The sequence below is a fragment of the Astatotilapia calliptera genome, chromosome 4 (assembly GCF_964374335.1).
Source record: "Astatotilapia calliptera chromosome 4, fAstCal68.1, whole genome shotgun sequence".
Lineage (NCBI taxonomy): Eukaryota > Metazoa > Chordata > Actinopteri > Cichliformes > Cichlidae > Astatotilapia > Astatotilapia calliptera.
Genome location: NC_137425.1, coordinates 2,406,660 through 2,458,762, shown reverse-complemented (window position 1 = coordinate 2,458,762; position 52,103 = coordinate 2,406,660). Strand labels below are relative to the sequence as shown.

The 52,103-nt window shown below is 42.8% G+C and overlaps 1 protein-coding gene across 2 annotated transcripts; it reads right to left on the bottom strand.

The window, feature by feature from the left end:
* Positions 1 to 8,819: 8,819 nt before the first annotated feature.
* On the bottom strand, positions 8,820 to 47,520 carry gsg1l (gsg1-like). Of its 2 annotated transcripts, XM_026163975.2 has the most exons (5): positions 46,925 to 47,516; positions 29,433 to 29,480; positions 16,333 to 16,485; positions 13,189 to 13,300; positions 8,820 to 10,355 (listed from the first exon to the last, which is right to left on the bottom strand). In XM_026163975.2, the coding sequence occupies exons 1-5, from the start codon at positions 47,259 to 47,261 to the stop codon at positions 9,995 to 9,997; spliced, it is 1,011 nt and encodes a 336-aa protein (XP_026019760.1). In that variant the 5' UTR covers positions 47,262 to 47,516; the 3' UTR covers positions 8,820 to 9,994. The 2 variants fall into 2 exon arrangements, with proteins under 2 accessions (XP_026019760.1, XP_026019761.1); XM_026163976.2 differs by lacking the exon at positions 29,433 to 29,480 and having other exon boundaries at positions 46,925 to 47,520.
* Between the last annotated feature and the right edge of the window lie 4,583 nt (positions 47,521 to 52,103).

The window sequence follows — 52,103 nt, the reverse complement described above, 5'->3', positions numbered from 1 at the left end:
GCTTATAATAATTATACTTATTATTTAGAAAAATATTCTCCTCTGTCCACACCTGCTCATCAAACCACAGCAGCAGCAGCAACAACAACAAAACTAAAAACAGGACTCTACAAATCAAGAGGTAACAAAAGGTAGGCGTGCAGGCTTACAAAAACCTCACAACAATAGGCAAAGTGTACTTACTTTAATTTTTATGCAGATAAAAACAACAGAAAATTAATTCCTAAAGATAAAAGTAGCAATTTTTGACCATTAGGGGGCAGAAATGCCACTTTTTACAGCCAGCAGATGGTGACATTTAAACATTTTATTACAACATCCAGTAGATACAGAAGAACACTGTAAGTCCAATATTGACCTTTCTTGGCAGTAAATATTGTTTTCCAGGCACACATGGCAGGTTATAACATCAAACCAAAGTAATCTGGTTTGATCTTATAATCGCGGATAGGTTTATACTGTTAGCAATCTGGGCATGTTGCTTGACAGCTCGTTCAAACTCGATAAACAAGTGTCTGCTGTAGTTAGATCTAGTTTCTACCAACTCCGTCTCATCTCTAAGGCTAGGCATATGTTCTGCATAAGGACCTGGAAAAGCTCATCCACGCCTTTGTGACCTCAAGGCTGGATTACTGCAACTCACTTTATTTTGGTCTTCATTCTGCCCTCCTTCATAGACTACAGACTGTCCAAAATGCTGCAGCACGCATTCTGACCAGAACTGGGAAGTTTGCCTGTATCACTCCTGTTCTAGCTGACCTGCATTGGCTACCCATAAAATACCGTATCCAATTTAAAATACTGCTGCTCACGTTTAAAATTACCAACAACACAGCACCGAGCTACCTTGAGGAACTCCTTAAATCGTATGTTCCTGCCAGAGCTCTACTCAGATCATCTACTCAGTTACTCCTGGTGCAGCCTAGATCTCGGCTGAAGTCTAGAGGTGACCGGGCGTTTGCCCTGGCTGCACCAGAGTTGTGGAATAACCTTCCGATTGTGATCCGGCCGTCTGATTCCATCCAATCTTTTAAATCACGGTTAAAAACCTATTTGTTTAATCTCGCCTTTCCTGCTTGTTAATGCTCGCACCTGATTTTAGACTTGCTCTATTTTTTCTTACACATTTTTTTTTAAATGGCTTCTGCTTTTATTATGTTTTTATTTTGATATGCATTTTATATTACCCCTGTGTATTAGTGGCATTGACCTGTGAGTATATTTGATACTTTGCTAAAGCCTTATAATACTCGTGTTACTTCTCTTATGTTAAGCACTTTGGTATACCGCTGGTTTTAAAATGTGCTCTATAAATAAAGTTTGTTGTTGTTGTATACACCTCTGAAATGACTACACCTTGCATCATTTTGCAGATGTGACGTGCTGCATACAGGAATGATTTTGAAGATATCTCATACATCTGTTAGGTCAGTATATCCAGCTGTATGTGTCAAATTATCTTTCAGGATGTTTTAAAGAACTGGGTGGCAGCCAATTGTCTGTGTTGAAAAGCACAAAACACTAAAGTTCTTCTCTGAATCTTGGACCGTTTCACCTTCGGTTCTCCCAGCTGTGAGACATCTGGTGGTAATTCTGATGAGGCACGTCAGCCATCTTGAAAAAAACTGTTTTTATCACCTGTTCAGTATCACCTGTCTTAAATATGCTGAGTCTCAATTTGAAATGGAAATTGTCATACATGCTTATTTTTGTCATGCCTTGATTATTTTCATTTTTCACTGATAAATCCTCCCTGGATCACTTTCAAACGGTCTGCAGTGCTGTTGTAAGGTCCCAGGTGACACTGACACTGTCTTAAACGCCTTAAGTTTCGGGTTCAGTTTAAGATTTTGGTGATTGCTTTCATGGTCAGGTTTTTTTCTAAATTTCTACAGTGATACAAAACAGTGGGGTCTCTGTGGTCAGCTGATCACTGCTCGTTAGCAGCACCTCGGTCCAGGTTAAGGACTAAGACAAATGAGGCTTTTGAGGAACTCACTCTGACTGGATTTAAGATCTGTGGACTTTGATACCTTTAAAAAAAGCTTAAAGGTACAACTGTCTAATTTTTTAGGTTATTTGATAGAAAAAAACACTTTTGTAGTATTCAGACCTGCAGACTCAAGATATGATATTAATTACTAAGATGCAGCAGATTAGACACATAACCGTCCTGTTTCTGTGTGAGAGTTTATTCACTAGGTGTCAGAGTCCAACAAGTTACATCCACTTCAAAGATAGTTTCACTAACACTGGCTGACAGCCACCAGTGTCAGCTAACAACAGCTAAAAGGGCTCATAGCAACTAACTTTGGCTAACAGCGGCTAACAGAGGCAAAACAGTAGCACTTACCGACATAAAAGTTTAGCATGAGCTCAACAACTCACCTCAGTGTTGCCGTCATTGGACAAAAGTAAGAGGCTTCACTGACTCATCGACACATATCAGACTCGTTTCACAGTAAACAGTGGACTGACAGCCTTCCACAGATAGTGACAAACCTCTGGGGCCGACATAGTCCGGAGTCACTTTGCTATCTGCGTACACTCACTACAGGTGAATGGCGAGAGTATCTCGTTTTAAGTTGATCTAATTCATTGCTAAATGCTAATTTTATTAAAAATATAGTCTGTACAAAACTGTTTACATGAAATCTACTGGCATCTACGAGTGAAACCTTTACACTCTGTTACATTAAGACCCACCTGTACAGGCTCACTTCAATTTAGATTTATTTATTGTTGCATCTTGCAGCACTTTGGGACTTGTGTGTTTCCTTCTTTTGTTTGCTTTCTGTGTTGCCCCAGTTGCTGCTAAAATGCTTGTGTGGACATATTTGGCCTCTTTCAGTTATTTCAGGTTTAATTTTGAAGGTTGTGTCCTCATGCTGCTTTCCATTTTTTTACTTCCTTCCCTTGTTCTTTACTGTCTGCTGTAATTATTATCTGCTTGAGTTCACCTTTCCTGGAGTATATTTAGACTGCGTCCGCGGTGCAGAAACACTTTAATATTTAGATGAATTTCCCATGCGCCATTATATCTGAGTGGACAAAGCAGAAAGGAATTCTTGCTGTGACATTAGTGAATGAATCACCTTCTTTCAGCGCTAGATTAATCTGCTGAACACACCAAAGAGACTGATTGCTGCACACAAACACAAAAACAGCACCAGCCATTCATTTTAATCACAGCTCCATTGTTGAAGTGACGGTTTGGAAATGAAGCGCTTGTCTCCTCCTTATTATTTTCTGCATGTCTCTGAGTGGTGAAGATGTCAGAAACAGGTGATTGCACTGAGCAGTATTGATTACGCCACCCTATTGATTATAGAAGTACCTGCTGGTTTCACAGACCGCCTGTTCCAGCAGGCACACCTTTTATTAACAGCTATGTTTGCTGCATTCATGCAATGTTTGGGTGAATGAGACTGGATGTTTTTCTGAGAGTAAAGCTGTGCAGAGTTTAAAAATCTTAATTAGCCAATTTAGTTAATTAGCTGAACCAAACAACCATTTTAAGAAAACAGCTCAGCAGCAGCAGATTCCCACTGAGGAAGAAGAGGAGACACTCAGCAGAACAGAAGTTTAATAACTTTCCTTTTATCCAGGAGGCAGATACTAAGCATCCGTAAGACTCCAGCAAATAAAATGCTTCCAAGGTTTTAGACATTTTTAATAAAAAAGTGAGTAAATGTTTAAATATTTGGACTGTGTGGGTAGCTCCATGATTCTATCAGTGTGTCGGTGAGATTATATATCACTGGATGTTTTCCTCTCAGTAATGGTCGCTGGGCAGCCGAGTTGTCAGCAGTTTATTAAATCTAATTTTTTTTAGATGATGCTGCTGTTTGAAATGGCCTATATCTCAAAATACACCATCCAATCATAAAGCCTGATAAGCGACTATGGGTGAAATAAACTTTTGTAAACTTTAGGTGAGGACTGAAGCAGCTACCAATGAGAGTGAAGGATACCCATGATTACAGATGAAAGAATTCAGACAGTTTTTCAACTCTCGGTAATGCTGCAGTGATTATTTGACTCAGGGACCTGCAGCAGTGTTTGGGCCCAGGCACGGCTAATGACGTCAGACTTGAAGACCGGATTGGTGCAGCACACTCTTTATAACCACCCAATGTTTTCACCCATGACAGCCAGAAACCACTCACCAGCCACATTTTTCCCCACAACTTGTGATTCACTAGCTGTGCCCACGTCTTCATTTTAGGGTTAGTCTTAGACTTAGTTCCTCCTACGCCGGGCGGCGCGTCGGGCAGCTAGTGATCTCCATCGATGTCGGTCAGCAGCGACTGCTTCAGCTTCGTCCCAGGCAATGTCGACAGTTCTCAGATCGTCCATGAATGTTCGACGCCATGTGGTCTTTGGTTGGCCTTGCTTTCGCTTGCCAGTGCGTGGACGCCATGTCATGGCAATCTTAGCTGGGCGATGAGGGGGTAGGCGTAAAATATGGCCCGCAAAGCGGAAGCGCCTTTCTGCAACTAATGGGCCTGCTCTTCGTAGGACCTCCTCATTTGTTATTCGGTCCCGGTAGGAAATTCTCAGGATTCGCCGCAGGCCACGTTGTTGAAGCACGTTCAGGTGTTGAATAATTGCACTTGTTGAGCGCCAGGTTTCACTAGCGTAAAGTGCAGTAGGGAAGACGATAGAGTTCAGTAGTCTGATCTTGACCCTTACATTCAGGGAGGTCGAGTTCCAAATAGGCTGGAGACGTCGCAGGACACCAACTGCCTTCCCTACTCTGGCGTCGACATCCCGATCAGAGACCCCGTCATTCGAGATGATGCTGCCAAGATATGTAAAATTCTCCACCTCTTCAGCACGTTGTTGGTTGATCATGACAGGAATGCGGGCATGTGCAGAGCCAACTCGGAGTACCTTGGTTTTTTTGGCGCTGATTCTTAATCCAACTTTCGCCGCCTCCCTCTGCAGGGCCGTGGTCAACCTTTGGAGATCTTCCTGAGTCGAGCCCGGCAGGGCGACGTCATCTGCGAAGTCCAAGTCAGTGAGATTCCGCGCTTCGTGCCAGGGCACACCGATGTCAGCTGGGTCAACTGATCGTCGCATGATGACGTCAATTACCAACAGGGTTTAGGGTTGACAGTGTTTTTTTAGTAGATAAAGGTGAATGGCTTGAACATAAATTGAGGAAAGCCTAGGAGGGTACTGGTGGCGGCTCCCGAGCCTATCACACCCCCCATGTACTACTGAGAAGTGAAGAAGTATCCCAGCATCCTCCTCTGCCACACCAATCTTCTCCATGTCCTCCTTGACTACATCTATGAATCTTCACTCTTTTCCTCCTGTCTGGCAGCTCCATATTCTGTGATGATTTTCTGATATTAGTTCATGTTTTATTCAGTTTGTTCTGAGACCTGGGATTCAGCCCATAAAGTCATGTGACAGAGAACCAGAGCTGCCCTCTAACCGCAGACTTCCGTAGGACCATAAATCTCTTTCTGGCCTTCAGGAATTTCCCCACAGACATCATGACATCACGGTGGCTCTGTCCATCTTCTTTATACAGTCTCTGGATTTTATTGGTATATGTGTAATGTAACAATCTGATGAAATGACTCAACCAAGATAAGAAAACTGAGAAAAAAACAAATAATCTGTTAGTCACCTGAACAGACGAGAACAGTCACTAACAGTGTAGCGCTGCCTGAAGATGCCCAGTGGATTGTTTTGGCTGAGATTTTGGGGCCAACGTAATCCAAACAGAACGTCTAAAGCTGCCTGACTGAAAACGGTCGGTTTGTGGAAGGTCGTGAGTCCTCTGTACACCGGTGTCTGTTAAAAAAAAACATTAGCATTGAATGTATTTACTTAAATATTTATATCATCTTTTAATTAAATATTAAGTACAATGTATCATTTATATTGAATTTGTTTTAAATCAATGAATTTTATCTCCATTGTTTAATTCACTGACTGACATTAAAATCTGTTTTTTAGACCTTCAGCTGTTATAAGTCTTTTAATATCTCTTTACACAGACTGTTCATGTGCACTCTAATGATTCATTCAAGGGAGAAAATTAAATAATATGAGGGCAAATTTACTAATCCGAGTGCATGAAATCCCGAGTTCCAATTTTAAAAACTAATTAGCATTATTACCTGAACTGTTTTGATTTGTTCCGCCACGCCGACCTGCATTTATGGATTTCTCTCCTGCCCACATCTTACAGACGTGTTGATTAGACTCGCTTTGATCCATAACATCTGATGTGATGAATGGACTCTGTGGAGCGTGATGGCCGGCAGACATGCAGAGAGGGAGGATTAGCTGAGCGGGTTAAATCAGGATAAATGGAGTCCCAGAGAGAGAGAGATTATTAACCTCCCAGTCAGACACACGTTGAAGGAAACAGGTAAGGTCTCCACAGCCTTTATCAGCACTTTTTATGTATGGTATGTGTATTATGGGTCAGTTACACTTATTAAAAATAGGACGCTAACTTACTTTGAACTCTGAAAAATCACGGCTGCTTGGTGATTGCACTGAGTAGTTCCACCAACTGATCTGTCGCAGTGGTGATTGGACTGGTCTCCAGCAGCTTTTTGTGGTTTGCACATTGCTGGTTTTTACTGTAAACTGATGGGAGAGCAAACTGCCTCTGGCTCAGCTGTTACTGCTCTGAGATCAGTAACCACCTGCACTTTGTATGTATGGATGATCTGATATCGTCGTGTTGGTGTTGTTCCCAGATCATCATGAAAATGTTGTTCCAGGTTCAACATTGCAAGTGACCAATCACATTGTTGTGACGTTATTATTTGGCGCGCCAAGCCATGTGTGCATTTATGAAATTCCAATGTTGCAAGGACAATATCAGTTCTGCTTACCGTTTATTAAAGGGTTACGGTTAGGGTTAGGGTGAGGGTCCATTGATCGGCGGACAGAGGAGCTTTCTCGCAGCTTAACTACAGTTTTTTGTTTTACGGCGGTTTTTCCCGAAGTCGCAAAAGTATGACATCACAACATTCTGATTGGTCACTTGCAATGTTGATCCTGGAACAACATTTACTATGTTGATCTGGGAACAACACCAACATGACGATATCAGATCGTGCTGTATGGACACACAGCTAGCATTAGCAGGTAAACGAGCTTCTTGCTAACCACCTTGGCTAACTTTTGTGATGTAGGGAAGATGGAGTTTTAAAAGTTGTTAATAACTCCTTTGATACATTCATTAGTTAGGAAAGCTGTGATGATGATGAAGGACGGTAGCGCTCACCATGTCTATAAAACAGGCAAGTTGAGCGGATGCAGTCTCGGATTAGCATCCGTGCAAATGACTGAATCTAAAATGTTTATCCAGCTGTTTTATCAACACTCTACCTTTAATTTATGGACATTATTCTGCAGAAGAAACATTGTTACCTTTGATATTTTATGCACAATTTTCCAATATTACAGTTTTATGTGTACCGAGGTGTTTTCATCGTGTTTCCTTGCTTCTTTTACCCAGTAGATCTTTATCCATAAAGTGTTTCCTAGTGAAATTTAACATGTTAACATTCAACTGAGAATTTCTTTGGAAAAATAAATGTAATTAGTAAAAATAATAGAGTGCATTCATTCACACAAGTAAAATAAAGCACCTTTTTTTTTTTAAAATCATGTGTATCGAAAAAAGGTGAATGTCGGCAACTCGTGGACTGTTTTGGGGACCAGAAGTTGCCGCATTTGGATCAGATGGTGGAGGACTAATTTATCAGCCTAAAGCCTGGGTTACATGTGCATTACTGCAGTAAAGTTGGAGATTTTAACATATGTATCTGCAAACACTGACTCAAGAAACTGCAGGTCTTCTTCAGTGGCTTCTTTTGTCAGTCCTGGAAGCTGGTGGTTGATGGAGGCAAAGAAATGAAAGAGAAGACTCGACTGAACCCTCAGCGCTCAAGATTTTAGTTTAAACACCAGCCCCACATTCAGCATCAGCAACAGGATGTGGCCTGAACACGACCTGTAAAAGTGCAACGTGTGGTATTTCATTTTAATCTGACTCAGGCCAAAAATAATCATAATCTCTGTTGCTTCCTGTCCTGAGGCCAGCTTTTCTTGATTTCCCACAGTTTCTGTGTTTCTCTCTCGCTAAACTTCGCCTCATCTTTCTGGAGACTACATCAGATAAGAGATACCGGGGCTCACAAAGAAGCATGTCTTGGAGCATGCTTGATCGGTTGGCAGTCTTGCTTGCCCGGGAGATTCTCCAGGGACTGATTTGACCTGGAAAATCGAGAGTTCACATGAGCTACAAAGCCAGTGTGTTAATCTAATAGCATGTCTACTGCAGGCTTGTTCACTACTGGGCCAAATAAATGTGGCTGGGATGATGTAGTTTAATGATTTATCATCTGTTAACGCAGGAAGGAGTGAACTCAAAATATTATGTTTTGCATATTTAGCGTGGCTGTTTCTGCTCATTGGACCCTACTACAGCAGCTTTGCATGACTCAGCCCCGCCCATCATAGATCTGAAACAAACTTTTAAACCAAAAAAAGAAGATTTGAACAACAGGTGGGCGGGGCTTCTGTATTAGGAATACCTCCTCTCTGTCTTCAAAAACCAACAGGTGGTGTCACAGTAACTACGTTCATCTTTATACTGCCTGTGGTGTAAAGTGTGTTCACAGCCCAGCACCCACAACAAAGAAAGTGATAAGAAATCAGTAATTAAGTAACATATTTTTAAAAAAATGTAACAAATAATGAGTAGTAATTATTCTAAAACTGCATCAGTTGTGTCTGTTGAAAACAATTTTAAGACAAGAAAGTTGTGTAACATATTTGCGTTTTTTAAAATATTTTAATGACTATTTGAATATTTAAAAATCACGACCATCCCAACTGCAAAGCGATCGCACTCCATCGAAGTGGACTCGGGGGACAAACATGCTCGAGCACGTCAGCAGTACAACTCGGTCTGATATGACAAGTAGCATATGTGGCTAATGTTAGCTAAATTAGATATTGATGTTCCCCTACGGTGGCCCTGAGGTGCAAAACACACACATACACACACAAAAATTAACTGTGAATAAATTATCGTTACTGCTGAACAAACCACAAATAACGTTTATACTGTGTATAGTCCAATAACAGGGTATGCAGCTGTTCATACATTTCATAGCAACAGTTTGATAATATTCATTTTTCTTGGATTTTTAAAAAAAAAAAAAGTTCCACGAACAGTCATGTTTGACCATCTCCTTCAGGAGGGATGCGGCGCAATCAGAAATCTAGTTTTAAACACAATTACATTTGATTCTTAATTAATTTGATATAAATGATTAATAAATTATTCATGATGTTTTTTTAATTATTATAATTTTAATGTAATTCTTTAATTCCTCCCAAGAATCTTTTATTTAATAAATAAATAAATAAATATATTTTATTTTATTTTATTTTATTTTATTTTACATGGATAATATTAAACAGTTGGCGGACACATAATTGTGTTTGCCAGAAAGTCCAAGAAGGATGTTCAAGGGTATTTGCTGGTAACAAAGAAAAAACCTTAATGAAAACATTCTTGTATTTTCTGAAATACTTCTGTGTTTTGGACTTCAGGGCCACAGTAATTTCCGCTTCTTGCTACAAGGGTCGCTATTCAGCAAAGGCTTTCACCATTTTTCAAAACTGTGACGATGTATTGATGTTAAAATACTACACACAGCACCTCAAAATAAGCAGGAGAACGCCTACTTTCACCCACAGTCTATTTCTCACACTTTACACTGACTTTCACTTCACACACAGCGAGAACATTTGTATTTTCTTTTTGTAATCCATGTTTAATCTGCCTTTTAGTTGTCCTCTTAAAACAGAAAATAAGTTCTGCCTCTGCTTTCAGTTACAGTGGACAAACTAGCGGCCGGGTCCACATGTGAAGGTGCAGTTCACCTCATCGTGTAGCCACGCCCCCAACCCAGTCAATCCCCTCATTCCAATGTGTGACTCAGCACTGCTCCTCCCCCAGTGAGTCCGTGTTCTCCCCCAAGTCTATTGAGGCAGACCCCGCTCTCATCTTCCCGCGTCCCGGTCCGGGACCTGGACCGGGGCCCGCACCGGGCCCCCCGACAACAAGCCCGGCTCTGGTGCCGCTGTGGCCGGGGTAGACCTCCACGGTGCTGGAGATGGACTGGAGTGAACGGTCCCGGAAGTAGTGGAAAGCTTCCTGGTCCAGGTAGTTCTGCTCCTCACGCAGGCCCTGCTCGAAGAGCTTCCGCTTGTGTCTGAACTCGATCACAGTCTTGGTGTAGGAGTTGAGGGTGGTGACGGAGGCGGCCATGCAGCAGGTGAAGGATCCCCACGCCATGCTGAGTGGAATAAGAGAGAAGAAATCAATAAGTATGAAATATATCTTTGGAACAATGTAATTAGAATTTTGAAAGCTTGAAAGAAGAAGGCAACGGGACTTATGTAGGTCACATAGATTGGGCCTGTGGTTTTACCCTTAACCTCCAGTGACGGTAACTACCCACACCCCTTTTCAAACCGTGGGTTATGTGACGACTCGCATAGTCAGGAGTGGGCCAACCATCATCTGGACCACATAGACAGAAACAACGCCCACTAGGAGTCGATAGGAACCCTTGACCTTTTGTGTCTAAAGAACCGTCTTGGATGAGAGGTGAAACATCTTCACCTTCTACCAACACAAACTACCATGAACTGAATGACTGAGAACTTGCACACTTATAGATTTTTTTGCTCCTATTTAAAATAAAATAATCTTTCGATTCAGCACAAACAAATAAGGGCATCGTTTGTTCATCAAAGCTCAGTCCCCCAGCCTCCAGGTCTGCTGGGGAACACCGATGTGTTCCCAAATCGACCGCGAAATGTAATTCTGAGTTTTTCATCTTCATTCCTTCAAATGTTAGCAGGACGATGATCGATGCTCAGCTACCTCAGAGTGTGTGGTGACTCTGGAGAGCCTAATGTTGAGCAAACAGTGTGGGAAATAAATGCTCTACAGCACAAAAAAAAACAGGCAGAGGTCTTTAAACACGCTGAGCAAGAAAACCACGAGATAAAACAAAATGACGCATAAAATCCATCACTTTTTATCTTGGGACAACAGGAATCCATAGTGTGATGTAATTTGGATAATACACTATAAACTCAATCACTTTTCCTTCTCTTTTGTAGGATTATGTTTATAACTGAACCATTACTGTTCCTCAGAGGAAGCAGAGAAACTGTTTAAAGGCAAAACCAAATAAACAATATGAAATTACAGCAATAAATCTTCACGTATAGCACCGCAGTGAAGCATATAACAAGTCACCGCAACGTAAAACATATAAATTACCCTCAGTCGATGACACCGTTTCTTTATTTCTTTTGTTTACTGATTACATTTCAGTTTTACACCCGATTACTGTTGGAGCTACAAGCTTATTATAGTCAACGTTTTAGTTCGTTAACATTTAATATTACAGTCTGACAAATCTTTGATATGTTTATTAAGTATAAAATGAAAAATGAATATTTTAATATATGTCCTCCAAACACAGTAATCATTAAAAAGACTAAAACTAACACTGAACTAATAAAAATGAATTTGAAACCTCTGTAGAAACTAACTGAAACTAAATTGAATTTTCACACCAAGCACCAGACGTTTATTTTTAAGCATTTTAAAAGGACATCGCTTTACATCCAGCTAGCACCTGTCAGTCAAAAAGGCCACGCCCCCAGCTTTAAGCCTCAACAATTTTGTTTTTGTTTTGTGTGTGTGTCTGTGTTTGTTTTTTTGTTTTAAATCAGACTGTAAACATGTTTGTTTCGCTGTAGTTGGACATTTTAACATGGGAGTCTATGGGGACTTGCTCCTAAAGCCCCTGCTGGGCACTAGAGGAACTGCAGTTTTTACTGCCTCCCTGAGTTTTGTTTCTCACCAAATCCCTCCTGAGCATGTCTGCTCCGTCAGCCACACACCGTACCTCCACAAGCTCCGCTGCCTTTTCTCAGGGGATTTTTCTTTGTCTTTAAATATGATTCAAATGAAAACCAAAGAACCAGAGGTAGATGTGGTGGGGTTATTAAAAAATATCCAAAATAATTTGGACTATAATGTCTTTAACAACATAAATGAAACAGACTCCTCTTACTGCAAAGCATAAAGAAGATCCTCACAGTAGAGGCGTAACAGGGGTTACGCTCAGTCCTGATGAGTTTGTCTGAACGTGACACAGAGGTTGTTTCCCCGTGAAAAAACACTCGGCCTTTTCTGTGTCTTCAGCACAAACTGTTCTAAAAGCACAGAGCTAGAAAACCTGCCAGCGACCTCCTGCCAGCAGATGAAGAGCTGCTTTGTTTGTGTTTTTTTCCCGTCTTCATATTAAGCGTTTTCTCTTATTTCTATAACACTGCTCGTGCTAAAATCAAATTAAGGTTATTGCTTTCAGTGGAGCTTTAAGCAGAAAGTTTGAGTGCACATCAAGCGTCCATCATCGTTTCATTCATCCTGAAGGAGCGTTTTGGCCTTCTGTTCCAGCAGAGGTTAATCCTCCTTTCCACTTTAACGATCCTGAATGGCTCCCTCGTGGTGGTAAATGGAGGCTTTCGCTTAAATGACTAACACTGAAAATCTTTCTATTAACAGGAGCAGGTGTTCTCGTTCCAGGTGTTTCCCTCCTTCTGTCCTGTTTTACTCGTGTTTGGATGAAATCCATGTTTGTGCTTCTTTATTTCTGCTCATCTGTATCACTTATGCACCTCTTTATAAAGGCACAGTCGCTTCTTCTCTCTGTTCAAAAAAGGACTTTGTTGGAACTCAGCAGCTGCAGCTCAGCTTTCAGCAGAGAGCAAAGACAATTATTAACAGCAGCTCCCTGCGTACCTGCAGACCACCTGCTGACAGGCTGCTGCACACCTCCACCAACAGTCATTACAACGAGGTATTTGGAGACGTGATGCGTCTGTCTGTGAACATCTATGTGTCATTTTGTTGAATTCTTACATAAATATGGACTCTGTGGCCTGTCAGACACATTCCATTCTTCATATCAAATATTTGGCAGCCATAACATGAAGAACTTTAACATCTTTGACAGACAGTCATTAAACGTTATTATGGACACAGGTTTAATGTTGGGGTGACGCTAGTTAGGGGTTAATGTGTGTGGGGGGCTGTGGACTGACCAGAAGGACCATCCATAGTCCCAGCTGTGAGGCCGCCAGTCTTCAGGACCCAGACTGACTGTGATCTGGAACACCTGGGTGTACATCATGTGGGCCACCATACCCAGAAGACCTGCAGCGCGCGCGCACACACACACACACACACACACACACACACACACACACACACACACACACACACACACACACACACACACACACACACACACACACACACACACACACACACACACGTGAACAAATTCATTATGGAAACCATTAAAAAGGGCTTTTAAGACACAAACCGATCAAAACATAATATTGGAGCCAAATTTACACACCGTACAGCACAGTCAGTGCCCCTGTGCAGCCATGGTAGCAGCCTGATACTGTTGCTTAAATATAATATGAAACTGATCTGCATGTGCTGTAACAACCCCCTCTGAGCAGGCTCTTGGTGACAGTGGGGAGGAAAAACTCCCTTTGAGCAGGAAGAATGCGTTCAGGCGGATCTGGTTCCGTGAAGCCGCTGAGACTGATTTCGGTGAAATGTGGAGACCTTAATTTTTAATGACTGAATCTCAGTCTGTAAACACATTTCAACATTAAATGTAATCTGATTACAATCAGTAGGTACATTTTAGTTCAGTTTTAGAGTCTCAAAGTCATTTCAGCCTCATCTTCACTCAGATACTCATCTCTGAGGTTCAGCTGTGACAGACATTTTTCCATCCCTGTGATTGATTACAACACGACCAATGATTGATCACTGATCAGTGTGTTATGTGTCTAAAGCTTTACAGGATCAGGAGCAGGAGAACGACTGTGTGTCAGCTGCATCACTGCCCACAGAGTCAGACAAATGAACACTACAGACTTTATTCTAAGCTGATAATAAACCTGTGACATAAGTGCCGTCTCCGTCCTTCCATACTGGGGACTAAATGATCATAAAAGTGCTCTTGTTAAGGACAGAAAATAACAATCTAATGTCCAGTGTTTGACTTTAATGTTCAGGAACTTTATAAATGACGAAATGAGGGTCAGACAGGCGCTTCACATTTATCCATCAGTAAATCAAGTAACAGCATGATTTATTCTAAGGCTTTTTCTGGGGGGGCTAATTGAGTTTTTAAAAACTTTTCTGGACGCATAAACACATTTAAGCATCACCATTAGACAAAATGTCTTTAACACATTAAATATTCCTGTTTTAATGAGTCCTCTTTAGTCCCAGGTCAGTTCAAACCCTGTGAGGACGGCTTGGAGACACATTAGTGTGTTTTCTTGCTCTTACATAACAACAGAAACCCTCAGCACGAGACAGTCTGCCACCATAATTACCACAAAGCAAAAACAACAGTAAATCACTGCAGCCCAACAGTAATGAATCAGAACACATGTAATGATCATAATTAGTCATTATACAGAATCAATTGAATCAATGGGCGCGCTCGTAAACATCCAATCAATTACAGAGAGCGACACAATCAGCCAGCAGAATTACAACAAAGTCAAAACGCCGCGGCGCAAACGAGTCGATGTGACATTAACAAAGGCGTTATACATCACAATCACGTGTGTGTGTGTGTGTGTGTGTGTGTGTGTGTGTGTGTGTGTGTGTGTGTGTGTGTGTGTGTGTGTGGGGGGGGGGTTTATGCTCCATATTCATCAGCTTTAAGACACCCACCATTACTTTTTATTTATTTATTAGTAAATCAAAGCTGTTTGTTGATGTCTTCACTTTTAATACTCCATATTTGTATTCCTGAACTCCACTGGAGCAGATTTGCACGAGTCACAGTTTAAATTTTCAGCTTCCTCTGATTGGCTGGCCCTTGTATACGAAGAAGGTTGAAGAAGAAGGTTGGCTGGGTGGGAGGGGAAAGGCGGAGCCTGGTAAAACAGGCGGGAGGCCTCATCAGGTGGCTGGGTTCAGGCCAACCGCTATAGGTGGCATCCAATCAGGACGCCACCTGGGTGCTCTCAGACAGCGAGTAGGCCTTTGGGTAGAGCCACAACTTGCTGGTGAGATTATGTATTGCATTTAGCACGAAGAAGTGGAAAACTTTTTAGGGAAACTTAATTTGTGGCAGTGATAAATAGTTTATGTGGCTCACAGTGGGGTGGGGGCTCTTTGCAGAAGTTTGTTTTGGGCTCCTGAGAATGCAGGGCTCAGGTGTGGAGTATACACGTTGGTCTCCTTAGATGTAGCTGCAGGTCTGAAAAGTGAAGCCGATGTAAAAGTGCTTTAAACCTGCATTCCATTTAGTGCCCACCAGGGGGCGACCTCTGTGGCTGTAAAAAGTCTGAGGCAAAGTGACCCTGGCTTCTTTTCTCTGTGACCTCTGTTGCTTATTTTAGGTCAAACTGAACAAATCATCAAGTGTCTTTTGTAAATGATCAGAGCTAATGATGTGTGATTGACAGCTCCACAGACAGATCCGGCCCTCGCTGGCTACGCCTGGTTTTTGGAGTACGTGAGCAGAGGGAAGGCCTGGATTTTTATCTCTGCTGTGTAATAGTTTTCAAAATGTCAATTACCTTTCCCTGGTGGAGAATGAGCATGAGGTTTTTACATAATTCAGAGCAGAAGTGTCACTTGTGATATGAAGTGATTAAGGGAGCGTGCTTCAGAGGTTTGCTGCATAAATGCTGTAAAATGTGCCGCTGTCCTCTGAGAGGAGCAGAGTGACGGACGCATCGCCAGCTTCTTGTGTAAGAGGTTTAACGTAAATTGGGGAAAAAATCCCTGGCACCGCCACATCCGAGGCTGCCATGGGATAACCTCTGACCCTGGACGACCTCACAAATCTGCCTCAGGCTCTGTCCGCTCTGCTGCTGATTCTCACAGCAATACTCAGAATATATGTAAATGATGCCCAGTGGTGTTTAAAGGATGTTCCTGATGCCAAATTTCACTGGACACGAATTATCTTTTGCCAGGAAAATCAACAGAGAAGAAGAAGTGAAGAATAAAAAAAGAGAAAAAATGAGGAGAGGGACTAAGAGACAAAAAACTAAAGAGTTAGATGAGGGAAAAGAGAAAAAGCAGGAAGAGGAAGCAGAAGAAGAATTAGAACGGAGGAGGAAGAAGCAGAAGAAGAAGCAGAAGAAGAAGAAGAAACGCAAGAAGAAGAATAGGAAAGGAAACTTGCATCTTACCGGACAGCACGGTGAAAACGGCGGCGAAGGCGTTGAGTTTGAGTCCGTCGATGACGTTGCTGGAGTGGAAAAGCTCGAGACACATGAGGCTGAAGCCGACCACCAGCAGCAGGATGTAGAGCACCTCGGACACCACGGACAACCACAGCACGCCTACAGACACCAACAGACCGCTCAGTCAGACAGACCTCACATAGATGCGTCCCGGACTTCTGAAGCTACGAGGGCTCAAAACGCTGGAGAGAAACTTTGTCTCCCATTTGTTCCAACTTCAGCCATTCATTCATCTGCTGTCCAATAAGCCACAAACCTGTGATGAAACTTTGATGAATTCTCGGATAATGACACATCTCTCCTCTGTAGTGAGGACAATGCACTTAGAGCTCAAAACAAGGTGAGGTTATTTGTTTCTCATCATCCCAGAGGAGGACAGGAAGGTGTTTGAGCCCTCTGGTCATAGACAGGGAAAAAAACCCTGCAGAGCTCAGAGAGACATTATAAAGGATGATGAACAGCTGTTACAACCCCGCTGTACCGTATGACATTTTTAAAGCACAGAAGAGATGTCATCCTGTAGCAGAAGCTGCCCTTGGGGTCCGCTACCACGCTTCTTTTCTCCACACGTATTATTTCTAAAAAGGCAAAAAGCTCCTCACGACACAGAATTAAACAGGATTATCTGCTCCTCTCCGCTCTGCTCTGCTGAGGATGAAGAGGAGGTAAAATTACAACCTCCAGGCTGAATTTTCAATTTGAATGTCAGTGAGTTTTGGTGCGGCGCTTCAAAACCCCCAAACTGGGAATATTGATCACTAATTTTGTCTTTGCTCTTTTCTCTAGGCAAGGTGGCAACCAACTACTGTTTCCTCTGCATCAGGATGCTAACCTTTCATCCATGTCATCGTCTCCACGTGGACATATTTCTTCCAAACGGTCTAAAAATCATTTCCGACTCCTTAATGAATCTTAACGAGCATCTTTAACTTCAAACAACTGCAAAGGAGAAGCCAGACTGTGTATTTCATGTGGTAGCACTGATTTAAAGTCAGGGAACGACACTTCCATCCACTTTAGCCAATACAGATCATTTGAATATTGGCACCATGGAGATAAAGAGGAAGAGTCTGTGTGTCTCTGCTTAGACTGCTGTCAGATAAGCAGGAGAAACCTGTTCGCATTCCAGCACAACAAATTTAGTTTGTTTGTTTTGTTGTTTAGAAGTAAACAACAGTTATCGGGTGCACTGACATCACGGTTCACACGAGCAGTGACACAGATAAGGTGGAGCTCAGTCATGTGGAATGATCTCAGACTAAATCAATCCACATCAAAAGGAAGGAGGTGGCGTGGGCATCTGACTAAAGTGCCTCCTGGATGCCTCCTAGGTCAAGTGTTCCTGGGAGGAGGTCCTGGGACAGACCCAGGACGTCTCTGCTGCAATGGGGACCTGATAATTGGTAAAGGATGGATGGATGGCTAGGGTAGACAGGTGGAAAAGGTGGAGGGATGCATGAACGCATGAATAAAAATACCTGATGGTCAAACTAAAAGAGCACCTGACTGACTCATATGACATCTGCTATTGAAGCGGAAACCAGAATCTAGCCAGCTTTATTAAGCATCTAAAGATGTTATTACCTGAAAATATAATAAAATATATAAAGAATAAATTGAACCTAAATGCACCGGTGCTTTATATGTCACGAGCTGGTGCTGCGAGACTCGTTGGGCACAGATGCCGAAGGACGCCTTGTGCTTGTGGAGATACGAGCAGGTTTGACGGCTCAGCAGAATCTGACACCCCGGAAATGCGAACAGGATGAATATCTCCCAGTACGAGCAAGGCCAGCGTGCCCTGTGTCAGTTATCAGTTCAGCGCACAAAGTGTCTTCTACTCATGTGAGTTTCTCCCAATGTGAAGTGTAAGTGCTGAGAGGAGGAAAATGAAGCACATGTGCAGCGACAGCCCAACGCTGACACAAAGAAGCAGCTCGGAAACTTTCTCTCTCATCAGCCACACGAGCAGATTTTATTCAGATGCTTCCGAGCTCGTCCTGCATCAATCCGCTTATTTAATCACATCAAACTCCCAGCGAGAGATGAAAGATGACAAGAGACGCTGCTCTGACTCGAAACCCTGTAACCGGCGTGACCCCGCAGGTCGCACGAATTTGACTCCACGCTCTCTGATTTCTTATTAGCCGCCGCTGTAATTTCCACACAGTCGATACAAACAAATTCCAGAGGTATAACCGCCTGCGGGGGAATTCAGAGTGCAACAATATTGACCAAAAACAATTTTCTCCCCTGTTTCTGTCTTATTGAATATGCACCAGTAGACTGAGCAGACTTCATTAGACTGAAGGCAGAAAATAAAATGTGCTGTGAAGGACTAAACCAACACTTCCTGATAACAGGAAGGAAGCAGCTCATCAGACCAAGTCTCATGTAAATGATATAATTACACCTTTAATTACTCTGTGCGCGCGAGTGTGTGTGTTTTCCTGAGCTTGTCAGTGGTGTGTGAAGTCAACAGTTTCTTGGGTTAATACATTTCATTTTTTGGGTTTTAGAGTTTTAAAAAACATTTTCATGTCATCAAATGCAAATTCTGATGAATTAATGCTGCTGTAACAGTTTAACCTGATACTCGATACTTGGTTTTACCTGCTGTCACCCCAGCAGGTAGGTTTGAGTGTTCCAAAGGGATTTGTGTCTTCTCCTGGGATCAAACTGGGTTTCAGTTTTATCACATTTTAGGAGTTGAAAGTGTCCAAATTTGGATGAGAGGGTGGAGTGCTAAGTGTTCGGCCAACACTAACTAGCTTAGTTATCCATAGACCGTATGGGAGCAGGACACAGACAGACAGGCCTGCTCAGTAACTTCCAAATTAATTCCTGAAATTCCTAGAAACTGGAGACTTTTGGATGGCCTGTGAGCACAGTACCAGGACCAGCTACAACTATAACCACCCGCTTCACCATCCAGCTGTCAGCCATTAAGGCCATGCCCTTTATTTCAAGCATCGAGTTTCCACGAACGGTAAAATTATCAGTAATGACCAAACATTTAATGTAAACATTTAATGACCTTTTGTACAAGGGTGTAAAAATATCTGTTTCTGCCATTGGTGGAGACTGACCAGTGACTGAGTTTCTGACCAGTTATCTAATCATATTACCTCTAATTTGGCTAATATTTAAGACAGTTGAAAAATCAGGTTCATTTATTAAATGTATCCAGGTTTTGGAAAATGACATTTTTTCCCTATTTTGCCTCTTTCAGCTTTCATTCAAGACATTTACCCAAAGTGCTCCACTACCTGTTCGGGCATTGTAGCCGTTTTTATAAACAAGTCCCCATTTTTAGAGGACCAAAAGTAATTGGACAATAGCCAAGCAGTTTCACTGCCAAGCGAGACCAAGTCCCTCATTATTCCATGACAAATTAAGCAGATTAAAGATCTGGAGCTGGCTTCAAGTGTTCACCAGAACTCTGAATCCAACGTCCAAAGAGATATCAGTGGAAGAAAACAAGGCCATTAGTAAGCTGAAAGAACAAAAATAAGTCTCTCAAAGATGCAGGAAAACCTTTAGATGTGACACACTCAACAAACTGGTTAATTCTTAAAAATAAAAATAAAATGCATTAGTCAGCTCATACTGAAAAGAAAAAACTTTTACAACAACATGCAAACCATGGATTAGACTCAAGATCAGGCAAGTCAGAAAACATCTAAAGAGTCGGCAGAGTTCTGGAAAAATGAAAGAAATCTTTGGAAAGATGAAGAAATTATGATGAAATTATAGCAGAATGATGGAACAAGAAGAGAACGGAGAACATCATCTGAAGCAGAGCACATCATATGGCGGAGGTAGTGTTATGGCACTGGACTGTGTGGCTGCCAATGGCACCGGGTCACTGGTGCCTATTGATCACCGACTGCTGATAGAAGCAGCAGAGCTCAACTTCCTGTTCAGATTCAGCCAAAGCTGATCAGGCAGAGCCTCACAGTGCAGATAATTACCCAAAGCAAAAGCAACTCAAGACTTTCCCAAGGAAACGAAATGAGATTTGATGGCCCAGTTAGCTTCCTGATCTCAACCCACCAGCTTTTCAGTTATTAGTTACAAAACTGAAAGCTGAGAGACGCAAAAAGATGCAGCAGCTAAGGCTGCAAATTTACATTTTTTTTTGGAATTTAGTGCAAACGTTCGCACAAAATAAGTCTTGGGACCAAAGACGATAACTACCCACACCTTTCTGACAAATGTAACTTGGCAAATAAGATGAGAGCAGACAACGAAGGGTCTCATGAAAAGTTAAAAGTCTGTTTGCATATGAAAATAAACAGAAGTGGCCCAACAGCTGAACCTCTTTAAACTCCAGGATGTCAGACTCATCTTACATCGTGGATCAGATGCAGCACACTTTGATGTTAAGTCAGTTTAAAGAAGTTTAGCTACACATTTGATCCTTCAGATATTTTAATATAAAACATTTCTATAGCAGATAGAAAAAAACATTTTAATCTATAATCGAATAACTTTTGTGTAGCATAAAAATACAGTTAGAGTCCAAAGCTTATTCCTTTCGATGTCCAGTGAGGCTGAACTGGAGTCTTTGCTGGGTTGATTCTGGACCCCGAGCCTCATGTTTGACACCCCTGCTGTAATCTTTTCCTATGGTACGCACGTCTGAGTCCCAGTCACAGTTTTCATAATTCCCTGTTCCAAAGAGTTTATATTAGTTTACAGCACCCATGCAGTCACCACTGATAGCCAGCTACATGTTCGCGCATCATCTGTATGTTTGATCTTAATGACACACACAGATGTAAAGAAAAATAAATGGCGTTTGTCATGTCATCTCTCAAGTGGGTCTGGTTCTGCTGGAGTGGGCGGGACTTGAATCCTGGCTTCGATTCGCTCTCGCTGACTCTTTCCGTCTAATCAAATTAAGAGTTGTTTTTTTTGTTTCACTTTTCATTAAGAGCAGACTTGGATCTGACTGAGGAGCAGCTGCGTGTTATAAAACCCAGCAGCAGGCATGTCGGGCCCAAAGGAAGGCAGATTAACATATCGTATCCTTGTGTGGGAAGCAAGGTCACCCCGCTCAATACATCATATCATCCACCTCTGCTCCATGCATCACTCCTGCTCTTCCAGATGGCATTAACAGATGAAACCATCGCAGAACTTTCATTATTAACTACCTGCTCTGCATGAAGCAGAGAATTAGAGGCAACGCCCCACATGCACCAAAATATTCCCTTTCTTCTGGATGCTCAAATATTCCTTTCATTCGCTGCAGGATATAAACAACATGAAATAATCTGCTCTTATCTGCAGTTAGGATGAATCTTGATGAGCTGCAATATTCCCTCATTATTCAGCATCCTCTTCTTAATATATTCTGCACTTCATTTGGGTTTAAAAAGAGTTTAACGTTATACAAGAGGACCTTCTCATGAGGTAAGCCTTTCATGTTCTGGTCAGGTTACAGTCGGCAAAAGCAAACTTTGGAAACGTTGCTTAAAATCTGTCTAAAATTTTGATGTGAACATACGGCCACATCCTCACCTTTGTTAGGCGACAGGCTCCAATAACTTCCATAAATCACCAGTGACACCACACAGGAAAAGACTCAGCCTGTTTCATATCAATTAATAAGTGTCACTTTGCCTCTTCCCCCTCCTTTGTCAATATAATAACGATGACGGCCTCAGGATGCTTCGAATGAATCTCAGAATCTTAAAATCCGAACACCCAGTTTAGAGATGTATTCCACTATTTTCCTCATTTTCCCATTTCTTTCTTCAACTCATAGATCAACTATGACTTTCCTTAGATATATACACTATCTACAGATGTGCTCCATTATATTTCAATTCCAGCTGTGACAGCAAACTTCTCATTGCATTTTTCGGTGGTGGGAACTGGTCTTACACTGGTCCCAGTTTCTAACTAATCAGTGCTGTAATGGTGCTGGTATTGCTGGTTTAACTAAAGTGCTTCTAGAAGCCTCTTGGTATCGCATCATGGCTGCAGTTTGACAGTTATTTAGAAGCTCTTGTCTAAATATTTGGAGAAAAGAGACATAACTTTTATTTTGATCTACCAAATACTGCAGTTCCTTTAATGTCCACTAGAGGCTCCAGCAGTAAATCTGCAAAAACTGTTTTAGTCACTTTAGTTCATTTCTTAAATTTCTTTCCTTTTTTAGGGGTGCGGCCTCTTGGCAAGACCCTGAACTGGACCTCTGGACCGTGTTTGTGCTGTTGGAGCCTTTTGGAGCATTTTTAATGACATCATCTGTCCAATAATATGGCCGCTGTGAGGTGACTAACAGGCTGTCCAAGGAGTCTGAGCTCCAGTTATAGTGAGTAAAATTTCATGAGTTTGACTGGATGTTGATTAGCACCAGGTAGCAGGTATCTGTGTCTATTTGCTGCACCCATACGTCCAAGGATCTGACACGCTACTCACGACAGCTAACATTAGCCACCCTCTGGTCCAAATACAGAACTTCGGTATTTTAAAAACAGAAAAATATTAAATTGTTCGGGGAAAACGTGAAAGATGAAGTTTAAAAGTATCCAAGGACTAAAGTCCAACCTTTATATACAGTCTATATATTTAACTGTCATCTCCTGCTACGTTTGGTAAACTGAACATATAAATAAATACACACTCTTTCCTCTGCAATGACGGCGGTAATGACTGGAATCTTCTAATCACAAGTTTTAAAGTGCTTTGAGTTGTTTTTATAATTAGACAGAGGGGTTTGTGGTAAATGCAGTTTAAAAAGCAAAACAAAAATGCAGCTATGTTACTTTTGGAAGATTGCATCAATCTTACCTGCATGGTACCATAAACTTCAGCACCAGTTGTAATTACAGAAAGGGGTCAAAGGTTAGTCCACGTGACCTTATTTAAGGTAGCATGTCCCAACTCTCCGCATACTTCCTGTAGAACGAGCTTTGGAAAGGCAGTTGCAGCTCTACAGTCTGGCCGAGCAGATGTCACAGTTTATGTGGGACATTTTTATTCAGCCTCCTTGTCTGATGTATTCAGCCGATGTCCCACATTTTGATCGGCTTCAAAGGAATTTCACTTTCCTGCAGTGAGTTTTATTTCCTGATGGATGTGAAGGAAGCAGTAAAGTAGAAGTTAACCTGGGTTTTGCAGCTTAACAGTGAAAGTTGCAGATCACCATGATTCCAGATGGATACGATGGAAGATACCACAAAGACAGTCAAGTGAGCAGGAATACTGAGACACTGAGTTTTGTCCGCTGACCTGACAGAGATAATTGGAAGCAGGAGATGGCCGTTAGAACATTTATGGAAGGCTTCCAAGCTTGAGGTCCATAGGGTACATCTCAAGGAATCAATTTTCTCACTTAACGACAGGATAAAAAAATGGCAGAAATGAATATTTTGCTAATCTAATAGCTTAAAAAAAGAAAAATCCCAGAGTATTGTTTGATACGATTAAGAACATTGTCTCTCCTGATATTCCTCATGTACCAGTCTATACTAAATCTGATTGTAATGACTTTTTAAACTATTTTGTTAATAAGGTCGCTGCCGTCAGGTCGAATATTTCTCCATCATCCTCTCAGTATCACACGTGCTTACCTCTGATACCTGCTCCTCTTTTACTCCTGTTACCTTACAAGACATCAGTGTCTGCTTGGTCAGATGAAACTGACTTCAAGCCACCTTGATGTACTTCTTCGTTAGTGTGTTTAACTCTATTGGCTCCTGCATTCTGGAAATAATTAATACTTCTCTTTATACTGGCTCAGTTTCCAGCTATTTTAAACAAGCTATTGTTGAACTAATGTTAAAGAAACCTAATTTGGACCCATCTCTTCCAAGCAGTTACAGGTATTTTCCAGTCCGGGTTCTGCAAATTACACTCCACTGAAACCGCTTTGCTTAAAGTGTCTCTGATGGCAGCAGAGTCAGGAGAGTACAGCGTTCTGGTTCTGTTGGATCTCAGCTCTGCTTTTGATACTGTTGATCACAGCATCCTGATAAATAGGCTGAAGGACTCGTTTGGGATCACTGGTGTTGTTTTAAATGGTTTATGTTGTATCTATCTGAGAGATCCTTTACTGTCTGTATGAATAATGTGTTGTCTGAAACATCAGTTCTGCCTTCTGGGGCACCTCAAGGATCCGTTTTAGGTCCGATTCTCTTTTTGCTGTATATCCTCCCTCTAGGCCAAATTATCAGACGTTACATATTTCTTATCATCTCTATGCTGATGACATTCAGTTATACTGTTCTTTCAAAGCTTCTGAGTTTTATAAATTGTCGTCTTTAAATAATTGTCTGTCTGAGATCAAACAGTGGTTAAATGACAGTTTCCTCCAGTTAAATGCAGATAAAACAGAAACCTTGATTATTGCACCTGATCACATGCTCTCAGAAAATAAGCAGCACTTCAGTTTTTTTAGACCCTTCATTTCAGTCGCGTCTCAGAAACGTATATTTGACAGTTCAATGTCTCTTGAGAAACACTAAACAACTTGTCCGGAACTGTTTTTATCATCTAAGAAACATTTCTAAACTCAGACGTGTGTCAAAGGCAGAACTTGAGATGATTCATGCTTTTATCTCTTCTCGTTTGGATTATTGTAACGGTCTTTTTACTTGTCTCAACAAATCCGCTCTGGATGGCCTTCAGTCTGTACAGAATGCAGCGGCAAGACTTTTAACTGGCACAAACAAGAGGTCACACATTGCTCCAGTTTTGGCTTCTCTTCATTGGTTGCCTGTAAATTTTAGGGTTCATTTTAAAATTTTAGTTGTAACTTTTAGAGCTCTGCATGGTGAAGCTCCCCAGTATATCTCTGACCTGCTGAAACCTCATGCTTCATCCCGAGCACTTAGGTCGTCAGGTCAGAGGCTACTGGTACTAGGTTTAAAACACGTGGGGATCGGGCTTTTCAGGCTGTGGGACTCCCTGCTGTTGTCGTTACGCGGTCTAGACTCCATCGACTCCTTTAAAAAGCAGCTGAAGACATTTTTATGCAAACATTTTTTTTCACTGTTTTATATTATTTTATTTGTATTTCTGAATTTATTCTGAAGCACTTTGTGATTTTTATCTGTGAAATATGCTATATAATTCTATTGGCAAGATGGCGGCGCGCACAGACGCAGCGGCCCGGAGCTCCTACACTTTTGTACTTTTGGTGGTACTGTGTATTATTTCACACAGTCTGGGGTTACTTCAATACAACAGAGATGATCTACTACAACTAAGCCGTGGAGATCTTCAACTAACATCCGAGTATCTCATCCCCCCGGAGATCGTTAAGCAACCCCCGGGGCTACCCGCAACAGCAAGCCGCAGGAGGAGACGTTGCGAGCGGAGGCAGAAGAGAGGCAGGCGGGGAGGCCTGTGGGCACGGCTAAAGACTGGTCCGTTTAAACCACCACTCCCGATCATATTCCTCTCCAACGCCCGTTCAATCCGTTACAAACTGGATGAAATACGACTGCAGATCGCCACTCGACGGACTTTTAATAACTGTTCGTGCATGATTTTCACTGAAACCTGGCTGGACAGCGCCATTCCCGATGCGGCTATCGATCTAGCAGGCCGCACCGCCTATCGAGCCGACAGGTCTGCGGACTCGGGTAAGAAGACTGGCGGGGGGCTGTGCATCTATATTAACAACCTTTGGTGCACGAACGTCACGGTAACGGAAAGACTGTGCAGTACAGAGGTAGAACTGTTGGTGTTAAAGTGCCGTCCATTCTATCTCCCTCGGGAATTTTCTGCCGTTTACATCTGCGCTGTTTACATTCCACCAGATGCTAATGCTAAGCTAGCGTTAGCACAATTGAGCAGCAGCATCAATAACAGCCTGGTAGCACACCCGGACAGTGTCTTTATTGCGGCTGGGGATTTTAACCACGTGGACCTGAAATCTGTACTTCACAATTTCCACCGTAATGTGAAGTGTGCTACCAGAGGAGATAGAACGTTGGACCAGGTGTACACCAACATGGCGAATGCGTACAGAGCCCAGGCTTATCCCCACCTGGGTCTGTCAGACCATCTCTCCCTTCTGCTACACCCAATATACACACAAAAGATCAAGAGCACTGGGATTACAACCAAAACCGTGAGAACATGGCCGCAGGACGCTATTCCGATGCTTCAGGACTGTTTCCACTGCACAGACTGGGATGTATTCAAGGTGCAGGACACTGACAATCGTGTCGCATTGGACAGTTACACCTCCACTGTCTTGGACTACATCTGTTTCTGTGTGGACAATGTAACAACTTGGAAACGATTCCGTGTGTTCCCTAATAATCCACCCTGGATGACACACGGAGTTCAACAACTTATTCGAACAAGGAACAACGCTTTCAAATCCGGGGACCAGGAGGCATACAGTGCTGCCAGGGCCAACCTGAGAAGAGGCATCAAGACTGCCAAGCAGCAGCACAGGAGGCGTATCGAGGCCAGGTTTGAGAACAACACAAACCCAAGGCAGGTCTGGGAGGGCATCAGGGCTATCACGGACTACAAAAGAAGAACACCATCACCCTCAGCCGACAGTTCTACTCTGGCTGAGGATCTAAATCTCTTTTATGCCCGTTTTGATAGGGAGAACACCGACCCTGTCCTGTCCCCTCTCCCCTCAACCGATCCTGCTCCAGTCCTGAGCACTCATGAGCTGAGGCGTGTGTTCCGGAGCATTAACACCAGGAAGGCGGCCGGGCCGGATGGAGTGCTGGGCCGGGTGCTAAAAGACTGTGCTGCGGACCTGGCGGACGTCTTCACCTCTATATATAACACCTCGTTGTCCTGTTCACTGGTACCATCCTGTTTCAAAGCAGCAACCATCGTTCCCATCCCAAAACAGTCAAATGTCACATGTCTGAACGATTTCAGACCTGTGGCACTCACCCCCATTCCCGCCAAATGCCTGGAGAGACTGGTCATTAAACACATCAGAGCTGCTTTTCCACCATCCCTGGACTCGCACCAGTTTGCATACAGGGAGAACCGGTCAACCGAGGATGCGATCGCCACAGTGCTGCACACATTACTGAAGCACTTGGAACACAGGAACACCTATGCACGGCTCCTCTTTGTAGACTACAGCTCGGCTTTTAATACCATCCGGCCATACAAACTCCGTCCCAAACTCCACCAACTGGGACTTAACTCCTCTCTGTGCAACTGGATTGTGGACTTCCTCACTAACCGTAGACAGAGTGGCAGAGTGGGTAAGAACACCTCTTCCACCCTTGTGGTCAACACCGGTGCCCCTCAGGGGTGTGTTCTGAGCCCTCTGCTATACACTCTCTTCACCCATGACTGTATTTCCTCCTGCGCGTCCAATCTCATTGTTAAGTTTGCAGATGACACCACAGTGCTCGGACTTATATCCAACAATGATGAGACAAACTATAGGACAGAGGTGCAACAACTAGAGTCATGGTGCCACGACAATAACTTGGTCTTAAACACCAAAAAGACCAAGGAGATCATTGTAGATTTCCGGAAGAAGGGTCATAATAACCATCTGCCTCTCTTCATTGGCAGTGAGGCGGTGGAGAGGGTGAGCAGTTTTAAATTCTTGGGGGTAACTGTGACCGAGGACCTGTCCTGGGGCAACCATATCACCTCAGTTGTACGGAAGGCCCAACAGCGCCTCTACTACCTGAGGAGACTGCGGAGCGCACACATTCCCAGATCTCTGATGTTGAACTTCTACAACTGTGCCATCAGCAGCGTTCTGACGTATGGATTTCTAGTGTGGTTCCCCAGCTGCACCAAGGCCGATCAGCAAGCACTCCAGCGGGTGGTGAAAGAAGCTGGCAGAATTATTGGAACAAGTCTGCCAGAGATCAGTAATATCTTCCCCACTCGCTGTCTGAGGAGGGTGCACAGTATCCTGCGGGACCAACATCACCCTGCGCGCCACCTTTTCCATCTGCTGCCCTCAGGGAGAAGGTACAGGTCTATACAGGCCAGAACATCCAGACTGGCCAACAGCCTGTATCCACAGGCTGTGAGGCTCCTGAACTCTCTGCCCCCCTCTCACGGACAATAACCATATCCAACTTCTTAATAGCAATGAACTGGTCTGCATTGGTGCATCATATCTTTATTCTCTTCCCCCTCCTGCCCCCCCCTTTCTTAAATAGATAACTATCATATCTGATATCATATCTCACAGTACAATAATATTGAATGGGTTGCATTGTTGTACTTTGTCATGTTTCTCAGGTCTTTGTCTGAATTTCTACGAACACTACTTGTTATGTTCTCATGTTATTGTTAAGGATTGTCTTATTGCATTGGAGTCACACTGGGTTAAATATGTACACTTGGGTTTTAAGGGGTATTTATTATTTTCTTCTTCTTTTTTTTTTTTTTTTTTTTTGGGGGGTTGTATTGAAGCCCCAAACGCAATTTCATTGTTCTTGACAATGACAATAAATAAATACTAACTACTAACTAACTACTAAATAAATTTTACTTACTTACTACTTAGTAGTTAAAAGAAGTTTAACAGTTTCAGTGATATAAAAAGGGAATAAAGAGTATATGCAGGAAGAAGAAAGAAACTTCAGCTTTTATCTCCAGAGAGAGTTGGAAAAGTCTCCTTCAGATTAAAATCACAAGGTAAACACCAAACCTGTAACCTCCACTGTGAGTTTATTTCAAGTTTGATATGTCAAAATGACCATGCAGCGTTGGTGACGTGTCCCACACAAACACGCTTGTTATTGTCATTTTAGATGTGAACTCATAACACACAAGGGCACAGCACTACAGTCGTCCAGGAGGTGAGAGGTAATAAAAAACTCTGAGAGCCCAGAATTCACATTTTTCTTAGTGCACCACAGGTGAAAACCCTCTGAAACAGTGAAAGAGTCCAAAAACGAAAGAGAGTGTGTGTGTGTGTGTGTGTGTGTGTGTGTGTGTGTGTGTGTGTGTGTGTGTGTGTGTGTGTGTGTGTGTGTGTGTGTTTGGTTTTTTTCCCTTGGCCCAGTGAACAGGTGGGGAGCGGCAGGGAGTGGCGAAGCTGCCTAATGACCATCATCACTCACCTCTCTCCGATGCCGGGGCCAAATCAATGAAGCTCCGACACTTCTCACCTGAGAGGAGAGAGAAAGGGAGAGGAAGGAGAGAGGGAGGTGTAGATGTAAAGAGGGAAGAAGAGGTGGAGGAAACAAGGTGAATCGAGTTGGGAATAAAGGGGGGGGGGGGAGCAGGTGCAGAGGATGAGGTGATTAGTGGGCAGGAGACAAGGATGGAAATGAATGCATAGGGGGGAGAGAAACGGATAAAATGAACGTTAGTGTGGCGGACTGATACGAACTGAAACCACGTCAGGCTCACAAATAAAGACACAGTGACTCAAGATGATCCTCTGCACACTGCTGCACACTGCCAGGCATTATTAAGTTGTTTTAAAAGCTGTATTAGTCACATTCATTTGCTTTTGTTCCATCGCATTAAACAAAAGATGTTTACAGCACAGAGCTGGAGTCAGGATGAAAATCCCAAAGCAGAGAACTCAGTTAAATGATTAGAACGATCTGTTGATCCATTCTCTGACAAAAATCTGAGTCATGGTCACGAGGGCAGAGACATCCACCCATCTCCACAGTCACCTCCTCCACCATTTCTAAGGGGACACCAAGGTGTCGCCAAGACACCCGATCTCTCCGGCAGTCTGACAAAACATCGCCTAGATGTCCTCCATTGTTGTGTTATGTCATGGGGTTTTTCGAATGTATGTTTGTCACAGTTTCAGATCATCAAACAAATTCAAATATTAGACAAAGATAACAAATGTAAACACAAAATGCAGTTTCTAAATTATGGTGTTTGTTATTAAAAGGAAAATAATCCAAACCTACGTGTCCCTGTGTGAAAAACCGATTGTCACCGACCCATCATTACATAAATTAGCTGTGATGTATCACATCTTTGGAAAGCTGAATTCAGTTTCTAGCCACACCCAGGCCTGATTACTGTCATACCTGTTCACAATCAAGAAATCACTTAAATAGGACCTGCCTGACGAGGTGGAGCAGACCAAAAGATCCTCAAAAGCCAGACATCACGCCGGGATCCAAGGAAATTCAGGTACAAATGAGAAACAAAGTAACTGAGATTTCTCAGACTGGAAAAGGTTATAAAGCCATTTCTAAAGCAGAGGGACTCCAGCAAACCGCAGTGAGAGCCAATTTCCACAAATGGCAAGAACATGGAACAGTGGTGAACCTTCCCAGGATTGGCCAGCTGAAGAGAATTACCCTAAGAGCGCAGCGACGACTCATCCAAGAGGTGACAAAAGAACTGCAGGCCAGAGTTCATGACTCCACCGTAAGAAAGAGACCTGGCAAAAATGGCCTGCATGGCAGAAAACCAATGCTGAGCAAAAGGAACATAAAGAAAAATATCTGGATGATCCCGAAAACTTTTGGGAAAATATTCTGTAGACTGACGAGACAAAAGCTGAAGTTTTTGGAAGGTGTGTGTCCCATTACACCAAACCATAATACACCAGCAAGTCCACCTCTGACTAGGCCGATCCAGAGTCTTCATTTTGCTTTTCTTAAGCCACTCAAAGTCCTGACCCGAATCCGATTGAGATGCTGTGACATGACCTTTGAAGGCGGCTCATGTGTGGCTGAACTATAACAATTCTGCAAAGCTGAATGGGCCAAAAATCCTCCACAGCTGTAAAAGACTCGTTGCCTCTTATCATGACTTAAAACTGGTAACAGCAGGTGGTTAGTTTGTGATATTACTCATTGCTCTGACCTAGATTTACTGCTCTTGTATTAAGGTTTGTCTCAGTGGCAGGTGGGTCACATATTAGCCTTAACACTTTGCATATGACTGGGTAGCATTAGCAATTTATATCCAACAGCATTTTTAGTTTATGTGTTTTTGAGTACAGTTTTTAAGGAAGTGCTTCGCTTTCTCTTGTACAGTGGGGCAAAAAAGTATTTAGTCAGCCACCGATTGTGCAAGTTCCCCCACCTAAAATGATGACAGAGGTCAGTAATTTGCACCAGAGGTACACTTCAACTGTGAGAGACAGAATGTGAAAAAAAATCCATGAATCCACATGGTAGGATTTGTAAAGAATTTATTGGTAAATCAGGGTGGAAAATAAGTATTTGGTCAATAACAAAAATACGACTCAATACTTTGTAACATAACCTTTGTTGGCAATAACAGAGGTCAAACGTTTACTATAGGTCTTTACCAGGTTTGCACACACAGTAGCTGGTATTTTGGCCCATTCCTCCATGCAGATCTTCTCGAGAGCAGTGATGTTTTGGGGCTGTCGCCGAGCAACACGGACTTTCAACTCCCGCCACAGATTTTCTATGGGGTTGAGGTCTGGAGACTGGCTAGGCCACTCCAGGACTTTCAAATGCTTCTTACGGAGCCACTCCTTTGTTGCCCGGGCGGTGTGTTTTGGATCATGTTGGAAGACCCAGCCTCGTTTCATCTTCAAAGTTCTCACTGATGGAAGGAGGTTTTGGCTCAAAATCTCACGATACATGGCCCCATTCATTCTGTCCTTAACACGGATCAGTCGTCCTGTCCCCTTGGCAGAAAAACAGCCCCATAGCATGATGTTTCCACCCCCATGCTTCACAGTAGGTATGGTGTTCTTGGGATGCAACTCAGTATTCTTCTTCCTCCAAACACGACGAGTTGAGTTTATACCAAAAAGTTCTACTTTGGTTTCATCTGACCACATGACATTCTCCCAATCCTCTGCTGTATCATCCATGTGCTCTCTGGCAAACTTCAGACGGGCCTGGACATGCACTGGCTTCAGCAGCGGAACACGTCTGGCACTGCGGGATTTGATTCCCTGCCGTTGTAGTGTGTTACTGATGGTGACCTTTGTTACTGTGGTCCCAGCTCTCTGCAGGTCATTCACCAGGTCCCCCCGTGTGGTTCTGGGATCTTTGCTCACCGTTCTCATGATCATTTTGACCCCACGGGATGAGATCTTGCGTGGAGCCCCAGATCGAGGGAGATTATCAGTGGTCTTGTATGTCTTCCATTTTCTGATGATTGCTCCCACAGTTGATTTTTTTCACACCAAGCTGCTTGCCTATTGTAGATTCACTCTTCCCAGTCTGGTGCAGGTCTACAATACTTTTCCTGGTGTCCTTCGAAAGCTCTTTGGTCTTGGCCATGGCGGAGTTTGGAGTCTGACTGTTTGAGGCTGTGGACAGGTGTCTTTTATACAGATGATGAGTTCAAACAGGTGCCATTCATACAGGTAACGAGTGGGGGACAGAAAAGCTTCTTACAGAAGACGTTACAGGTCTGTGAGAGCCAGAGAGTTTCCTTGTTTGAGGTGACCAAATACTTATTTTCCACCCTAATTTACGAATAAATTCTTTACAAATCCTACCATGTGGATTCATGGATTTTTTTTTCACATTCTGTCTCTCACAGTTGAAGTGTACCTCTGGTGCAAATTACTGACCTCTGTCATCATTTTAAGTGGGGGAACTTGCACAATCGGTGGCTGACTAAATACTTTTTTGCCCCACTGTATTTAGATCAGAGTGAGGATTTTGGACAGGTTGGGCTCCATGGGATGTTCTGGGATTATTGAGAGTCAGAAAGAAGTGGGAACGGTCATTGGCTGACTAATTGTCAATTACAAGTTTGTCATGTGATTAAACTTCTCTTGCTCGTGGTTGCTAACCTTCATAACTTTGTGATGTGGAGCGATACTGAATGTGTAAAAAAAGAAAAAGTGACTCTTTCTCAGATTGTTCTAGTTTCAGTTTCAAGTGTCCTCTTGGCTTCATTATATTTCTTCCTGGCACACTCGGGCCTCGGTGAGTTCATCAGAGCTCACGGGACCCTGCAGGTCACAGATCAGCAGCCACAACACGAGCTATAATTCAGCCCGTGCAGTGTCACGGGCAGCAGGCGGGCCCATCTATAACCAGCCCAAACACCGACGCCCACACACGCACAGAGCCATACTCGCTGAACAGCAGATGAAGACACACTCTGATCACACTGATGCTGAGGACGATTTAGGTTTCCTGTGGTGAAAGAAAAAGAACAGAAACTCAACGTCAGTCCTGCAGAAACTCTCTGAGATTCTGGAAGTCCCGTTAGCTCAACAGTGCATTCAGAAGAATAGCTTTTATGTCTAATTGGTACTTTTATTCTACAGTTTCAGCTCACATGATTCCTGTTAATCTACTGTTGCATCACCTATGGGCAGTTATTCTAACCTAGAGAGCAATCGGTGTTTGGCCTAAATGTGGGCTGCATTCAGACTTGGCTGACAGCTATGATTCAGGGTCGGTCTGGCTGACTAAATTTAGCCATAGCTTCAGCTCACATGGACCAAATTTCAGGTGTTCTTTGGCAACTGGGTCACCTCTTAACCACGAAACACTTACCCCTGTCAAGCCCATCTCATGACTGATGGGCCATTTCCGCTTCTCCTATAACAGAGTGAAAACGCTGCTGGAAATGAGCCGAATGACCCTTAACCCACTCCTTCCTGTTACCTGTTCTCCACCTGGTGCTTGTATCCTTCCTTCCTCTGTTCTCCCCTGGCTTCTTGTTGGGAACTAAACTGAAATAAGAATAAATGTATGACTGTAGCTAAAATCAGCTCTTTGATTGTTTCCTCTAAGCGCCTGTTTGACAGAATCTGAAGAGGATGGTCATATTTCATCTTTTCAAGGTTAAATGTGAATTTGCTCACACCTTGGTGAACTGAAGTGAAGCTGTGATGCAGCCAAAAGGTGAGCGTCTCAGCGTCTGATTAGGACATGAATCTAAAATGTAATTAAAGAGTGAGCGGGCTCGTCTGTGACCTGATGACAGGACTAACAGCACAATCAGTATTCCTACGCCTTCCTGCTGCACACAGAAGCCCGCGCTGCTCTAAAATGTCAATTATCAAAAAAAAAAGAAAGAGAGAAAATCACGCTCGCAGTCTATCAGGCTGTAATGAAACAGATCCATTTAAAGAAGCTTCAGGTGTCTTCTCTTGTAATTTTGGTTCACAGTCCCGGCTCTCACTTTTGCACCACTCTTTCATTATTCTCCCTTCCTGCAGCTCTGCAGACTGTTTAATCAATGATCCGATGTCATTTGGGGGTTAATTGCAGCTGTAATGAGTATGAATGCTTTTGTGAAACAACACCTAATGTGCCATTACTTCTACATTTAAAACAGACCGTATAAAACGTCAGATTGAGAATGAACTTGAAGAACATAAAGGCTCCAGTCTCATTTGTGCTGATCCAACACCGCAGTTCAAAACTGGACGTGCAGAGTGATCGATGGACGTGATTGAGAAACTGAGGAACGCTGCACAGTCACACAATTATGACTTGCGTTAAAGCACGTCCTCCTCTATCTCTAATTGGATCATAAATTTCTAAATTAACACCACGTTTTATTCAACAAGACTTCAAACCAGCGACTGAGACCATAAACCCATCAGGAAAGTGTTTACTGGGCCCACAGAGCGAGGCAACGGACCAGTGGAAGCCCGAGGAGTTGCAGCATGGTGGTTAACTCCGTTGCCTCACAGCAAGAACATCAACCATGTGGCTGTGTTCACTTTTTCCAGTGTTTGCTCTGCAGGTACTCCGACGTCCTCCCAGTCCAAAGACATACATTTAGTGGGTTTAGGTTAACTGGTGACTCTAAAGTACCCATAGGGTGTGACTGACTGGCTGTCTGTGTTGACTGGTGAGTGGCAGTGTGCAAGCTTAATGTTGTGAAGGACGGTGCTTTGAACTGAAACTACAACTTCTACCTAAACCTAATTAACTAACTGTGAGCACCGAAATCAGGAGCAAAAGGAAAACACAAGGTTACACAAATAAACCCAAGAGTCAGGACACTTTGTCTGCAATGGTGAGACGCCTGCAGCATCTGACAGAACATCAGTATTTCACACATTGCTCCATGCCAGAGTCCTCAGCAGCCATCCTGAGCCGTCTCGCTTGTAACTGAATAACTCACAGATATGATCACAGATATGAAAACATCATCAGTCACATCAGCTCCAAAGGTTTGGTGGATTTGCCTCAAAGCAACATTTTAAAGACTTTTTTGTTCTACAGGTTATACTTCTACGTCACAGTCACACAGCTTCACTGAAGGCTCCATCCACGGCAACAACACAATCAGCATCTCCAGCTCCGCCCACCAGAGCACAACTAATAGTCTGATTCACGTTATGGGTCCGGGAAGGAAGAACGGTACTTTTACCTTCATCGTCACTACAATAATGAGTAAATATGTCTGCACAAACCTCTGCTGTGCATCTTTGATAATGTGCCTAATCATTTTCAAATGCAACCTCCTTCAGCAGTGATGGTTTCCTGTGTGACTTCATCAGTCTGTCACATCACTGTGGAGGAGTTTTGGCCCACTCTTCTTTATAGCGTCGATCAGATCATTGAGGTTTGCAACATTCATTTATGCACAGAAAAGACTGAAAAGATCTCAGTCAGGCTGAGGTCTGGATCACTGCAGCTCCTCCTTTTTTTAAGTTGGAAATGTGCTGCTGTGCTCGGGATCGTCGTCCTGTTGATGACCCAGTTTGCTTTAGCTGTGGGACACAGCCTCACATTTGGCTCTAGAACACTTTGGTGAGGTCACAGTACACTCAGTGACTGCAAGGTGCCCAAATCATGATCGGTCCACCGCTGTGGTGAAGGCTGGGTTTGAACTTCATTGGTCCTGATGTCTTGTTGGTAGTTCAGATGCTGCCATGCTGTTTATAGAGAGAAGAGGTTTTCTCCTGTATCCCTTCCACACAGCCATACTTGTTCCCACATAGCAAGCAGGTCTAGCCCGGATCTGGAATCAAGCCGGCACTGCTGGCTGAATTCTGGCATGTAAAGACATATGTCATCCAGATATGGGCCAGGCCTGGCATCAAGCTGGCACTTCTGATTGACCACTGTCATGGCAGAGTGTATGTCGACCAGATATGGGCCAGGTCTGGCAATGATGCCACTGCTTATGTGATGGCATGCCATATCTGGCCCGATTGTGGTTTAGTGTATGTGGCCCAGGCCCATAGAAAACAGGTCTTCCCCAGATCCGGCATCAAGCTGGCACTTCTAACCGCAATGATGCCATTGTTTATGTTCCTATTTTTGTTAAAAGACCCAAATGCCATTTTGCAATACTATACTGCTATGGTAGCCAACGTTTCAAATGCAGGTTTGACAGGTTTGTGTACACTTTATCCAAAACCTAGTGACGGTTTACTCATCTTTGCCAGTGGGTGGCGGTAGCTCAGGAGGTAAAGCAGGTCACCTACTGATCGGAAGGTTAGTGGTTCGATCACTGGCTCCTCCAGTCTGCATGTTAAGAGTGTGAATGTGTATGAATGTAGTTAGGAAGCACTCCGTGTAGGGAAAGTGTGTGAATGTGGTATGTTGTATAGAGTACTTTGAGTAATCCGGGAGACTAGAAAAGCGCTATATAAAAGTCAGTCTGAACAGAGTCTCATCATGTTACTTTTGCACTGTTTTGCATGTTCTGGCACATGTTGTTATTACATGGCTTGATTAAGATACACATTAGGCTGACATCTGGGGCCAGAGCTGAAACTGTTCTGGGCCAGCACACAACTTACACATGGTCCACATACTGCAAAGAATGACGGCCCTTTGGTGGCCCAGATCAGGTTTGCCAGAGGTAGTCCACACATGGGCCAGCACAGGACCACCAGTGTGTCTTCAACTGGCCTTGTGCTGACCCACGTGTGGCCCAGATCTGGCAAACCTGATCTGGGCCACACATGGGCCGTCATTCTTTGCAGTATGTGGACCATGTGTAAGCACATTATGTGGGCCAGATCCGGGCCATACCAATTTTGCTATGTGGGTTCAGTCTTTTTCTAACTGTGCTGTCCTGAACCATTAGCCTAGCCTGAAGAGTCTTTGATGGAGCTCTTGGGTTTGTTTGCAGTTTCTCTGAGTATTACGCACTCTGGTCTTGGGGTGAAACAGGTTCTTCCTTCTACAATATAATAAAAAGAGAAAAGACATGAAACAGGCTGTTAAAAGGCTCAAACAGTGACAGTGAGGATTTCACAGAAAGGTCACGTCGATGTAAATTGAACTTTTTTGCAAATTAAAGCCTCTTTTTGGAGCGACCGACTCTGTTCTCATTACTGCTGTCACTGCGAGATGAGCTCCTTAGGAGTCTGTTTGCCAGTCGTGCCAGATTGAAGTGATGTAATGAAGTGAATAAGCCTCGCTGAAGCTTTCATGACGCCATGGCTGCATGCTTTCACTTAACCTCTTATTGCCTGGGTGGAATACAGCATGTCTGGATTCAGATGCGATATCAAATCATAGTCAAAGAAGGTTTAAAAGTTCAGTGAAGTCTGGATTGACGGCGAGACTCCAACATGAGTCTCCCAGCAGGGTGTTTGAGGAGAGAACAGGGACAGTGAGGAGCAGCACAGTGAGACTGATGAAGAGAAGCAGTAAAGTCGTACGCATCGATCAGCCCGAGCGGGCTTCAGTAACTCTGAGATTGGCCCCTTCTGAAGCAGTCCAAAGCTCTGAGACGATGGCTGTTTTTAAAGGAAAAAATCCCACTGAATCATTTATTTCCCTCCATGTGTCATTTTTCACAGTGGCTCCAAAGTACGGACCTTTCATAGGAAAGCAGACTGATAAATAATTACTGTGTAGTGCTTGGATAAGTTTCACACAAGCAGAAAAGCTTGAATCATTAATTCAATTATTAATCTATTTTTAATAATAAGCTGCTGTAATATACGGACCAGCTGTGCAACAGGTCACATATAGCTCCAGCTCCAATGGCTGATGGCCACGTATTCCAATAATGGGCTCAGCGTATGTGCAGCCATCAAACACACCGAAATGGCTTGTTTCAGGTAGAGGATGAATTGGCCCACTTTCTAATAGAGCTACACTGAGCTCAGCGGGTCCGCTTTACAACAATTACAAATATTTTTTTGAACAAAAGAAAATATTAAAAGAAAATTTTATTTTACTAAGTAATACTAATAACACACAACAGCATATTCAGTACTGGTGAACTTAAGGCCCATATGTCTGTTAAAGTATCATCAGAGATAAGGATCGGCGTGATCATTTTAAAAGTGGATCCTATTTTCAAGTCCAAGGTGTGCTGAATGCAAAAAACAGATAAAGATGTTGAAACGCTTCTTCTAAGAAATTCATGACATTGCGATGAATAAATAAAATACTGCTGTTTTTGTGTTTTGTGTGCAGCTTCATCAGGAAGTTGCATAACTCACATACATTTGTAGAATTATATTATATCGTGGACTCTAGTAGCTTAAAAGCAGGATCCATAAGCTGTAGACAGGCAAGCAGAACTTCAATCCCAAACAGGAAGCTCCAACAGAACAAAAACAAACACTTGAGTTGGCTGAGGTGAAGCCTATCAGACAGCTAGCAGCTCCAGCTGCCTGTGTCACCATTAACCTGTCAGTCCAAAAGCCCACGCCCATAATAATGCAAACTTTATACAGAGGAATTCACCCTCGTACAGCTGTTATAAATGGAGAAATTATCTGTAGAGACCAAAACTGTTTCTGTATCAGGCTGTAAACGTGTTTATTTCTGCTGTGAAGTTGGACATTTGAACATGGGAGTCTATGGGGACTGACCTCTGCTGGACACTAGAGGTACTGCAGCTTTTGGCGCTTCTCTGTTGACTTCTTGAGCTTTCAGTGAACAACACGAGCAGCAACACAGAGCCCAAAACTGATAAAAGTGGTGTCAAAATATTATAGAGAATATTACTGCAAACAAAGGTAACCGAGAGTCTGCTTAAATCTGTGACAGACAGTGTCATATTCATACAGTAATTATGTATAACGTACATGTAATTTTAAGTCCTAACATCTTTGGAGGTTAATCAATGTTAATTAGTGATGCTCTCGGTGTCTCCATCACCTCCCCAGGATGATCTCATTCGTAATCCTCAAAGGTGATGCTAATAATTATTTCTGTAAAAACAAACAAGCAGAGCGAAGTCAGAGAAGAAAAAGGAATCGATGGCTGAGAGAGGGAGTCACACTGTAAAATTTTATTATCATAACTCTCCGCTCAGCGATGCCAGAATGCCTTTTTATCCAGCACTGCTGGGCGAACCACACTGTAATAAAGATACAGGCCTTTAGCTCGCAGACCAATCACACTGAAAGGAGAAATTACCAGTTACTAACAGGCAATTCATAGTGAGTTATATTCAAACAGATGTTTGATTTTTTTAAAACAAAAACTCAGAAAAAATCCCATCAACAGCACAGTGAACACAGTCTGTGTGCAGACCGGGAAATAATCGATAGGGCTGGGCGATATGGCCTAAAATTCATATTGCGATATAATTTGAAGCATGTGCGGTAATGATATATATCGCGATATATTCTTTTCTTCTGTATAGCATGTTTTCCACACTATAAGGACTTAAAATCCTTTAATTTTCTCAAAAATCGAGTGTGCCTTATGTATGAATTCTGGTTGTGCTTACTGACCTCGAACCGATTTTGGCTGCAGAAATCTGTTAAAAAATGTTTTAGTACAACTTTGGTAAGCTGCACTGCTTGATGGATTGTCAGAGCATTACGGCTGCCGTAGTGAGGAGCTTCGCGGAGCAATCTGGGTCCAAAACTCCGTCTGCTTCAGGTCCCAAAGTCAAACGAACACTAAGAGTTAAAAACGGTCTAAATTCCACCTGGTAAAGCAGCAACGCTTTACCAGGTGTAACAATTAAGTTTAACATCCAGGCATCCATGAAAACAGAATTTATTAAATTTAACGGAGTTAGAAGTTAGCAGGAAGTTAGCTCGCTAGCTTCCACCTAAACATTTCATATCATGTTCTGACTGAGATTTTTGAAACTAATTCAAACGTACAGCTCTGCTACCACTTCCAACATAAATGAAGACAGAAAACTAAACAGCAGTGGCGTTTGCAGGGTTACTGAAGTTGGGCTAGCTGGTATATAATGTTGTGCTACGTGATTGCTAGCGACACAGCTATGTTAGCATAACATTAGCACAGTGAAGCTGGAGGATGAACGCCAACTTTTAAGTTAACGTGAGGGATTCTGGTGGTCAGGGACAAATGCAATCGCATAGCAGGATGCTATACATGGGCCAAACTTCAGTCAGGAGAACAACTGAGATTATTCATCCACAATACGAGGTTAGTTATTAATATACTGCAACAACATGGGAACAGAGCAGCTGCGAGAGAATTCAGCATTAATGAATCAATGTTACCGAAGTGGAGGAAGCGCAGTTTTTGGCTTTCCCCATATTTCAAAAGTGCTTCATCTCTTTGCTGTGACTGTCGCCCGCCATAATTTGCAGATGATAATGGTTGTAGCCGCTGCGATGCTTTTGACCAAAACAGGTGCAGCTTGATGACATCATCAACATGCGCTATCGCGATAAAGCGGTATAGTCAAAATCTCTGTCGTTGGCCAAATTTATATCGTTTCTATCGTATATCGTTTATATCGCCCACCCCTACTTTACAGATGATTTGTGTTTTTAAAGACAGTTTTTGTCCTCTTTTAATTTTCTTGGACGGTGCTCCGACAGCACAAACACAGTCCAGAGGTCCAGTTCAGGGACTCCAGTTAGCTGAGGTGAAGCCGAGCAGACAGCTAGCAGCTACAGCCGCCTGTGTCGCCACCCACTAACCAGAGCTGCCATGCTCCTAAATTTATGCCTTAACAAAATCCAAATAGATGCATTATAAAAACATTTCCCCCGTACGGCTGTGATGTACTAAAAACAATGAGCCATTACTGATGTTTGACTTCATACTAGACTCTAACCTCAGTCTCGTGTGACAGTTCTACATTTAACCCCATTCATCCGCCTGGAGGTTCCCACTGGACTCATGTTAACATACACAAAGTGCAATTGAAATTGTAGAAGTGCAAACACCTCATACCAAAACAATGCACCTTGAACCCACACAGAAGAAATGATTTTTACTCCTGCTTTGGTTAGCATTAACCTGATGTTAGCAACAGCTAATGCGCTACACGTGCAGACAACAGGAAACACTTGGATAAAGTACAGCAATCTTTTCCCTCTCAGGGACCAGAGCAGGCTTGTTATAATGACCCAGTGACACTGATGTTATTGCACTTAGTCTAAAGGTTCTGCAGCACATCTCAGCCACACAGCAAAGCTTCATCCCAGCCTTTCCATTAAACTGTCTGGAATCACTGCAGCAGCCTTCATGGTGGGAAAACATGTTAGGTTTAGGAATTATGATCCACAGCCCCCCAGTACTACCACACATTAACAGGTTTAAGTCCTCTTTATCATTAACAACACAGGGAGAGCCAAAGAATGAGCCAAGATTAGTTTTATATGCATCACCAATCAGCAGCTCGAATCTGTGAGGAAAAAAGGCAAAAATCCACAACCCTTTGGTCCAAACATCAACTTTATCATCCAGGCCAAGCTGCAAATCAGCAAGTGCTGCGTCACGCCAAAGAAGTCATCCAGACAAATAAACTATACGTATACTTGTTTTATCACAGTCGAGACAGCCAGCATCTCCAGTATTCTGAATTTGTTCCAGAACTGAGGAAACAGCTGAATAAAACATTGGGCTTGGCAGGAAATCCACCATATTTTTGCTGCTGGGCTTTTCTGTAGAGTTCATCATCACTGGGACAGAAGAACACACACACACACACACACACACACACACACACTCTCCGGCTCTTCCCAAAGCTCCGCGCTGTCACAGGTGTTTGCGTACCTGATCTCAGGTAACACTCTCTTTGGTCTGTTACGCATCAGGTTAAATGAGGAGGCGGGTATGATGTTGAATCTTTATCAGCTGATAATTAAACAGCTGGTGTTTGGAGTTGCTTTCATCATTATTCAGCCTCTGCAGCACATGTATAATATCTGCATATTAATGTGGATTGTTTACATGGTTTGATTAAAGTCGGCACACGCTCAGTTCAGCCATCAGGACTAGTAAGAGTGACAGGCGCTGTAAACATTTTTAAAAAGTGCAAATACAAATTATCAGCGGTCTTCAACTCAGTTTGAATCCAATCACCTCAACTGGCATTCCTCAACCTAACCAAGAAGTTTTAGCGCCCAGCGCCTCAGTCACACCGGCCTACAGACCGGTCGGTGCACGGTGTTGGACAAAAAAACTTCCTCACGATTGTTTCGGTTGCTTGTAGGTTGCCATGGTTACCCACAGTTTTCATGGAAGACACCAGCTTTCCTGGAAAGCCGTGGAGGCCAGGCCAGGCAGCTGGACACTTAAGCAGGACCCAGTTCAGATGGTGTTTGGATGGTTCACAGAGAGTTGCTTCGAAGACAGTTTAAAAGAATCGTGAATGTAATCTCAGAGAATGGTGCTGGTTTGTTCTCCAGGAACTGTTTGAGGTTTGTAAGGAGGGTCTGCAGGCAGGTGAGGCAAGAAGGTAAGACTCCTTGAAAGAATCCTTAACAGGGAAGTATTGACTCGGAGAAGACAGGTGAGCAAGTTCAGGTAAGTTTCAAGACCAAAGTGGGAATCAGACTTTACCCCAAGACCCAAACACTACAAACTGATTCCAGTGACACCAACTACATGCACAATGTTAATGAGACTAAAAAAACCCGATGCAAGCTGGAAATGGAAACTGTCGCCTTCAAAATAAAAGCTGCGTTTTTCGAAACTTATTCATTGAGAGTCCGCTGGGGAGTGTTTCCTTGCAAGCTCCTGCTGAGGTTGGTGCACCACACTCTTTGCAACCAGTTTCACCCAGCAGCAACAGAGCAGTTGGCAAATACACATGTATCGATAGCAACAAAATTTAATCAGGCAAAAAGAAAGTGAAAAACAAAGCAGAGCAAAGAGAAATCTTAGTGCAAATCCCAAAGTTTTCAAAGACAACAAATAATTTAGACTGGATGTTGGGATTGATCTAAAATACAAACAGATGAATGCATAAAATCTTTGATGAAAATGCAGCTTTGGGTTTAAGTCTAATAAAATGTGCATTCCTGTTGGTGAGAGCAGGGCCGAGAGCAAAAATATAAACACCCTGTTAAACAAAAAAGGTGCTGCTCCATCAGCAGCTTCTGTTCCAGTGTTGGTCTCAGTGTAAACATCCTGTAGATTTAATGAAGAGCTGGAACAAACCGATCCTTTCAGAATGTGAGGGGGGAATTTAACAAGCTTAAGCTTCGGGGCGTGACGGGATGTGTGTTTGTTCAATACTTGATGTGCTGGACGGGAGACTTTCTTAGTTTTGTACTTACTGAGATCTGAGCTGTCAGAGCTCAGTTTGAGTCGATGTATTAACAGAAACTTTAGAGCAGATCAACAGATTCAACCTTCCTGAGGCCGAATCTGCAACACTCCTGGTCACACCGTGCAAGGCCGCTAAACAGCCACTAGATGGAGCTCAAACTGACTGCAGATGTTAGGATAAGTGAAGCCAGATAAGAAAGTTATCCTGGGTATGTTGAAGTTTGTAGCACAGCCCCCAGATATCCAGTCTGTCACAGAGGAGAGACCTCTGACATCAAATAATGCAAAGAAAGAGCTCAAAATTAAAACTAACTAAAAAAAAAGCTTGTGTCTAAATAAACTCATAAATAACTTATTTTAAGTCATGCTTGAGGAGATATGAGCGTTTAAGTCTCAGTTACATAATATATATGAATATGGTTTAATGTATTAAACATGAATAATAGTTTTTAGGTGCTGTGATGTTTAGAAATGCTCCCCTGGTCTCAGCTTTCCTGTCCTCCACCTTCCTATCGCAATAAAAGCTAAAAGACCACAATAAAAACACAAGTGGGCGCTACAGCAAGAGCTTAAATACGAGTTTCTCGTTTTTGCTTCTGCAGAATTAAAGGATCCCTCCCATGTGGGTTACTGGTGGTCATCAGTCAGGACTTAAGGCCTCAGGCTGAGCATTTTATTTCCTATTTGCCGCTGATGTGAAAATTCTCACAGAGAAATAAGGTTAAAAATGCATTCACATTCTGAACAATGGCGTGTGCCACTGATGCAAATAATGATTCTTTACAGGATTTTAGAAAATCTGCTGTTTTTTTACACTTTAACTTCACAGATGCTGCTGCTCCTGCATGATGTGGACTTTAAATGTGGAGAAGAAGGAAAGCTCATAATATCAGTTACACACACACACACACACACACACACACACACACACACACACACACACACACACACACACACACACACACACACACACACACACACACACACACACACACACACACACACCTCTGTGTCCCTGGGATGTTTATTTACTCTCACAGAGTTACAGCGCACAGATCCACACACAGACTGTTTTGTCCTCTTCACTCCCACTCGTCTCTGCACAGAACAAATCCTGTTTGTTTGTTTGTCTACAGCTTCTCACATGGGACAAAATATCAGAAACACTTACAGGACCCACAGAGGCAAAGCTCACTGTAGACTTCACAGCTAAAGCTCCAAGTAATGGGGATCAATCCGCAGCTGAAAGTAGTCCCTGACAAGCAGAGGTTTCTCCTGTTTGGTCAAAAACTGCACCGTGGAGCAGTTTTAGGAAGTTCATCACAAAGATGGAAACAGAGAAGGAAAGTCAGAAAGTAAAGGGACACTGGCTGAGGTAGAAACAGTTTTCTTAATAAGAGTCCTGACAGATGTGGAAATGTCTGTGAGGGAGCCACAATAAGTCTCACCGGATTATATAAATACTAAGAACAATGCTTCAGAGTTATTGCCTCTTTTGGCAGAGGATACATTAGACCATCCTTTATTGAAAGGTAAGGAGGTGACACCACCCCACAGTTCAAAGCCGTCCACCATCAGAGCATTCACAAAAACAATCTGATCAGTGATCTCTGTTTTTCATCCTCTGCCATCTTTCATTCAAAAGACCAGAAGTTAACTTTGAGTTATTAAAACCTGCTTGTTATGAAGTTTGTTTCCCCTGTGAAGCACTTTGTTTGGCAGCTTTAGAACTAACCAGAACTGGACCAAGTAAAGCGCTATACAAATACAGGCCATTTACCATTCAACAGGAAGCCAGCTTCAGCAGCTGATAACAAAGTTCAGGAAACAAACTGCTGGAACTATAAATCCAAAAACACAGGAGAGGAAATCCAGGAGATTGGAGAGGGCAGCACCTCCTCAACACACCGTTTGGATAACACGGTTACAGCAAAAAGTCCCACTGGTATGAGCTTCTATGTGAGGGCGTCCAGCACATCACCTGAGCGCCTCCTCACTGTGGACTGAGGGAAAATAAGTGATTTGAAGACCTGAACTTTTAATTTTTGAGTTTTCCATTAAACGTCTCATCAGCAGGAAGAGAAAATGTGAGCAGAGAGCCTCATGTGTTATTTATTTATTTATTTTTACCTTTATTTAACCAGGAGGTTCACAAAGAAACCCAGCCAAGACAGCAGCCATGATGCAAACATGCTAAAAATGCACCAATTACAACAGAAAATTCAAGATTTACAACAATTTATACAAAATACAAACACCCACAACAAAACCCACCAGAGACCTCACAAGAAAAACATTCACATCTCCTTCACTGCACTCCTTATGATGCTTTTCAATTCAGCAGCAGGTATGCTGAATGTGTTTAAGCTGAGATCTTTCTGCTTTTCTGAGGAACTAACCAGAGCAGAGAAGAGTATGGAGGTAAATGGGGCCGTTCTTTTCAGAGTTCCAGCTTCAGTCATATTCATCACCCAGCTCTTCACATTTATCCAAAACAGTGTGAATACATCATGTTTGCACAGAGCAGACCCACACCAGCATCATCCACCATCACATGAAAGGTTAAAGTCTCAGTGCAGCCACACTCTCTGGTCCTAACTGATGAATTTCCATCTAGGATTGCTTGACTTCAGACGTGGTTTGGAGTGAAGATTTTGTGCTCCTTTCTGGCACTAACAAATTCCCTGAATTCTGTCAACTTTTATCTTTATGACAAGAAGCACAGACCGAAGAAAAAGCATAAAAATATTTATTTTCAATGTAAATCTAAAAATGTTTCATTTGTTGTCCTGTTATTGAGGGAAACGGAGATTTAGAAGCTCAATTTCTGCTTGAAAAATGAGAGCGCATTGACTTAAATTGTCCACATCGATCAGCGTGCAATGAGTGAGAGCAGTGTCCTCTGAACGCACCACATCCTATCATTTTAAAATTCTGTCCAAAGACTAAACAAACATCAGTGCGGCTCAAACTCGAAGTGAAAACAGGTTTTACGCACAAACATGTTCCTTTGGTTGTGCGTAAAAATGACGTGGCTGGCGTGTTAGCTTTAATTTCAGGGGGGCATTGTCTGACCTGTTACTGCAGGTGAGCTAAAAAATAAAATAAATAAAAACTGAAGTGAAGAGGGAAAAGTATTCCACCTACTTCACACTCATCTTAAAGCCGACACTGCTCTAGTTTTATTTTCTCTTAACAACTTTAAGCGACCCCAGAATCTCCCCAGCCTCTCGGACTGATGGACCCACCTGACTCGTGGATGTTCTCCTCGCAGGAGTACCAGATGCCCGTATGGAAGCGGCGGAAGAGGAAGCGGTCGTCCCCGGTCTCCCAGCTGTAGTGCACTTTGTTCTGGTCCGTCTCGTTCACGCCGTAGTCGATGCAGTTGTGGTGCCGCTGCTTGCTGCAGTTGGGCTTGGGGACGCGCTGGGTGCCCTCGCACCAGTACGTGGTGATGAAGGCGGTGGTGGAGAAGAACAGGGCCACCAGGTTCAGACCCACCGACAGCAGCGCGCGGCATTTCCGCGTCGTCTTCATGATCTCGGAGCGAGCGGCCGCGTCCCCGCAGGCAGCGAGAAAGTTCATCCAAGAAGGAGAGCGAGGAGGTCAGACGAGGAAGAGCGGCATGGCGCTGCGAGGACGCACAGAGAATTACGCGCGTGTCCTCAGTGAGGAGCTCCGGACCCAGAATTTAAATCTTCCATCAGAGCTTCCGGCGTCGGAGAGGAGACGGGGAGCTGCTCCTCCGTCACAGAGCAGGAGGCTCACTGAGGAGACGTGATGCTGAGAGCGGAGCACCTCTCTCTCTCCTGCTCTCCCTCCCTGCGTGTGCGTCATCACAGTGACCGGTCACCCAGACAGCTCACACCTCAGCCACACCTACTCCCGTTTTCCCTTTTAGAAATCAGTCATTTTGGATCTTTTGGTATTAAATCTGTGACTCTTTATGGGGGTGTTGAATCCATCACAAAGAAACCCAGCTCAAATATGACAGCAGGTAATACGATATCATTTTGTTTGATGCTACCTGCATCTCCTCTCCACCTTCAAGGTGTCCTGCGAAAGTCAAAAATCTAATTTTAGTCTCATTTCAGAGACAAAGGGTCACAGATCCCAACAGACTCAATAAACTGATAAACTTTTAATGACAACGTGCATTAGGAGCTTGGAGAGGTGAGGCTCCAGTTTGGGACCACTGTGTTTCGCACTTTTGTGAATTTTTTCCTTTGGCTTATTTTGTTAATTTACTCTCCTAGTTTAATCTAATCTGTTTTGTTTATTTATTTAAATTATTTTATTTATTCATTCATTTTGCTTTGACTTGACCTTCCTGGTTGACACTAGAAGGTAAAAACTGCGTAAACATTTGGTTTAAGCTCTAACAAGCGCCTTTGGTTTGAGGTTAAAAAAAGTTTTGGCAAAAGGGCACCGATTCCCACCTCAGCCGCAGGAACAGCTCGACAACCAACTCACAGTTAGTATTACTGTAACGTTATAGAAGTGAGAACCCAACTGTGACAGCCACTAACACAATGACCCAGTCAGGCAGTGAGTGTATGTAAACACAGTGCTACTGGGTCAATCCAAAACAAAATCCATCATAAATGGAAAAAACCCAAAGATGAGCTGATTTTTTATTATAAAAACTTTTGCATATCAAATGAAGCCAAGTTAAGTTTTACCTGCATATAAATGATGAGTGTAAGAGCCCCCATAAAAACATCTGCAAGGTTAAAATTTGATGCTTTTTAAGTACAGTAGATGCCCACGTGAAATTTCCAGGACTGAAAAACACTTTTAGGCTCTGTTACAAACTGTGAATGTCATCAAATCAGTTTTTCTCCACGTGTCACAATGCAAAGGCAAAATCTCATTTCTCTGAACATCAGTTTCAGCATCAGATTAAATATTATAATTTCACTAAGCGGAAGCATTGGTACCCTGGATATTTTCTCTGTTTTCTGATCATTTACTGTAGAAAACAAGAAGAGTATTCTGGGTAAACCTTAAAGATTCCCTCGTGGGGCGGATGTCTGCTCAGAACATGTTAGTCTAACATGTTCTGAGCAGACACCCGGCAAAAAGCAGAGCTTTAATGTGCTCTAGAGCACATTAAAGCTCTGCTTTTTGCCTACATTTGGATACCAGACTCAACTTCTAACCTTACTTTCTGTTTAACTGAGTCCTTACAGCGTCAGTCACAACCTTCCCTGGAAGAAGAATCTCAGCGACTTTGGTGATCAGACTTTTTCTCCAGAGTGACGAGCCTGACTCGTTTCACTCAGGATGAATTCTAATAACTGGGACCATCATCGGGTTGTATTGTTCCAGTTTATGACCAAATACCAGCAAAGTTTCATTTGAGTTTGTTGCAAATAAAAATGTATCCACCAAAGAGACAGGATGACAAACAGTTCAAGAACACAAGGAGCCGCAGTCAGACATCAAAAACCCAGAAACAGTAAAAACACATCACAGAGTTCGATTCATCTAACTTCTATTGATCCTCTTGTTCTTAACTAATTGTGAGCACTTTGGTCAACTTTGTTGCTTTTAAATGTGATAAAGAAAACTGATATTGATTGATATTGATCTTCTTGTGATTCCAGCATTTAGTTCAGTCTTTCTTCAGTTTTGATTATTCTTCATGATTTCTTTTGACAGTTTCACTTGTAAAATTATTTGTCTTGGTTTCAGTCCTACTGCTGATGATTGTGTGCACCTCCGGTAAGTCCATGTGACGACACTCCTACTTTAGTCATTGTGTGTTAATTGTGTGTTAATTGCTTGAATTAAGAAGGTTTTGTTTCCATTTGTTAGTTTCTCATTTTGTTTTTGCTGTTTTTCTTTATTTCTAAGTTCTTTAAAGTTACTCCTTTTGCACGATAGTTTGTGTCCACATCTACATATCCATCTACTAGTTGCTTTAGAAATTCCTCACAGTGTCTCATTATATGCAGATTGATCTCCACAGTTAAACAAAAACTGTTGGCAGCAGCTCAAGTAAAACAAAACCCTTTGATTCTCTGAGTTGAGACAGGAGAAAGAGAGGACAATGACCATGTTTGCAGTAAAAAGTTCAAAGTGATGCTCTGATTCAGCAGGGCGTGAAGAGAGAGGCTGGAGGGGAAAAACACCAGCTACAGGAGATAAACAGCCACCATGTGACCGAGCAGTGGTGAAGACTTGGTTTAAACACAAAAACAACTTGATTAGACTGAGAGAACGATCACAGCCAGGGTTAAAATAACTACCTTCTAAGGTTACAGGACCATCATCGTCATGGTAACAGCAATAAAAACCTCAGGTTTTTGTGCTTTTTCTTTAATTGTCCATCTGAGAAAAACATCCCTAAATCCAGTCAGTAACAGCTGTGAAGCCGTGAGGCCACATGCACATCCATGCCCTCTGCAGATAGCGCACACTTGGGTATTTTGGCTGGGACTGCTCGTCACACCTTATCAGTCACAGGCTGCCAGAAATGAGAAAGATGCTGCTGACATCAGAGAGACATGTATAAGATGCTTTGTGATGTTAGTGAACTGGGTTAAAGCAATATTAGAATGAACAATCCTCTTAAGGATTGATTAATTATAAATTTGGAGGTGTTTGGTTTTCTGGTTCTGACAGTCGAGTAAGTCTGTGTGTTCTTTATGAACTTGGTAAGGTTTGGGCACCAAAGACTACTTGGTTATGTTCAGAAAAAGATGTTGGCTTGGCTTCAAAGGCACTAAACAAGAAAATAAGCTTACCAGTTGCTTCTAAATGTGATCCTGGGGTACTGTGATACCCTTTTAAGTATGCTCATGACAAGCTGAGCATGAGAAGCTTTCAGTGTTGGTGCCATGACACATGGACACAGAAGGACACTTTGAGACACCAACAGTTTCGATGGTACAGCAGAGTTTAACACTTTGGGAATGAAAATGGGCCGTCCCTTCACTTCATCACCAGACCACAGAGGGATTTGAAACTGCAACAAGGACTGGAAATTTTACTTTTATCCAAGCAGCAAAAAACTTAAACCAACACAGAAGTGCCAAAAAACCCTGCAGTTCCTTGCATGTCCACTAGGGGTTCCAGCAGTAAGTCAGTCCCTATAGACCAGGGGTCGGCAACCTGCGGCTCTTGAGTCCTTATACTGCGGCTCCGCGTGGTTTGGGAAAATAAATTAAGTATTTAGCTGAAGTGTATTTTATTTATGTTAGTTCTTTTTTTAATAGTTCTAAATTGGAAGATTATTGTAATATTGAAATATAAAAATAAAATTATATTCTATTATTTTTTCATCGATCAAAATAAGCGTCACACTCGCCGGTGTACCCGAGATGGCACAGACGTTAAGGCGGCGAGGCGTGATTGCGGGTGCCGCTCAGGTGCGTCCGCCTCCCCTGCAGCGCCGCTGCAGACCACGCCCCGACACACACGTTAACCAGGTAAAATACATATTTAGGCTGAATGTTTTTTTCTTCAATTATTTTTTAAAAGTCAGGTGAAGGCTCCAAAAGCCCAAAGGCAATATAAGGATGGCGGCTCACAGCAGTTTTTGTTTGCTGGATCATTTTAAGTTCAGCTTTCCTTTTGTTATATGTCTTTAAGAGTTCAAAATGTGCTCATTACATAAATAAAATGTAATTTTCTCTGTAGCACTTCATGGATTTCATAAGCAACACACCTTATTTGTTCACAAAAAGCATAAAGGTAAGAAACAATATATACAGTGTTATCTTCATTTTAGATGTCAAAAAGTATTTGCGTCTCCCAGTGTTTTCTTTTGCGTGGAAACCTGCTCCAAATGGCTCTTTGGGTGTTAAAGGCTGCAGACCCCTGCTATAGACAGAAATGTTTTGGTCTCTATAGATAATTTCCCCCATTATAACAGTTGTACAGGGGGAGGGCTTTTCTTATAATTCACCTGCTTAAAGCTTGCGTTATTAGGGGTGTGGCATCTTTTACTGACGGGTGGATGGTGGCTGTAGCTGCAAGCTGCCTGCAAGGATTGACATTTTACTCTAAACTGTAAAGCGTTGTTATTTGTTATTTTACTGTAGAGGATGTGCAAAGGGGTGTTACAACTGCAGTGTGTGCTGTGCATCAGATGGAGGAGTTGTACAGAGATAGCCACAGGCAGGGATGATTTTCAGTGTATTGTTCAGCATTGTTCTTATCTTGGACAACATCTGCCTCTCTGACACCACCCTAAAGAAGTTTAACCCAGTCCAGGGGGGGAGGACGGTAACTTGTGGTGCCCTTGTGTTGCTGATCACCTTCTCAGATACACAATGTTGAAGTGAAAAAACATGACTCTCCCAGTGCTTGCCAGCTGGTCCAGATGGGTGTAGACACGATTGAGCAGGTAGATGATGGTGTCCGAGCTTCAAGGCGTGCTGGTAAGCAAACTAAAGGGGGTCTTCATGACGTGGTAGG

What these genes read in the sequence shown, in the direction of transcription:
- gsg1l (XM_026163975.2), bottom strand. Translation starts at nt 47,261, where the DNA reads ATGAACTTTCTCGCTGCCTGCGGGGACGCGGCCGCTCGCTCCGAGATC. An exon ending in CGTTTTCACCGTGCTGTCCG is followed by an intron (nt 13,301 to 16,332) that starts GTAAGATGCAAG and finishes CGCGCGCTGCAG; the next exon opens with GTCTTCTGGGTATGGTGGCC. An exon ending in GACTATGGATGGTCCTTCTG is followed by an intron (nt 10,356 to 13,188) that starts GTCAGTCCACAG and finishes TATTCCACTCAG; the next exon opens with CATGGCGTGGGGATCCTTCA.